Source organism: Hirundo rustica, chromosome 2 (assembly GCF_015227805.2).
Source record: "Hirundo rustica isolate bHirRus1 chromosome 2, bHirRus1.pri.v3, whole genome shotgun sequence".
In the NCBI taxonomy this organism is placed as follows: Eukaryota; Metazoa; Chordata; class Aves; order Passeriformes; family Hirundinidae; genus Hirundo; species Hirundo rustica.
Genome location: NC_053451.1, coordinates 101,110,583 through 101,182,671, shown reverse-complemented (window position 1 = coordinate 101,182,671; position 72,089 = coordinate 101,110,583).

Sequence of the window (72,089 nt, the reverse complement as noted above, 5' to 3'; positions counted from 1 at the left end):
AAGCAGCAAATTCATTCTTTATTATAAAACACTGTTATAAAATGTTTTTCCTCATTCTATCTGAATTATTCCAATGACTTAACAACCTCTTTCTGACTATGTTAAAAGGATAAACAAGTATGTCACTTGTAATTACTATAATCTTTCTGTCCAAAATCTCAGTCACAGCTGACTGAAGTTTTGGAAACTTCAAATTCAAGAAGAAAATGCCTCCAACTGCATATTACTTACCCACAAACTATAATTGTCAAGTTGATCTCAACATCCTATAGCCAAAGAAACTTCCAGTGTTTCCTTTTCACAGACCCTTCCACAGCTCTAAAAGACATGATCCATAGAATCATGATGACTTCTGTATTTAAGAAAGTCCATCTGTTAGGCCTTAAATTATTTAAGTGGCCCTTTTTCTCAGACCAAGTTTGCATTTAGCATGTTTCTGGGACTAGCACCTTGTGTTCATCCAGACCAAGCCTACAGCTGAGAGTGATTAAAGTCAGGGACTCTGACTTTTGTTCTGTAGTGACCAGTTCAAGGTTGACTCAACCCTTCATAGACTGAATCAATGTTTTAAAGTTCGTCTCAACCTACACCAAAGCCAAACGGGGGACTTCTGTTCTGTCCTTCACAGCAGAATGAATGATAACATAAATGGTTTAGATATGTGCTTTAAGGGGGGGAAAAAAAGTTTCTCTTAGCAATCTGAGCATGTACTCAATTTAAAGCTGAAAAATATTCTTTCTTAATCAAAATGAGTAGAAACAAAAGAAGACCTTTGAAGGCAACTCATATAGTAAAGAGCCAGATACAAAATTGAAGGACCTTGATCTTCTAAAAAAAAGCTTGAGGGACTGGAAACACTTTAAAAGCAGCCTTGTGAAAGTTTTGAAACTTCCTTAACAAAAAATTCATGACTGCCTGATAAGATAGAATCAGTGTAGCAAGAAATTCATTAGCCAAGTATGGAAGAGGATGTTGCACTGTCTGGACATCAAGGCTAGAAAAAAATGGGAACTACATATAATAAAAAAATAATTTGATAATTGCAGAGAGAAAAGCAGGGGGGAACAGCCAATTGCAGGTTTAGAGCATAAAGAGGACTGAATATAGCTGAGATTCTGCCAAGCAATAAAATTAGAAACTAATAGGTGACTTTGGGGAGATAAGCTTTATTAGCTCAAGATTGGGATGGCTGAAAGCAAAAAGAATCACGTTACTGAAAAAAAAAATTTGGCATTCTCTCTGATGTTTCCCTAAATAGTCATTGTGAAGCTGTCTTTGAGCAACCCTAAAACCAGACTTCCTTTCTGTTTAGCCTTATAAGAGACCAAATACACACACCTCAGCCGAAGATTTCAAGGAAAAACTTATGACCAAGATACAATAAAGGATCTGAAGACAAGAATAGGAGAAAAAAAAAAAAAAAAATAGCACACCTACAGATGAGAAGCCATAAACAAGGTATAAGGGCAAGTAATGCCCAGGCCTTTGGGTATGTTTCAGAGCAGGGAATATCGTATTTTTGTTCAGCATCTACCATGATGATTGTCTCCATGGTAAAAATACACTACATTACATGTACATTAAGGATATCTGATCTTTCACTGGGAGAATACCTGTTTACTCATTGAATTAGTTAGCTGCAAAAGTAACATTTCAAAAGTCTCAAAGACATTCACTCACAACCTTTAAGGGTACACATCTGTACTTGGGAGAGACTGAGATACAAAGGCACCATAAATGGAACCTGACTTCCAGGAAGAGATGTCAGTTTGACTCAAGAGGCCACCCTGGGACTCACAAAAAAACGGGTGCACACATCTCAGTGCAAAATTTCCTAACAGTAAATCTGATATAAAAGTTATCTTAGAATGTACCTTTTCTATGCTGGGCTAAAAGGATAAGCCTGGATCACTGCTCTGTGCATCTGCCCCAGCTGTCAATTTGATATTGCAATGTTTTAAGCTTCTTTCACAGAGATATCATGTGTAGGGCTTTTCTAAGGCCTCCAAAATTTAGTGTGCACCAGCTTGTTGCAGAAGAGCACCTGTTAATAAAAAGCCCAGGACATACAGTAGGAGAAAACAAGGACATTTAGCAGAAATGCCCCAAAATAACATGGATAACACACATGGATAACCAGCTTTACAAAGCTTCCACAAAAACCAAATACAGATTATGCTTGCATGAGCTTCGCAGGTGCTCTGAAGACATTACAGTGGTCCTGACTGAAGAGCATTGTACACTGAGGAGACAGCAACCCCCATAGCAGTTAACCTGAGCAGTCAGGCTGTGCTGTGCAATGTTGTTCTGCAAGCCCAGCCCGGGCTTCAGGCAGTGTTGTGCCACAAAAAAAGTTTTGTATGCAGGATGAACTCAACCAGTTTGCTGTAACAGAGGAGCCTGCAGGCAGCTCACAATGGTACCAGCGCCATAAGCCTAACCCCACCTTTGTCTAAAAGTATAGCAAGAAATTCCCAAGTTTGACAGTAGAAATTATGAATAGAGACATTTTCTTGTAGAAAAATTCTATAATAGCTCAAATGATCAAAATGGACCAACTTCTTTCACAGGCAAGATCTGCACTTTATGGATCAGAGGCCCCAAAAAACTGTAGTTTCTGACATCTAAAGGGATGTACAATTATCTATACTACTTTATCCTCCAGTGTTAGTGCTAATAAATAGTATTTTAAATTATGCCTTATGGAATCTGAGTGCCTTTCTTATAAGGATCATAATGGACCATCACCTCTAGGACAGGAAGCCTTTTTGATTCTCAAAATGAATGAGATAACCACATCCTTTTAAAAAGACAGAACAGTAAAGCTCTGCCCTTGCCAACTGCAATCTATATTTAAGAACAGAAATGCATGGGAGACTTTACATGGATTATTAAGACAGGGTTCCTCTTCTCTATAATCAGCCCTGTAAAACTAGGTCATATCACTTTAAGCCAAAGTTTAGATTCCCTATATATTGAGCAAAGAGGTGTTCAATAAGAATGGATAACAATCCATCCCTTTTTAACATAGGTATCCAGAAAAGGCAAAATTAAGCTTCCTCTGCAGATGCACTTTGTGTGTCCATAGCAGCCAAGCCTGATCTTCTGCCAGCTTAAACTTCATATCTAACTGTTACGGCTTCAAAGTTAAGTGAGGGGATTTATACTGCCAGTTGGTATTGACAGAGGAGTAAGAACACGTTGGAAGCAAAATATTTGCAACATACTAAAGACAAGATAATTATAGCCATCTGGTTTTTATATATTAAAAAAAACCCAAACAAAACAAAACAGAACAAAACCATTTGAGAAATATATTTTGTCCATCGGGTACTGCTGCCTTCATTCACTTTGTTATACCCTCGGTTTGCTCCACAGTTTTGCAGAGATTTCTCCATGAATGATCCATCTGCTGACACAGACCAGAGAGATGCATTGCCCTGTCAGTGACTGGTACAGCCCATCTCTTGTTTCTGCACTCTCACGCTCTCTGCTTGTTTGCAGGCATTTGTTGTGACCTCAAGAACTGATTATGAATAGGCAACAGGTAACTGATCTATCAGGACACCACGGTTTTCTGTAAGGAGCAGGCTGCTTGAGATAGGGCTGCTGTAAAGTTTTTGCAGACAGAGTTGAAGATAAAAGAGAAGAAAAGCACGAAAGAATTGTGGTGCAACAGGAACTTATTTGCATATAGTGCATTTGCCACCATGTCATGTTGATAACATGGGTCTCAAGTTTGTGTCCCAGATCAAATTTTTTCAAGCTTTAGCAAGTCTCTAAATACACTCTTGTCTGCATATTGGAATGGAGATGCATCACTGGGGAAGCACAGGCCTTGGGATGCAGGGAGAAGAGTTTTGAGCACAGACCTTTGTAGGCTTTATGGACCCAGACTCACTTGGCTTGAGGAACTTGATGATGAATTCAAGCAAAGCTACCTGAAAGGGTGGGAGGGTGTGTGGGTGTGGGTGTATAGATATATCTCTATACACACACATATGATGGGGATAGACAAAAAGAAATGTATTTTTAAACATTTCTGCAATATAATATGTATGCTTAAAGTGCATTTGTTCCATAATTTAGTGACTGAGTTACCTGTCAAAAATCTTCTGTTTGACTGACTGCAAATATAAAGCTATACACACACAAAAATAAAACCAGATTTTTTTCAGTCTCCAACTGCTGAATTTAAGAACTCAAGAGGAAATAGTTGGATAAAGACTCTCTGTTCTCCATATTTTAAGTACTTCTCTAACTTAACATCTTAGATCAGAATTTCTTAGTGATGTTTGAATGACATCTATACTTTCTTCTTCTTTTCTCCTGTATTTCCTTCTTGCTTTCAAGAAAATAAATTATAGAAATATGATAATAAGTGGTAATTCTTTGCCTGGATACCTCTGTTTTAGCTGTTTTACTGCAGGGTTTATCTTTGTTCCAAAATGCTGGAATTCACTAGGCTTCTTCTTGCTCCAGATACTTCCCCCTTACAGGAAATTGGAAACTCCCAGCTCCATCTGCCATGAAATGCAAACAACAGCTTCAGGAATACGTGTAAGCATGTCAGTCACATTGCCTGGCCACTTTCCAGGCTACTGGGTACAGTTCAACTTGAACTTGGATCCACTGCATCCCTAACAGGCTGAAGGTGATCTGAGCCCAGGATACCTGCTGGTAACCCAGACTGTCACCTTTTCAACCAGACCAGGTCTTGTCTACTTATCACATGTGAACAAGAATTGAGTGAGACAGTCTCTTCCCCTGAAGAATATTTCAGAATTCAATCTAAACTTGCCTCTCCATGAATGCTTCCAAGTACAATTGAGCACAGAGGAAGAGTGGACTTGAGAAAATCTCATTTAAGGATAAATCAAGGATTAGTTAATGATATAGGTATGATAAGAATTTCCTTGCACCTCTACCTCTGTTTAGGTTTCTGCACTATAGAAGTGGATGCAATCTTAAACCTGAGATATAGAATAAAAGAAAGGAAATTTCACAATGGGGATGAAAGCAATGGACTCACTACCTTTACCACTGGCTAATTCTCTGGAACCTAAGTACACTGAGTGTTACGAAAGGGCCAGGAGACCAGCTCCAAAGTGATTTCAGCCTTTATTAAAAGAACGGCCTTTATTAAAGGAATACCCTGGGTGGGTGGGGGCTGGGTGCACACTGCTGCTGCTCCCGTGATGACTCGGAGGAGGAGGCAATCGATTCTGTCTCTGTACTGCAGATCTGGGCCTTCCCACCTCACAAGAGTCTCCAGGAAAACACTTGCTGGTTCTTGGTCTAGGGGTGCCATGTTGATCGAGTGCAGTCCGGTCATGGCGACAAGGTGAAAAGCTCTGGTTCGTGGTCTGATGTTCTTTACTGTTTTCCTCATCTAAAGGTGTTATTTAGATCTTTGTTGGTACTAGGGCTCATTGTTTTTAAGGGTTTTTGTCTGCTAATTTAACTTCCGCCAGATACCAGGCCTTATGGGAGTCTCACGTTTGCATAGGAGGTGATGCAATCTTCTTCTTTGTGCCATCATGGGCACAAAGGGAGCAGCAGGGCAATACTCGACGGTAAGGGGGGATGTGAACTAGGAAGTGATTAACTTACATAACTTATGAGACGCAGAACATTCTAACAAACAACTGCGTAACTTAACATTGAAATAAGTAATTAACCTTCAGAAACTTTATTTTCTACACTCAAACTAGCACTTGAACCTTCCTCTGTACTCCCAGGACAACCTTCATTGAAAGCCAGAATCAGAAAGAAGGAGTTAATGCCCCAGAAGGAAAAAGAAAAATATGGTGAAAGTACTGGATTTTAGTTAGGAGATTATAAAAAAATAATATAAGCCAGGACAAAGAATTGGAAAAAAAAGTATAGCTAGACTTATGACCTTCCCTGAAATAGTGACAGTCAAGTAAAAAAAGCAATCACAGAGACTTGCAGACCAGAAAATCCCAGGATCATGATCACTCAAGGAGGCAGGTTTTTAATTGATCACCTACATTCATAACACAGTTGAATGTATTGTAGGAAAAAAAAAAAAAAAAAAAAAAAAAAAAGTAAAAAAATTGTACCTAGCTCCTCAAGTAACAGGGAGCCAAGGGGCACAAGAGGTGTTGGATGTCCTAGCCCAGCCTTTCAGGAGCTGTGCCAGTGGCTGTCCTGGGTTCCTGATCCCCCACTCCCGCCACTGAGGATCTCAAGGTTGCCACAGTGCTCCTCTCCTGGCTCTAGGACTGTACCCAAGCTAACTTCTGCCATGCTCAGGATGCTCCACCATGTACTGAGCTCACCAGCAGAGCCCAGGCTCAGCCCCCAGGGCACCCTGCTTGCAGTGGCCCTGACAGGGGGCACGGAAACCTGTCCTTGTGCTGACCCTCTGGGATGCCCCAGCCCCTGGTTTGGACATATTCTCCTGGCAACTCAAATACATCCGTGACAGAGATGGCAGAATTTCAAAACTAGAACTCACCATCTACAATGCCATTTGTAACAGCATTTCTTTTAGTGTTTCGACAGAGTTTATGCTCACATTTGGGAAAAAAATAATTCATATTCAAGGTCAAAATTTTCTCAAACGGAAAGAGCTTATCCCTTCCTGCAGCAGTCCCAAAAGACACACAACTCATTTTTCTATTTTGTCTGCACTGTACCATTTTGTCAGTTCAACAGACTCTTGAACTGTTTGCAGCCTGTAAAACCTATTTTGTTGCTATGGTGACCAGCTCTTCAAAATATCGCTACCAGATTAATAAAAACCAACCAAAACAAAAAAAACCCAACACATCTGAGGTCTGATGATTCTGCTGTGATTTTGCCCAATTTCACAAGAAAATTCTACATTTAAGACCTTGAGAGATAACTGGTGGTTCAAGACAAGAGCAAAATGCTGAAAAGATGTTTCTTCTGTGCCCTGCAGCTTTAAACTGGTACATTAATCACTCTAATCACAAAATGATTGGAACACAACTCCCTAAAAAAGCATAGAAACTTCAGAAACACATGACACTCAAAATTTATATTTGTAGCAGATTTATCTTCAATCTCTACCTAAATGTAACACTAGCATTCACACTTTCAGATGGTCTACAATTAGTTAACATTAGCAGAGACATTGCGAAAGATCTTGCTGCAGATATGTAAAATTTTAACAAGATTTGCCTACCTTGTCAATGTTAAACAAATTGTTTGACATTATGGGACTAAAGAGTGTATTCACTACGGATATTAAACTACCCCATGGAAAGCCCTATATGCACAGATATAAGATTATCTGAGTGCTTTCATTTCTCACCAGTTCTTGCTTAACATGCATTTCAGGAAGCCCACAGAAGACAATCACTCTGTAAGATGGAAGCTAAAAGCTATACCTTCAAATAGTGTCTCCATGGTTCCTTCAAACCACGTAACTTACTCTAGCTGAAATTTTGGCCCTGAGAGCATTGGCCTAGCAATTTTAATACAAACAACTCAATTTTTCCCCAATAGAGAAGTGAACTATGATATCAAGTTAATTAAAAATTACATAAGTTTTTTAAATGTCAGTTATTAGATTCTCATATGATAAAGGTTTTCACATGCTTTGAATCAGATGAACAAGGGTATTCTGTGCCTCAAAGGACAATAACAGTGTACACCATTGAGTGGTGTAAAAAATGGTGTTACTGAAACTAGTTTGAAATATGCAAGTTATCATAAGTGTTATTCTCTTCCATATCCAGCATTGATAATCAGATGAAGCACTAGCTACCAAGTAGGTTTATTATGTTTCTAATGAATCAACAATTTAATAAGAGGATCAGGTGATCAGACCCAGCCAGGAAGAAAGGTGGGTCCTGCTTGACTAACCTGATCTTCTATGACCCACTTAGTGGATGAAAGAAAGTGTGTAGATGTTCCCTATCTGGACTTTAGTAAAGACTTTGACAATGTTTCCCACAGCATTCTCTAGGAGAAACTGCCTTCCAGTGGTGTGGATGGGTGGACTCTTGCCTAGGTAAATCTGGCAGGACAGCTGTAGCCCAAGAGAGGTGTAAATGGAGGTACACCCAGTCAGTGGCCAATCACAAGTGGCGTTCCCCAGGGCTCAGTCATATTTAAATGTTTAAAATCTTTATCAATTATCAGCGTGAGGAGTTTAAGGGAACCCTCAGTCATTTTGCAGACATTAAGTTATGGGAGAATGTTCATCTGCTGTAGGGTAGGAAGGCTCTGCCAGGGATCTGGACAGACTGGATCAATGGGCCAGGTCCTGCACTTGAGTTACAACAACCCCAGGCAACCCTTCAATCAGGGGGAAGAGTGGCTGGAAAGCTGCTCAGCAAAAGGTGACCTCAGGGCCCTGGCTGAACACGAACCAGGTGTGCCCAGGTGGCCAAGAAGGCCAATGACACCCTGGCCTGGATTAGCAATGGTGTGGCCAGCAGGACCAGGGAAGTGATTGCCCCCTGTGCTCAGCACTGGTGAGACAACAACTCAATTTCTGTGCTCAGCGCTGGACCCCTCACTACAATAAAGACACCGATGTGCTGGAGTGAGTCCAGAGAAGGGCACTGGAGCTGGTGAAGGGTCTGGAGCACAAGTCTGATGTGGAGTGGCTGAGGGAGCTGGGGGTGTTTAGCCTGTGGAGAAAAGGAGGCTCAGGGTGAGACTTTAGCACCCTCTACAATTCCCTGAAAGGAGGTTGTAGCCAGATGATGGTTGGTTTCAGGTAACAAGTGACAGAGCAAGAGAAAACTACCTCAGGTTGTTCAGATTGGATATTAGGAAAAATGTCTTCACTGGGAGGGTTATCAAGCACCAGAACAGGCTATCTAGGGCAGTGGTTGAGTCACCATTCCTGGAGGTATTTAGAAGAAGGGTAGATGTGGCACCGAGGACATGGTTTAGTAGTGGACTTGGCAGCCAGTGCTAGGTTAGTGGCTAGAATCTATTACCTAAGAGGTCTTTTTAGAATCCAAAGGATATTATGGTTCTGATTTCAAATTGTCAGCTTGGAAGTCTGCTTCACTCAACAACTATTTTCAACATGCTCTGGAAATCAAAAGGTGGCAATGAAGATAAATGTATTATTTTTCTACAGAGGATACATCAAAAGAGAAGCTGTCTTACATGGTAAATAATAAAGCCTCACAGAAGAATAAGATAGAAAAATGCATGTCTTCCTCCAGTACTTTCATGCATGGATGAAAATGGACATAAATTTGTCAGCCTTGATTGTAACTTCTTAAGAAAACACTGCTGTCTAGATGAGAAGATTTCCATGGAGTATCAAGTAAATGAAAGGAGGAAGAATCAATAGAGAGAGTTAAAGCCATGGTTTATCCAATATGATCACTGCAAGCTCATAAGCTATTTTATCCCCTCAGAATTACTTGATTGTGTGCAAATGTTTTCACATTATTGATTTTGAAATGAAAAGCTAGATGGAAATTTTGTTGGACCTAAACATTTCTTTTACAAGCCATTACTATTTATTGGTACACCACTTTAAAATTTAGTGTTAAAATTAAGATAGGAATAGAGTATTTATCACTTTGTTAACATTGTAATTCTAAAGGAACAGTCAGATCCTTGTTGCATCACCTTGTCTCCATATCCCTATGATATATCTCTATTTTACATCTAGAGACCTTCTAATTCTTCAGAAAATCAGCAAAACAACAACAACAAAAAAGCAAATTATTGGCAATGGTTTAGTTTCCAAATTGTATTCAAAACCTAGCATGCATGTAATCTGATACAATTGATCAATATTTACATAAAATGTTTTCATACAACATCACCAAAGCATATTGGTTTTGGAAGTATCAAAGACATTGGCTCAACTAGATGGAAAAATAGACTCAAATGCAGATTTTTTTTTTAATGTAAATACTCTTTATGTAAGTGTTCTCACAGGGAAGGCTCCATTCATTTCAATATGATTCATTTCCATCTAGTTCAACTCTACGTTTGTTATTTCTTTATTATTTGTTATTTGAACTGTCATACTGCTGCAGCATTCCAGTCATCAGCCATAACCCCGCTGACTAAAGGCTGAACAAACAGGACCAATCTCTGCCAAGTGGCCCTGAGAGAATGAGTTTGCCTTTAGTCACAGGTGAGTCAAGTGTATCACTGAATGCTTACAATGGAGTACCAAAGGGAGACACCAGGATTTGGTACACGATAAAAACTGTTTCTCTGTCTTCTTGATGAAATTGAAAGACAGTGCATATTGAGAGGGTCATAAAAGAGCTACCAAAACCCCAGCAAATGTTAGAGGCATGGTCTCCAAAAAACATGATTAGAGAGTAGGAAAGAAGCCCAGAGAGGACAGAGTCCCTGGGGAAGGGCAAGAATTAGGGTAGAAAAGCCTGGTTAAACATGCTGCATGAGCTTGGCTGCTTGGAAAAGATAAGCTGACTGTGGATCAGAGATGCAGCTGCCATCATCAAAGGCCTTGGTGAGAGAACTTGTAGAGATATGGCAGGAATAAAGGAGAGACTGGAGACGGGATGAAGATTTTGGAGTAATAACAAGCTCAGGAATGTAAGAAGAGGAAGGCCTGGAAAGGGGTTAGAACAGTAGGTGAGGGCTGTGGGTGGGTATCTTAAGTGTGGAATATGGGGAAAGTCTCTCAGCTAACACACAGAGCACAACAAAGGCATCTGAAGACACTCTGAGATAACAGAAGCAAAATGGAGAAAAACAAATGAGAAGTTCATATTTGTGAACAGAAAGGAGTAGTAGAAAGATAAAGAAATCAAAGTCCAGAGGGTACCTGTAGTGTCTTTTTAAGTCTTCTCTTTGAAGAAATTAATGAAAATTTAATTGTAGAGAAGGAAGTGGAGGAAATAGAACTTATATGGAGACAAGACAGTATTAATAGTCTAGGAGGAAAAAGGTTTAGGTTTTTTTTAATATTCCAACCAGGGCTATTTTCAAAAGACACATGTTTTGTCTAGAGGGGGAGAGTTTAGGATCCCATGAAATGTCTCTGGTCTGTACTCCCATCACTGAAAACAGCAACACCAGAGCAGGAACTCATGTCCATATGGGACAGCCACAGACACTTTCCCTGGCACAGATCCTTTTCCAAATGAATTTGACACATCTATAACCTCACTATGTGTAGAGGTGAATTTATCTGAGAAGTCTGAGCAGTATTTCAGTGCCTAGGGCTAGGAGATTTTGTCATAAACCCTCTATATTTAGTACTGCTCTACTCCCAGGAGATTCTTCAAATGTTTCGAGAAATAGTTTTTGTCCTCTGTAATGTGGTCTCTGTGATATGGTCTTTTTTGTTTGCAGGAGACTGTCTGAATAGTGTTATTCACACAAGATTTTGTAGATTCCCTCCATTCTCTTCACTCTTCACTCCCTCCACTTACAATTTGTCCTCAAAAAAAAAAAAAAAAAAAAAAAAAAAAAAAAAAAAGAAGACTGCACACATATATTTTCCTTCACAAAAGTGCAAATTACATGTTTTCTTTCAATACTTGAGGCAGGTAAAACTTTCTGGATATCTGTACTAAAGAAAATATAATTCACTCTTACATCTATTACTAGTTAAAAGCAGCAGGTGAACTACAGGCATTTTCTGCCTGCTTGACTACTTGAAGCTCAAATAGCCATTAAATATCACTGAAAAAAAAAAAAAAAAGAAAAGAAAAAAAAAAAAAAAAAGAAAAAAAAAAAAAGTCATATAAGATTGTTTCAGAACTTTATGTATCAGACTTTATCAGGAATATCTTCCTGAGCTGAAACCTCACCTTGGGGTAAGAAGGAGGTGTCTTTTTTCTTATCATCCCCACCAAGCACACTCAAAAATATCCCTTTTTTTTTTGCTGTATCTGCCAAAGATACAGTGATGCTTTTCAAGGGAAAACATTCTTTGCACCTACAATTCTAACAAATTCTATAAATATGTGACTCAGTCATCAAGCTAATTATTATTTGCAGTTCTCTAAGAGTCTTGAAGAATGTATAGCTGCCTAAGATACCAAAAAGAGTTCATAATTTTTGTTTAAAGATACAATACTCCATCTGTTTATTTATATTTTTGTTTAATATAATTTCTTTCATTATGCTTAAAAACATAGTTGCCCATATTAGAGAGATAATTGTCTCATCTGTAAAAAAAAAATTCTGCTCTGGATGAAGAATTTGAGTGCACTATCAGCAAGTTCCCAGACTTGGGAACAAGTTAGGTGGCAGTGTGGATCTGCTGCAGGGTAGGAAGGATCTGCAGGGGTGTCTGGACAGGCTGGGTCAACGGGCTGAGGCCAATTGTATGGGATTCAATAAGGTGAAGTACCAGGTCCTACACTTGGGTCACAACAACCCCGTACAGTGCTACAGGCTGGGGAAAGAGTGGCTGGAGGGTGGCCCAGTGGGAAAGGACCTGGGGGTGCTGGCTGACAGACAATGGACATGAGTCTGCACGTGCCCAGGTGGCCAGGAAGGCAAAAGGCATCCTGGACTCTACCAGGAATGGTGTAACCAGGATTAGGGCAGCAATTGTCCTGCTATTCTCGGCATTGGTGAGGCTCAAATCCTGTGTTCAGTTCTGGGTTCCTCCTTTGAAGAATGACATTGTGTGTGTCCAGCGAAGGGCAACAGGGCTGGCAGAGGGCCTGGAGACTAAACAATATGAGGAGCAGCTGAGGGAGCTGGGATGACTCAGCCTGGAGAAAAAGAGCATCAGGGGAGACCTTATCCCTCTCCACAACTTCCTAAAAGCAGGCTGTAGCCAGGTGAGGGTTGGCTTCTTCTCCCAGGCAACCAGTGACAGGATGAGAGGAAATGGCCTCAGGCTGTGCCAGGGAAGGTTCAGGTTGAACATCAGGAAGAATTTCTGCACTGGAAGGGTTTCCAAGCATTGGAATGGGCTGCCTAGGGATGTAGTGGAGTCACCACCCCTAGAGGTGTTCAAGAAACAACCGGACATAGCATTTAGTACTATGGTTTTGTTGACCAAAAATGCTGGTGTTCAGTCAAAGGTTGGACTAGATGATTTGGAGGCCTTTTCCAACTTTAATGACTCTATGATTCTATGATTTTATGATTTCAGACAACAGCAATCAAATGCCAAGTTCAGATGCTGAGTTAGTGTGAGTTGCAATCACATCAATCACCCATGATGCATAATGTGCACAGGAGAGATGGGATTTGACAGACCTGGTCACCATCAGTGTCTTTTAAAATCAGCTCAGAGAAAGAGCCACTTGGGTGTGATTCACATCATCCCGAAGGAGCAGTCTAAAATAAGACAGAGGAGTCGTGTCCCAGAAATGCTTATTTCTCACCAAAGACTTTGATGGGAGCTGTGGAGGGCTACCTTAGATTTAGTTAACTGCATTTCTGAAATATAAAGTAAGGTGGATCTAAAGTAAGGATCTCATCAGATCTGTCTCTGCTGCTGTCTACTCACTCTGAAAAGAAAGATATGAAATGCACACAAGCAGTTTCATTAACAGCAAAAAAATATGTTCACCAGAAAATAATTTTTTTTTTTAATTTAAAAATGAGATTTGCTAAAGAAACTAAGCATTTTAATTACATCTTTCATTATGCTTTTTGTGATTGCTTATCAAACTGCAGCATTTACTTTTGAGTCATAAGTGCTCAGGTATCAAACTATCCTAGCAACTGCTAACAGCTATTGAGTAAAACTTGAAAAAGTCTGAAGTCTGAATAATGTCACTTTTTTTATTCTAGGACTCCTTTTGCAACCCAACAGGTGTAAGCAATTAAAGCAGCACAGGAACTGACCAAAGCAGGATGCTGCTGGCTGATTACTGGCTGCAATCAGAGGAAAATTGTTGAGAAAAACACTGAACCAGAAAGGAAAATAGGGTGGAGCACAAGCACAGTCCTACCTGGGAATGTGCTAGAAAAATACACTGTGCACCAGAAAAACACCTGAGTACTAAGGAAATTAGGTTAAAGCAAAGGAAGGCAGTGAATTTGAACAGTAATTGGGAAGGTTTTCTTTTCATGGTTATAGGCTGATGGAAGGTATATTCCTCATTATCAGTTTGATGGGTCTAACAGCTTCTACCAGAGCAGCAAGGAAAAAAAAAAACCAACATAAAAGGCTGTTATACCATTTCTTCCTATCAGTTACCCAGGGACACTGAAATTATATGGAAAATCCAAAGCATTTTTAGAAAATGGGTTATATGTCATCATTCATAAAAATGATACCCTGCTTCAGTGAAGTAAACAGCTTGCAAATACAAAAGAATTAAAAGAACACTTCACTTCCTATTTAAAATGCTGTAGGAAATGTTTTAACCAACTCTTACTATTTTCTAATGTATTTTTAGAGATAATAATAGGAAATATCTTTGCAAAAAAAGTGATGGGCTTTTGACTAAACTTTGTAGGAAATTCATAATTTGACCATTGTTATACAAGGTTGTGAAAGCCTTCTTTGTTTTTCTTCCTGAAAACTGGAAATGCAACAAGAAGTAAAAAGATATCCATCATGATGTATGTGTTTAATCGTAACAGGACCAGACTATGACCCATTATTGAATGTCTGTATCTGCTAAATATTACACTGTTTTAGCTTCAAGTACAAAATTCATCCCATGTTTGTCTTTCTCCCCCAGAAATTCTAGCCCCAGATCTACCTGGTCTGATGGGTAGCATTCATACCCTTTTACTGTCAGATCACATGATATTGATCTCTTTGGACCTTTTAAAGTGTGAGTCCATCTGACCTTAGTGGGGCATCTCAAGAAACACCCGTAGCAGCCAGGTCTTGGACTCTCCTCAGTGTCTCATAACAGCTGCCTCACTGGTAGAAGAGGGAAAACTCACTGGAACTGGGCTGTACCTGAACTATTCATTGGGGTGCAGTAGTCAGCGTAGGACATGTGCATTGTGATAGATATATACATTCTTTTGTTTCACTGTGACATATGACATGGTTTGGATAGGGCATTCACAAGTTTCTGAAGGAAAATGCCCAACTTCTGAAACACACAGACATAATATGCACGGTGAATGTGTCCAGTATCAGCACGCATAAATTACAGTGTGATCACTGCTTTTCCAAATGCAAGACAGAAAATATTTCTCACAATTGCAGTAGTCATAGCTTCTCCCCGAGAACACTGAACATTGGATGTGATTACGATGACTTTAAAATGCTGGGCATACCAAACTTCTAGAATTAGGATCCTTACTGGTGGTGTCAATTCAGGACAAAGGAGATACAATAGGGGTTTGCATAACTCATCACAGCAATTGTCACAGCAGGCTTTCTAGTACTGCACTGCTGTGCCACAGCTGAAGAGCAAGATAGCAGTGCCAGCTTCCATCTAGAGATGACCAGATGCTTCCTGACCACAATGAGGCAATTGAAATAAGTGTCCTGTTCCTTAAGAGCCTATACCACTTCCTAACATATGGTCAGGAAGGACATAGTCACAAATTACTAGCCTGCTGCAAACCATTTAGCCTCACATTCACAGGGCCCAGCTCTCAGAGAAACTTCGATCACAGGACAACAGGACAGGACAAAAGCAATCCAGGAGCTCCTTTATATCATTGTCCTCCAAATGAGGAGTCGATGGAGAAAGACACTGCCTTGGACCTTGCACCAGTGAGGGTCTTGTTGGGATTGTGAGGGTCAAAGGCAGTCTTGCCTGCAGTAAACATGAGATGGAGTTCAGGGCATATCATGAGGTTCAACAAGGAGAATTGCAAACCTCTTATTCTTCAGCCTACACCTGAGGAACAACCCCATGCACCAATACATGGTGGGGACCACCCAGCTGGAAAGCAAACTGAGAGAAGAAGTGCCCAGTGACAGGACCAGAAGCAATGGGCACAAACTGAAACACAGGAGGTTTTCTCCCCAGATCAGGAAACATATTTTCACTGTGAGGGTGGCTGAGCACTGGCACGAGTTGCCCAGAAAAGCTGTGAGGTGTCCCACCTTGGTGATATTCAAAACCGGTCTGGACATGGTCCTGGGCAACCAGGTGGTCCTGCTTGATCAGGGGGTTGGTCAAGAGGTCCTTTTCAACCTCATCCTTCCTGTGATTCCCATCTGGATGACTATGTGCCAGTGTCCTTAACTGGTCAGGATGTATATACAAAATCATCCACATACCTGGGTCTGAGCATAAGGCTTATGATATCCTGGAGCCTTTCCTGATAATTAGTGTATTTAGCTGAAACAAAACTACAAATGACAGTGCTCAGAAAAATGTCACTGACATTGAGAATTGTCATAACCAATTGGCATTGTCCTTGAGATGTGGTGGGTATCTAATATGAACACCTGCCAGGTGTTCCCCTCCCTTTCCTTGAAACTCTCTGGAGAGTTGAGTGGTGAGATGTGTCTGCAAGTACCCTTGTTGCAAAACAAGGAATTAATTTACCATTTACCATGGGCAGCCAAGTGTTCAGCCATCTCCAGGAAAGCCAGGCTCCATCATATGTGATGATGACTTGGGAAGACAAACAACAGAACTCCAAATGTCTCTGCCTTCCTTCGTTTCCTCCAGGTCTATATGCTGAGCATGATGTCATATGGTGTGGGATATTCCTTGAGTCAGTTGGGGTCAGCTGTCCTGGTTTATCCCCTCCCAACCCTTGTGTACCCCCAGCCTGCTCATTAGTGGGGTGAGATGCAGAAAAGGCCTTGACTTTGTGGGGTGGAGTGAGAGGCAGAAAAAGCCCTGACTCTGTGCAAGCACTGCTCAGCCATAACAAAACATCCCTGTACTATCTGCACTGTTTCCAGCACAAATCCAAACACAGCTCCCCACTAACTACTCAGAAGAAAATAAAGTCTATTCCAGTCAAAACCACCACGTGTGGAAATAAAGATGGGCTCTCTGAGCCCAACCAACAGCTCTGAATCTTTAGAAGAGTTAGAGGTGAAGATCACAGAAGGACAGAATCAACTGTTGGAAAAGACTTCTGAGGTCATCAAGTCCAAGCTTTGACTGGACACCACCTTGTCAGCTATACAATAGCACTGAGTGCCGCATTCAGTCTTTACGTAAACACCTCTGGCATGGTGACTCCACCGCGTCCCTGGGCAACCTATTCCAATGTTTGGCAACCCTTTCTGTGAAAAAAATTCCTCCTAATGCACACCCTCAATCTCCCTTGGTGCAGCTTGGGTATATGCTTGTACATACTCTTGTCCTTTAATTTGCCTAGAAGAGGTTGACCCCAAGTGGCTACAACCTCCTTTCAGTCAGTTGTAGAGAGCAACAAGGTCACCCCCAAACTTCTGTTTTTCCTTCCAAAATTCTTATTTTTCAGCATCACAGAAAACATTATTTTAGAGAGATAAAAGTGCACCTAAAATGCAATGAAAATGTGTAACTAATTTTTCAACATCTGAAATTCACCATTCACCTAAAGAATTATGTAGACTAGCTATGGTTAATGTAGATAAATATAAACTTCTAAAGGGAATAGATTATGTGAAAAGTTTTTGGGAAGGCATATCCCTGAGCAGTTAATTTTGAGTAGACCAACTCTCCAACTCTTTTAGACAAAAATTATTTTACATGAGTCCAGCTTTACAGATTTAACTACTTATTCAAGCTGAGGTTTACTGAACAGCTTGAGTGACATTCCTCTGTCATCCCAGAGCGGTTACTTCAATAAGTGCCAGCAAATAGAATGTTATTTTCTATCTCCATCAAAAGTAGCTCCTGCCCAGTAAGTACAGGCTCAGTAGCCTCAAAGGCACATTTGGCTTAAGGAATGGAAGAAACAAAATCATAAAATACAGGAGATAAGTCTCTGCAAATGCTTCTATCATCTGAATTGACTAAGAAAAGTTAAATAACAGAAAGGGATTATAAATCTTCTCCCACTTCAACAAATCTAATCATCTGTACACATTAAGATAGCATTTAATAAATGGTACCCCAGGAAAAGTAAAAGATCTGCTTGCTAGCAAATGTTCTGCCAACAGCAGAGTGAGGCCAAGATTACAGTGGTCTTTTAACACAGCTAACAAAAAAATCAATAGCTTTTTATTTTTATTAAATTACTATCAGTGCAGAAAATGACTGAAATATGCTTTCCATTACTCCATAGAATCGTATCTGCAAGGAGCTTGCAAATAAATGGATACAGAATCCTTCTGATGGAGAGGTTCAGATATCTTTATTGTTAGAGGAGATGCTTAATGTACTGCCTTCCAGTGGCCCTTCAACACAGAAGGGAAAAAAAATCTCAGGACTCAATAATTGACTGCTGCCTCAAAAATTAATAAAAAGCACCACACATAGGCAGCAGTTGCAACTATGAATTGAACTGTGCTCTCAGAGGTTTTGTCCTCTTAGAAAACATATCAGAACTTCTATTATTAAACAAAGTACATGCAGCCTCAACAGGGGAAGTGGAGAGGGAGGAGAGCTGGCATGATAATGAATATGAAACATGTTTTATTCTAAATGCTGGTCTCTTGAAGTTCGAATGATCAGACATCATTAAACATACCCTGAAAGAGAACAGATCAACAAGTACATTACCGTTTTTATCAAATATTTCCACTTGTACTTTACTACACACTCTTTTTCTGGTCCTTTTCACATTTGCCTGCCAGAGAATACTCAGAGGGTAAGACAGGCTGAAAGACTGCTGAAGAATTTCCAACAAAAGAATCCTACAAGTGCACCTGTCTACCTGTGGTGAGGTAAAGTCTTTTCCAAACACATACTATTTTAGTGATTTTCAACCTTCCCAGAAACCACAGCCCTGCACATTTCCTGGAACTGGCATTATTGTGTGTGCTCCAAATTTACACGTTCCTTCACAATTTTTCACACATCTCCAGGGATCCACAGACCTGAGGGGAAAAAAATCACCGCCTCATAGGAGATTTGCTTCTGCCCTAGGTGCATTCGGGGTCACTGACCCAGGAAGGTATCCCATTCACTGCGCACACTAACTGCCAGGGGCTTCACAGCAGCACTACCCAGCCTCCTGCAGCTCACCTCACACAGTGATAATGTGTGCAAGGCAATGCAAGGCAGCTGGGATGAATCCCTCCTCAGCCTCAAGATATTCACACTCGGGAAAATGAGATGATAAGAAGGGCACACCTCACATAGAATTTAAGGGAACTTTTTCTACCTCAACCATCCTGAATAAGAGGGAGTTGAGAGGAAAACTGTTCAAAAACAACCGAGCGAAAGGCAATTATGGAAAAATAATAATCTCAGGACAGTTTTTCCCCCACAGCAATGCTGACCTGAATATAAAGCTCATTTCTTTTTCATAGACAAAACATCTCAAAAACCCATTTAATGCCTCAGAGAAGTAGTAGTAGGCAGAGGCAAGAGAGAGGTGAGACAAATTTTATTCAGAAGTAAAGAAATATAATTTTCAATCACATTTGGAAAACAATGGAACTGTGCTTTTTAATAATCTCAAGGTATTGTACCCATCATGTTCCCATTCATTCACACTGCCATAGAACAGTATCTGAGAAATCCACTATTGAATTAGAAAGCTATGAAAAAATTTAGTGACTTGAAAGAAATCATTACCTACTGAGAATGTTTAAAAGCCTGCACCAAATTAATCAGATGCACTGTCATTGAAAATTGTATACAGTTTTTTCTATGTTATGGTACAATGATGTCACTAAAGAAATCATAATAAATGAAATGATAAGTCACAGTTGTGCCAGAAGTCTATAAAATTCCAAGGAATAAGCAATGCTGCAGGAAATAATTTCTATTTTGTTTCTTCTGTGATTATACTTTAAATATCTCACAATACTCCTTTAAGATTTTTACTTTCTCATCAGCATCTTCATCTGGAAACATCATAGAATCATAGAAGAACTAAGGCTGGAAAAGACCTTGAAGGTCATTGAGTCCAACAGATAACCCAGCACAACCTTGTTCACCACTAAACTATGTTCTTAAGCACCACATCAAAGTGCTTTTTGATCACTTCCAGGCACGGTGATTCCACCACTTCCCTAGGCAACCTATTTCGATACCTGGCCACCCTTTCAGTGAAGAATTTTTTCTCATATCCAATATAAACATTTCATGGTGCAGCTTGAGGCTATTCCCTCTCATTCTGCCATCACACTATTCAGCATGTCTAAATACCAAAGTACTGAAATATCCCAAGTTAGAGGGTACACAATATAACTGAAAAGTAATTTCTATAACCTAAAGCAATCCCTAATCACATAGTATTTTATTTAACCTGGATAAGAAAGGCTAACAGAAGAAGATAGTATGATCTCCACTATGATTAATCTTGTAACATAAAGCTTTGTTATGCAAAGAGAAAGTATAAAAACAAAAATCAGAGCTAGCCTTAAACTTTGTCTGTAGATGGAAAAATCATCCAAATTATTTTCACAGAGATATTTGAAACGATATTAGCATGAACTCAGAGAAACCACTACTTATATTTAAAGACAACCTAACTGAAGGGGCAGGAGTGCAGTGCATGACAAGCTGGTGTTTCACAAACACAGAGGTCAAGGTCAGAGTTTTGCTTTTGTTTTCCTTTAGTTTCCATGGACATGGCACAGTTCAGGGGTGGCTATTCTCCACGTTCCTGTGAGGAGACCTAAGGCAGAGAAGGAGATCACTGAAGAAGGTGGTGAATTAAGAGGAACCCTTCGAGGCCATGCCAGACCCCAATGGCACCACGGGCACAGGAACCTGGCACTGAGTGACACATTTCAGTGAACACCACCCTGAGCCTGGACCCTGCCCCATCCCAATGTCCCTGGCCTCATGCCCAGTCCCACCTCCCCACCCTTCCCTGCCACATTCACAGCCCTAGCAGAGCTGCTGACATGGGGATAGATGTCATCTGTGGAGTGGGGAATTAGAGAATTTGTTACAGCTGAAATCAAGAGGCTGGGCTAACATCTCCATTGCTAGTCAGTATAATTAATAATTAATTTAATGATTAAAATCGTCTGCCCTGCCTTGCTGAAAACAATGTTCCATAGTGAAGTCTGATGTTTATAAAATTCTTTCCTCTAGAGGAAATAATAGCCAAAGCCATGCTAACATTTGGTAAGGAAAGAACAGCTAGGAATGGTGTTTTCACAGAATGTGATGGAAGACACCTTCAAGGGGATAGCCAGCTCATGATGTGGCAGTGAGATGACATCAAAGCACACAGAATTTGAGGCTTGCTGAAGGGTGATCAGCTGAACAGGAGGCATTCACGACAGAGATTGCTCTCCCTGATGCTCTGCAGACCATAGTGAGCTGACCCTGGCTGGGTGTCAGGAACTCACCAAAGCCAATCTATCGCTCCCCTCCACAAGTGGACAGGAAAGAGAAAATATAACCAAGGGTTCATGGGTTGAGATAAGGTCTGGGAGAGATCACTCACCAAGTACCATTATGGGCAAAACTGACTGAGCTTGGAGATATTAATTGAATCTATAAAATCAGACCAGGATAATGAGAAGTAAAATAAAGCTTAAAAACACCTTTCCCCCACCCCTACATCCTTCCCAAACTTTACCTCTTCCCCACTAGTGATACAGGGAGACAGGGGATAGGAGTTATGGTCAGTTCATCACATCTTTTATCTCTCTCTGCTCAGGGAGAAGAGTTCTCCTGCTGCACTCTAGGGTGCCCACATAGGAGACAGTTCTTCACAAATTGCTCCAGCATAGGTAACTCTTTCACAGGGTGCAGGACTTCAGACACACCTTGCTCCAGTGTGGGCCACCCACAGTGTCACAAATCCATCCAGAAAACCTGCTCCAGCATGGGCTTCTCTCTCCACAGGGGTCTGCAGGCAGCTGCCAGAGCCCTGTTCCAGCATGGGTTTCACTTCCCATGGTTTCACAGCCATCCACCTGCCTCTTGGGCATCCACCTGGTCTGATGTGGGTCTCCTCTATGGGCTGCAGGTGGATCTCTGCTTCCCCACAAACCTCCATGGGCTGCAGGGCACAGCTGCTTCACCATGGTCTTCACCATGGGCTGCAGAGGAATTTCAGCTCCAGCATCCAGAGCACCTCCTGCCTCTCCTTCTCCACTGACCTTGGTATCTGCAGAGTTATTCCTCTCACATGTTCTCAATCTGCTCTTCTCTGGCTGCAATCACATCTGCACAATTTTTTTTTTTTTTCTTTTTCCCTTCTTAAATCTGCTATCACAGAGGGTTTGCCATCATTTCTAATTTGCCCAGCCTTTACCAGCTGCACATCTGCCTTGTAGCTGCAAGGAATTGGCTCTACCAGACATGGGGAAGCTTCTGGCAGCTTGTCACAGAAGCTACCCCTGTGGACTCCCCACTGCCACTACCAAAACCCGGCCAAACAACCACATGACCCACATCCACTCTGATTCATTTCTTTGTCAGGTTGGTTATTTCAGACTGACGTCCTTCCTCTAAACCACAGAAAATCTCTTTGCCCATGTCTGAGAAGCTAAAAAACTACCAAAAATGTGCATCATGAAGGACTACAAGGGGAGAAGAAGACAAAAATGGGGCACTAGAAGGAAACAAAAGGGGCTGGGGAGTCTTCAGCTCTTGGCTTTCTTCACCACTACATGGTACAGCTTCAGGGGTGTTTAGTCCTCTTAGGTTCCACCTACGTGCTGGGCTGGGCTGAGAGCACACACAGAGCCCACTCCATTGCTTCACTTAATGGGAGATAAGGTGACCATGCAGGAACTCACACCTGTGCCTGCACACTACAAAATCCAAGCCATTACTCACAAGAATATCTTGCCTGCAAAGGGACATCCTGAAGAATCAGTAGGATCCTTATCAGTGAGATATGACCCATGCCTGCTTGGACAAAGATGTTCAGAGTGAGTGGCCAGGTGGTAGAACAGACTTTCCAAGTAGATTTCTCCATCCTCAGAGAGTTTCAGTAGTTGGACGGAGAAGGCTTGAAGTTCACTGCTCTAAATCAAGAAAATTATCCTGCTTTGGACAGGGGATCAGACCACATGGGCTCCAGAGCTTTCTTTCTTCCTGAATTATTTTCTGATTGAACACAGAAATGTACTGGTGAAGTCACAGGCTACATGTACACCAGTAAACAACACAGTTTGGAATACTTCTGGGAAGATATCTCAATCATAATAGCAGCCCCTGTCATCACTTTGGGCTGCCCCAGTTAGCAGTCTGCCAAGCCGTTCATGGGCACAGCTGGGGAGACAACACACACCTTCACACACTGCCAATGAACAGCTTGAGCATAGCTACCTTTTCAAGGCAGCTGAAAGTGTGGTCAGAAGTGTTTGCATGCCAGTGGGCATTGGTGCCGCAGAAAGGTCCCAGGCACATTTGTTCACTGGTTTAGAGCACATCCAATGCAGGAATTACACATGTATTTCAAGGAGTTCTTCCCGAGATTTTGAAGCGCTGAAGGATTTATCTACAATAGATTTTTTTGGGTTTTTTTTAGTTTATCACAGGACATTAGAGTCCATAGATTCATTACTTCTTTTTTTCTTCGAGCAAGCACCACAGACTCAATTGCCATTCTAGAAAGGCACAAGTTTCCCCTAAGTCCTGTAATGTATCTGCCAATCCAATGAGGATCCAGCTGGATCTCATCCTTGGTTCTATGGAGAATTGGTTCAAAAGACACCAATGAATGAGAAGCACATTCCATAAAACAGAAGGAAATAAGAATATCTAAAGTGACACGCACCAATGGGTAAGAGGGGAGTACGAAGCAGGAATTGTTCAGATGGGAAGATTCCTCTTTGGTTATTTGGTTCTGAAGACCAAAAAATATATCTTTGCCATCATAAAGCTGGCATTAGTAGTGTGGCATTAGAATAGAGCAATAATTTTACTGGATCTTGTTATTGTAGACCAAAAAAATAAAAAATTTTTACTAGCCCGTCCACAAACCTAATGAAGTTCTCCTGTGCTCTCTTGCAAAAAGAAAAGAAAACAACTTTTTAATTCAAGAGATACCTTCACTGAGGTTAAATAAAATAATAATAATAATAATAATAATAATAATAATAATAATAATAATAATAATTTTAAAAAAAACTTTCTGCTCCAAGCAGAGAACAGCTATTCCAGTTTCCTTGAGCAGGAAACAGCAGCCATTCTGGCTGAGAAGCAGAAATATTCATGGCATTATTCTGCAGATTGGCGCTGTCAGTAACTTATATGCTTGAAAAGCAACTGATTGCAAAATAGATTTGGCTCTGATGAAAACAAACAAACAAATCCAAATTCTCAAAAAAACAGGCAGAGTTAAAAATTCTATTCAAGTCTGACAACATGTTCCCTTAAACCACAAGAGCAAATGTTTCAGTTCTAAGCACTTGGTAAGAAAATTAAGGACAGAATGGACTAAATTTAAAAAGCTGCGGCTTTTATTCCCTTACTCTATCCCAGACTGTTTCCAAAATGCCTCAGCTCTGATTCGCTATTTCACCAAGGAGCTTTCCTTCAATTCATCTCTGCAGGAACGGTTTTGGCTTTGTTTCACAGAGCAATGCTCAGAACACAATGCTTGTTATTGACAGCTGAGACGACTTGCTCTGATCCTCCCTTTTTAATAAAATTCCACCTTGCTTAAATAACGAACAGTCCAGTGCAGCAGCAGTTAACACCTTTCAGGTGTCTAATCCATCAAATGAGACAGATATCCTTCTTCAAGTTCTTTTATGAACCTAAGATTTTTTGGTTTACTTACTAAAGGGCACTAAGTCTCTTACTAGGAAAAATAAGAGATAGACACCCCTTTCTTTCACATAATGTGATTGAGTGGATCATCCAGCTCAGCAGAAATTTAGTTCTCACATAACTGGGGAAAAAAACCCACTTTTGAAGTTGTGTGACATTCTGCATGAAAAGAAGACATCTCCTTATCTACAACAAGGACAGTAATTCCTACCACTATGGTATTGCTAAAGCTGTCCCTTTGGCCCATTTTCAGACTTCCAGATTCTACTGTAGAATTATTGAGTCCATGGTTTGGTTAGGTCATTCAGCCAGGGGTAATAGGCCTTTGAAGTTTAAATGAGGGTCTTCACTTTTCCAGCCAGCTGTTAAAGGAAGTATTTCCCCTTTCACCTATACCTTAAGCAACCTGTTGCTGGGCTTTACAGTCCAGATCACTCAATTTTGCTCTTACTTTCCCATACAGCCTCAGGTTTATACATCTCCATTACAAAACCCACAAAGAAATTTTTGGTTTCCTAATCCTTAAATGCTGTTTTTCCATATCACATAAATGTAATGCTCCATTCAACATCACAAAATCTACAGACACAAGGAACTCCTAATTGCATTTTTAAAAGAACAGCTTTCAAAGGAAATAAACTCAGTGAGAAGCATGAGATGTAATTGGATAACAAGACTGCAACACACAGTACTGCAATTCAAGAAATTCCCCAACTCAGCCAATATTACCCAGTAATTAAAAATATCATTCACTTCCTTTGTCACGCTAGAGCAGGTTGAAACTTTAGATACCTGTATTCCTAGAGGTATAAACAACAATATCCATGGCAATTTTGTCTTATTTGAGTTTCCATGGAAACAGCGTTTATGGTATTGCAGTGTTATCAGGGAAAAAAATGAGTTATAAATAATAAAGAGGCTAATGTTTTGTTTAGTTTTTTTTTCCTTGGTCTTGCTGAACAGCTTCAGGCACTGAGACAGATGAATTGGACAGAGATGGAAGACAGCAGCTGTAACAGCAATGCTTGTTATCGACTGTGCTTTATTACTGGAAAGCCCATCTAGCTGCTTGTCATGGTTTAACCCCAGACGACAACTAAGAACCACACAGCCACTCGCCCACCCTCCCTCAGTGGCACTGCAGGGGAGAGAATTAGACGGGTGAAAGTGAGAATACCCATGGATTCAGATAAGAACAATTTAATGACTGAAATAAAAATAATAATAGTAGTACGAATAGTAATCATTTTAATGAAAGGGAAATTGCAAAGAGAGAAAAGTGATGCAAGTGGAAACAATTTCTCATTACCAACTGACTGATGCCAGCCAGTTCCCAAAGAGCAGCCTCCCAGCCAGGCTTCCCCCTAGTTTTGTTGCTGAGCATGACACTATATGGGGTGAGATATCCTTGGGGTCAGTTGGGGTCAGCTGTCCCAGCTGTGTTCTTTTCCAAAATCATGCACTCCCCAAGCCCAATCTCTCGTTAAGTGGGGAGCAAAAAAAGCTTTGAATCTGTGCAAGCACTGCTCAGCAATGACAGAAACATCCCAGTGTTGCCAACACTGTTTCCAGCACAAATCTCATACTAAATGCCAGTCCAGTCATTTCTTGAACACTTCCAGCAATTGTGAGTCCAGCACTTCCCTGGGCAGCCTCTCCCATTGCTTAACCACCCATTCAGTGAAGAAATTACACCAGACAAAACACACACAGTGACAGAGTCTCATAGTATGATTGCTCCAAATAAGCTTTTATTAATTATAACCACTAAAGATCTAGCTTTCCTAGCAAAAAAAAAAAAAAAAAAAAAAAAAAAAAAAAAAAAAAAAAAAAAAAACACCACCACAAAGGCTATGTTATTCTCATTCTGGTAATTTGCAGGATTTAGACTTGTTTTTTCTAAGAAGATTCAACCTCAGTCTGCATTTTATTCATCTAATCTACATATTTCAATGAGAAACAGGTTTTTGTTTGTTTGGACCTCTACTCTCTATTTCAACATTACAGAATATCACTCTTACAATTACTAAGTTTTTTGGTTTGGTTTGGTTTGGTTAGGTTTTCTAAACTCCATATAAATATATATTATCCCAAAGCTGGGCCACCCTCCCTTGTAACCGAAATGGGTCACTCTCTAGAGGCAGTGGGTGGTTTTTATCCATTTCTGTCATGCTGTTTAGTAAAACTAAGTGGGCCTAAGCTATTGACCACTCAAATGTTGGTACATAATTGACCCAGCTGTCAGAACCCCACAGCACCCTGGCAGCATTTTCTGCGCTCTGTAATTTTGAGACCTGATGCAATAGAAATTGCTTCTGTGAAATGTTCAGTATCATCAAACCTGCTGAAGTCATGGGCAATTGAAAGCACTCCACAATTCACAGGAGACCTTTGGGACTTTGTTCACATCACTTCAAAGAGAAGGTAGGTACCCATCTCACAAATAAGTTGAGGTATTTGCCACCTGGGGTTTTTTAATGCAGACACAATCTATAAGGAGAATTTTCAGCACTGTAGAACCCAATCCAGACAAAACAGGTGAGGAAAAAGGATTGTATTCCTCCTTTCCTCCTGCTTTAATATTTATATATTTGTAATTCTTATCATGTTGTCAGTACTTCTATTTGCATTGTGAGGCCCAGGATAAAACTCCTTCTGTACTTTGGAAAAGGGATTTTAAAACTGGTCTCACGTTTTACAAGACTTTTGTAACGATCGCTCTTAATCACTTGTATGAACAAGGTCTCTCCTGCAATTTGGCAAAGTTAGCCCTTTGGGTAAAAATGCTTCAATATTCTTTGGACTTAAGAGACAAGGGGAACTTCATCTCCTTATTAGAACATTCAGCCTTGCAATTACACTGAATGCAATTAATGAAGTCTTTATGTCCACATAAACAGCCATATCCTCTAAATCTGGATCCCATTTCAAAATCTGCAATTCAGTTTCATCACTAATTATTTTCTACAGCAACACTCCCTGTGAAATTCTATGGCAATACTCCCTAGAAACACTCCTGTTCTGTGTCGTGGGTCTTAAGCAACCTGAGGATGGCCTTTCCTGTTCTGATCACTTAATTTTTGCTTAGGTGCAAAGCCTTCAGAGAAATTCCAGAACAGTAATAGTTCACAAAAGAAATCTCTGCCTAAGCCCGCATTGACAAATGTTGATTCATGCTCATGAGCTTCTTTTTTTAAAAAGTCTCATTTTAAACTCAGTGCCTCAGGGATAGTATTATGGTTTGTCTTCTAAATTTACTTTCAGTGTCTGGATCTAAACAATACTTTGTCTAAGGACTTCACCAGTAAATTACGGATTGTGAAAGGAAATTGATATTCTGTACATCTTTAAAAATATAGGGACAGGCTTGAGACAAGCTCAAGAACACAAAAATGTCTTTGCATAATCTGTAGCTGATGGCGTGCAATAGACTCCAGTGATTTAAGTGACTTTCAGGGAAGCACAAAGAGAAACAAAAGAAGAAGGAAACTCTCATTCATTCATGCTGGTGGCAATCACTTTCAATGAGAAATATTGCAAAAGAGACATAGCCCTTCATGATGTGCAAACGCAAGGGTACAAGAACAGCAGCGCAAAAGCAGCAGCAGCAGCAGCAGCAGCGCATCGCCGTGGCAGCTTCAGTGAGCCCAGGTGACAGCTCACCCCACACGTGACTGCTCACCCCACAGATCAGAGCTCACCCCACATGCGACAGCTCACCCCACAGATCAGAGCTCACCCCACATGTGACAGCTCACACCACAGGTGCCAACTCACACCACAGATCACAGCTCACACCACAAGTGACAGCTCACCCCACATGTGACTGCTCACCCCACAGGTGACAGCTCACCCCACAGGTCAGAGCTCACCCCACATGTGACAGCTCACCCCACAGATGACAGCTCACCCCACATGTGACAGCTCACCCCACATGTGACAGCTCACCCCACATGTGACTGCTCACCCCACAGGCGCCAGCTCACCCCACAGGTGACAGCTCACCCCACAGGCGCCAGCTCACCCCACAGGTGACAGCCCACCCCACATGTGACAGCTCACCCCCCAGGTCAGAGCTCACCCCACATGTGACAGCTCACCCCACAGGCGCCAGCTCACCCCACAGGTGCCAGCTCACCCCCCAGGTCAGAGCTCACCCCACATGTGACAGCTCACCCCACAGGCGCCAGCTCACCCCACAGGTGCCAGCTCACCCCCCAGGTCAGAGCTCACCCCACATGTGACAGCTCACCCCACAGGCGCCAGCTCACCCCACAGGTGACAGCTCACCCCACAGGTGCCAGCTCACCTCACAGGTCAGAGCTCACCCCACAGCCAGCGAAAGGCAGCCAGCAGCACCGCGGGGCAAGGGAGGCAGAGCTGCAAGGGCAAGCCCCTGGGCATCTCAAAGGTTCAGGCACTTGAGGGGCTCAGAAGGGGACCCGACAGTGAAATTTCTGGTGGCAGTAAATCCTCTTTGTTGCATCACTGCTCGATGTGACTGGTACCTGGCCTGAGGAAGCGTTGCTGGCTTTTCCTATGGCTGACAGCAATTCCCTAGCAAGAGTTTACAGGGAGCACTGATGCAAGCAGGATCCACACCAAGTTACAGTGAGTGATTTGGCTTTCTGTAGTGAGTCATTGAAAACCGATACAGTCACGGACAAAGACCCTCTAACTAATTAAAGTTAGAAAGTGGTGTGTTTATTCACCGGTGGGCGGCATGGGAGTCATCTCCGAAAGGCGCGGCCGCCCCGAACAAGGCTCTTTGCTCTCTATTTTCCAAGGTCTTACATACAATACATATGCATAACCCCAGCACCTCCCATCCCCGCTCTGTATTAAAATGAGGCTATCAGTCCTTCACGTGTGTGCAGTTCTTCTCTTGAATTGGGTCGGTGGTCTCAAATTGGGTCAGTGGTCTCAAAGGATGAAGTCAGGAGAGTCTTCATCAGGTCTCTGTGAGCCTCTGGCACGATCCAAGGTCCCCTGCTTCGTGATTGATTGATACCAAGTCCAAGTGCTGGCCATTGTTCTTAGTGGTTTCAGTCTGTTCTTATGACGGTTCACTTACTCCACTTTTTCTATAAACAAGCTCATAACAGCTCTAGCTTGGGCATCTAATAATCATTAACCTACCATTTACGAATCTAACTTACATTTTGATCAATATAAATTGCTTCTAACCCTTAGCTAAGATCTTAACTCTTTAAAGTTATGTCTCAGTAGCACGCAGAAGCTTAGCAGGATCAGAACCCCATATCAGTACGTGCTGAAATAGATCTAAGTGAAGATGTCCCTTCGCACTGCGGGAGCCTTTAAAAGTCTCTTTTCAGCTCAAACTGTTCTGTGATTCTGTGAGAAGATGAAACTCGTCCAACACAGACATGGAGAAAAGAAATTAATTTAGTTCCACAACAAAGTTACTAAAGACCAGCTGTAGCAATGTAAGTTATTAATACATGTGTTCTTCCCTTCCCATATGTACAAATTAAATACAACATTCCTAAATTGCATTTGCAACTATTTGTATATACATGCACAGCTTCCTGCATTAGTCAAGATCATGTTTCCTCAGAGCCAGGCTAGCAGCTTTTGTTTGAAATACTGATGCAGTGAAGGTGTGAAAATCTGTGAACTGACTGGAAATAATGTACCTGACTACAATGATCACAAGTTTTGTTAACAGCTTACTGAAATCAATGGATTGATGCAGTTCTTCTTTTGCCTCTAGCAAAACCCCAGCTATAGCCAAGTGAGAGATTTCTGCCTTTGCAATGTGTTGATTCCATTTCACTGGTCACAGCAAATTAAAAATGCATTTATGAATTTTATTTAAAGGATAAAATCAATAATGATTTAGACTCTTGGCCTCTTCAGTGAATCATCAGGATTATTTTGGAGGATTATTACATTGGCAGGAGTACTTAGCAAATCTATCAAAAATATGCACAAAGCTTTCTCACAATTTCTTTTTTAAACAGATGCCAGATTTGTCTTCTTATAGCCATATTCAGATGTCTAAATTTAGAAACAAAAGCTCTGCATATCCTGCATCTTCTGCAAAAGGAAAGGGGAGATAAGAAGAGCCTTTTGTTTGTCTTTTTGTTCTTTAAAGTCGAGGCAGCCTAATACCAACAACACCTAAATATGGGTTTAGGAGTTGAAAAGACCATCACCATCAGAAGAGAGACTGGTTTCAAAAACAAAAACACACATATTTCTGCTATTCAGAACTGTAGGGTTCCAGTCCCACCTTTAGCAACCAGCAAGTGAGTCTGGCCAAGTATCCACCATACAAAACCTGAGGTACCCCTTTCTAAAAGAAACAAGTAACATGACCTAAAAGGAGCTTTCCAGTTACTTTTCTGTCTCCGTCATACTAGCATTTTTTATTAAGCTTACTGCCAAACCTGTGATTTAGGGCTCATGGAAGAGATTGGGAAGCAAATAGTCTATCACATCATCAGATTAAATGTACTAACATGTCTTTTAGACAGACATTTTGCAATCAGTAACACCTTTTTTTTTTTTTACTTACTAAAGGTCATAAAAGTTTAAAAAGGTAGAGTTAAAATTTCTGAAGCATTCAGCTTGCATGCAAGTGGAACAGAAAAATAATCCTTGTATAAAGGAAAAAAAGCTATATTATGATAAATATATTTTCTTTCAACAGTAGGGAAAAGCAGCACAGATCAATGACAATTGTAATTATGTAAATTATTTCTATAACATACAATATTGTAACTTGTTATCTGAGTGAAAGAGGGAAAATTGAACTTTTTTCTCCAACAGTAGAGCTAACATATTCTTATCTAGACTGTCAGTGGTAACTCGGAGCCCTTTAGCTCACAGTTCTTTTGTGATATTTTGAAGTCTATTACAGCACTGCTAATTGTGTTTGGAAACATTGATTTTAGGAAAGAGATGGAGTGAACTACATTAGAAAGCATTTGAGCCTTGGCAAAAATGTACCGCGTATAGTGGAAAGGAAGTAAAGATTGACTTGTACTCGTACCCCATGGGGAAAGCATAAACACTTGTTAATTATAGAGGAAGCTAACCACCGAGGTAGCTGGGGACACTAATTCATATTTCCAAACAAAGGGAAAGAAACATTCATTATACAGGCCGGCAGAGAGGGCTGCGCAGATCTCTCTGCAGTAATGAGCTATCTCCCCAGGGCAGACAAACACGGACAGCTGCCCAGAGCCGCTCGGAGACGCCAGAACGAGCGAGGCGGACTGACCGCAGAGCTGTAACCTCACCGCCTCATGGCCAGCGCCTCAACCTCCCCTCACAGCACCACGGCGGGGCCACACCGGCACAGCCTGGCTCTGCCAGCACACCCGTGCCCTGCCGAGGTTCCCTGCAGCCCTTGTACCTCTCACCGTCCTCCCCACTACGAGAGTCAGAGGCCAGAGGAATTTGGGTGGGGAGGGAAGGCATTTCCATAAGCCTTAACCTGTGGTCACAGGAGGACTGGGGTACTCATTCAGTGCCGCTTGTCCGCCACGCACAGGGCAAAGGCCATCGCCCTCACGTCAGCCAGAACACCCCTTCAGGGCAGCTTCCTCCCTCGCCCATGGAAAGCCCTGGGGCCGCTGCGAGCCCTAAGGGCTGTGCTCGTAGCATGGCCTTGAGCACCCATCCCGCTGAATTGTGAGCTTGCTCCTGTGCCTGGCTAGCCCAGACCAAGCACCCGAACAGCCTCCACAGGAGGGAAAGGGGCCTGCGGGGCTCATACCCGCACTGTACCCAGAAAAACACACGGATGAGGCCCCTGTGTCTTGGAGGGAAGGAGGGTTTAGAACATGAACGCTAGTGCCTGCTGGCCCCTGAGGCAGAGGAATATCCGGGGACACCGTGCTTGCTACCACAGGCACAGCGAGAGAGCGGGCTGAATTTGAGCTCTGCTTCATAAAAAGGAACAATAGCAACATCTTGACCTCTGCTCTCATTCATTACTTTAAAGCTGCTAATAAAAAAAACAAGAAGTAGACATGAATTCAATTTTTATCCCAGCAGAACAACAAAAACTAAAATCATTGCTTCCAGTGCTGTGCTCCTCGTATGCAGTTCTTTTTTCCATGAGATTTTTACTTGCAGCAGAAAACTTATAAGAATACAAAGCAGCTTGTCTGATGGCAGCCGAAATGTTGTATTTAGTCACAACATATATGGCTAAGTTAGAGGCAGGAGATAGAAGAGACTCTGCTGTGCCTCTTTGATTGTAATTGGAATATAAATAACTGCTCTAGTCAGATACATTCTGCACTGTGGACATAAATTACAATCAGAAAAGCAGCAGGCTTTGAACATATGAGGAACAAATGCTCGCCTTGTACTTCTACAACAGTAAAAGAAGAGACTGAAATCAAACTCTGTGACAAATTATTCTGTGTTGTTGTATGCACTCAGTGAAAATATGGGAAGAGGTAGGGCTCTCAGGCTCAACGCACAGATGTCTTTGTACACTTATTTGGCTTTTTATTTGTATTATTCAAAGGATTGTAGTGCTTAAGATTAGTGCAGCTAGAGAAAGCAAAGCCTTGCTGCATTAGCACACGACTTAGCAGGCTATCTGTGCTGCATCTGGAATGGGTCTGATGAACTGGGTGAGTGAAAACCCATCGCAGTAGCTTATGGTGAGGTTGGTAGGGGGGAATGGACAAACCCCACAATGCATTCATTTGGCATAACACCAGGGAAATTAGATCAGTGAAATTAGCCTGTTTTAGCATCTATATTCAGAATAAACCAGGCTAGGCTGTTCAGTTTAGGCAGAAAGAGATGTATTCCCCAGATCCCAGCTTTCATTTAAAAAAGAAAAAAAGATCTGTAAACCAACTGATTGAAAAAGAGGTGGAAAGGGGGGAGTAAAGACAAGAGAGAGAGATGAAGGGAGTGAGGGGCATAAAGAAAGGTCAAATACTAAAAAAAAATAAAGTTTTCAGCAGCTTACACAGTTGGAAAGGATGCAAAGGTTTACTCTCAGTCCAGCAGATAAATGATATCTTGAAAAGGAAATGTAAGAGCAGTGGAAAGATTGTGAGTCAAAATACAAGGGCACTGTTAATAATTCTTTTCATTGCCCTGTGTCTTGTTTTCAAAATTTTGAACCCTTGTCTTAACCTTTACTTTGACAGAATAAAGAAAACTGGTTTATTTTATCTGTAAGGCCCATCTATTAAAAAAGCCAACTCTGAATTAGACACCAAGCAAAAAGGTTTCCCATTTTTCTGAGCAGTGATTTGAACAGGATGAATAGGCAAACTCACAGAGGGCCTTTCATACAGCAAGCATTAGGAAAGCCTAGAAAATTGGGGCACACATTTCACACTTCTCTGCAAAGGCCTGTTTTGGTCTAGGAACACTGACAGCCATGCTGTCAAGATAAATTCCTTTTGGCAGAACATAGCCAATACAAGCCTGAAGAGACACATGATGTCTATGAACCTCAGTATTAAACACTCTCAATATCCATAAGATATTGATATTGATAGATATAAGAATAAGAATTCTGAGCTACAGCCAGGTAAAACTGAGCAAACTACAGCTAATTGCAAGCATCTGCAGGAAGTAAGGGCTGCAAATCACCCATCTAGTGTGCAACACCTATCACCAGTCTCAAACCAGCTCCCCACCATAACTTATGTGAATATCATTCAGCATGAATTCATTACCTTTCAAACCACAGGTGACTGCTTGCTAAGAATACAAAGATGATAATATGTTTTTAATATCAGAATTCTATAAAATAAGCAATGAGATGTAAGTGAAGGGAAAATTAGTGAGGTGCTCTACTGACACTCAGGAGAAGCTTGTATGGACATGATCACCTTTTCACCTTTAAGCCATATCTGAAGTATCCAGCAAGATTCTGTGAGAGACTGGAGTGTTATGGTTAATGGTTTAAACATTGTTACGAAGGACTTTTTCCCCATTACAGCAAAACTGTATAAAGAAGCTGTGACCACCAAAGCCCATCCCTCCCTGAACATGCCTCCTGACTGGGACTTTGGGACTCTAAGTTAAGCCATCTAAGGGAACTTGAGATGAAATAAAGGTGACACTTTTGGGATCCATGGAGCGGTGATATTTTCTACTTAATCTGTCTCTGTCACTCTCTTTCTCTCCCCCCTCACTTTTTTTATTTCTTTCTATCTCTCTTTCTCTCCACCTCACAATTACCGTTAAATAAAATCCATACTATTGACTTTGGCACGTGGTCTCCTTTGCACCTTAATTTGGGCAGAGGCATCTCTCCAATAATTTTAATAACCAGATCATAATAGTTTCTCAGATGACCTTGATGTGTTAGGTTTACTGACAAGGTGTTGATAGTAGGGGACTGTGCAGAGTGGGCTCTGTGAGGAAAAAAGAGGAGCTGCACCTATGTCCCAGCCAGCTGCAGGATGGACCCAGACACAGCTGAGCCAAACAGAGAGACTGATGGCATCTCTCTGACAATGCTTAGAAAAGGGCAAAAAGTGGCACACAGCAGCTGTGAGAATAAGTGAGAAAAAATGGGGGTGAAACAGCTCTACAGACATGAGGGTCAGGGTAGGAGGAGGGGAAGTGGATGCCCCAGAGCGTCTCCTGTAACCCACATAGATGACCACAGGTGTCACCCTGCAGCTCATGGAGTTGACAGAGGAACAGACATCCCCCTGCAGCCCATGGAGGACCCCACACCTCAGCAGGTGACCATGCCCTGAAGGAAACTTCAGCCTGTGGAGAGCCCGTACCGGAACAGGTTTTCTGGCAAGACCTGAGGCCCATGTGGGAGCTCACACTGGACCAGTCAGTTTCTGAAGGACAGAACCCTGTGCAAAGGACCCACACTGGAGCAGTTCACAAAGGACTGTAGCCCATTGGAGGGACCCCACAGAGAGCAGAACACAATGAAGAAGAAGGAGTGGCAGAGATAAATTGCTTTGAAAGGTCCACAACCCCCACTCCCCGTTCCACTGCACTGCTCTGAGGGAAGGAGGCAGAAGAATTGAAAATGAAGCAGTTAAGTTGAGCCTGGGAAGGAGCACGAGATTTTTTTTTGTTTCTCACTATCCTACTTAACTATCAAATTTTAGCTCTCAATAAATTAAATTAAACTTCTCCAAGATGAAACTGTTTTTTGTGACAGTAATTGGTAAGTGATCTCCGTGTCCTTATCAAAACCTAGAAGCTTTTCTTTCTTAATTTGTCCCCTTGTCCTTTTGAAGAGGGGGAGTGAGAGTGGTTGTGTGAGCACTTTGCAGCCATACAAGGTTAAATTCTACCACACATTTCTAAGAACAGAAAAGAAAAATGGGGGTTTGGTGATTTTTTAAAAAATATTGACTAAGTCATAATTTAAAATTTGGTAAGAGCAGGGAAAACCATGTGATTTGTAGTACAACACAACAGTGACTTGGTTCTCCAAGTTAATTCTGGCTATGTTCTTTCAACAGGCTAGGAAAGTAATTCATTCTTCAGGATAACACGAAGGAAAATGAATTTAGGCTGAGTTTAAGGACCCACCAGAAGTCACTGCTGTTGAACAGAAATAAAGGTAGCAATACATTCTCTTGATTCTAGAAATGACTTCATGGTAAAGCTTCAGAAATTGCAGCTGGGGGCAGGGGTGGTCATTATTTCCCCTCTCCATTATAGCAATCATGAGAGTGCTATGAAAGCTGGGAGCTTTGCCCAGAAGAAGGACTTTGCTTTCAAGTGAACTCCATAGGTTCAGGGAATTTGAACTGAGCATAATATTTGATGCATTAATTGGAGCACTTGTCAAATGTAACATTTTTAGTGCATGATGATGTCTTCATTAATCATGATGATAGTATGTGTATAAAAGCCAAAACGGAAAGAAAAGCTGAAGAGACCAGATTGCAATTACTTCTAACCCCCCGAAGGAGGGAAGAGCTTGGTAGCTGGGGCTTTAGGGCCATGTCCTAATTTTAGATGTGCTTTCTGAGTTCCTGCTACCATTGTCTTTGGCAAATGTTCTTCCAAAGTTACATTGTGCACCTCTGCCTAGTTTTTCTTACTTGGTAGCCATACAGACAGCAATTGAGGTAAAATTAATTTGAGTTTTTAAACAGAAAGGAGGCTGAGTCTTTTCTTCCTCCAGCAGAAATATGATTAAGTTTTTCTATTTCACTTTGTCCTACAAACAGGAGATATCCATAAATTATAGCAGCATAAAGACTTGGCCTTTTCACATCCTGATAAAGCAGCCGTTTGAAGAATGTTTTTCATTTCTTCAGCCCATTGAAGATATGCTCTGCTTTTCCCAGCGGGTTCTCTGACTCTTCAAACTCACTCTTTCCATTTAGTTGCTTACCTAATATGACATTGATATTTCCATTTATCTCATTTGTGCTAAGTGAAAGGTCTTGTCAATAGGGATTTGTCACATCTAAAAGTTTCAGTAAGAATTCTTTTCCTTTTTAACGGAATCATTTCCTAATACTCAGTCTTTTAAGAGTGTCACGTTGAGCTGACAAGAAATTGTTTCTTTTAAAGGTTCCAGAGACTTTTCCCAAGGTAGCTACAACTCAATCAACATAGAAAATGGTCTTACAAAATGTTTTTGTAATTTCAAAAGACTGGAGGTCTCAGTAACTCCTTGCTGTGATGTGAGAGGTGACTCAGAACATATAGCTGGAGTGTGCCAGATTCAATTATAAAATAAGTCAATGCAGGTCAGCAAAATTCTCTTAAAGGTTAGCTTGTTCCAATATGCTTTTTATGAAGTACTGCAACTGAAATACGACATCTACAAAAGGTTTGGGAAGGAAGTTGCTTGCTGAAGTGAGCAGGAGCTGTGTCACAAGGAAACAGATGCTGTAGTAGAAGCAGGGAGGAGATTAAGCCCCTGTGTTCAGCACCATCCCAGGAAAGGTCACCAGCCAGTGTCGTTTGGCAATCCCAGGAGAGTGAACACTTGCACGGAAGTTCCTGCTGAGTTACTGGGAGCAATGGAGGCTGACCTTGGGCACAGATGCAGTGGTCTGTGACTCTCAGGGAAGAGGGCCATGTCATCTTCATCCATAGCCAACAGAGGAGCCCTCCCAGGCAAAGATCAGAGGAGAGCATAGAGCCAGGAAAATGGGAGTGGTTTGATGAGCACCCCAGGGAAAGGGCATCTTCCTCACGTACCCCAAACTGTCTTTTCGTGTCAAGCCCTGTGACTTTAAAGACATTGTCACTCAACATTGTCACTAGCCAAAAAGATTCACAAAAAGATTCACTAAAAGATTTGACGATATATTTAAGACTATATTCTCAGGGGGAAAAGAAATTCTGCTCTTCATCATACTTCAAAATACTTTGTAGTACTTTACTGAACAATAAAGTGTGGAAGAGCTCCTACTTCAATTGCTTGGGCATCAAATTGAGGCACAGGAAGACCTAATGATCTTAAAAAAAGGAATCTTAGGATCTTAGCTGCATCACGTGCCAATGCCCTTACGTATGCTCCACTATCCCAGCCACATTGGAGCCATTTCCATTTATAAGCACAGAAGCAGTTTTGCCTCTGTCCTTTGTAGGAATTTATTTCTGGAGCCAGATATGGAAGAGACCTAAGAAGCCTAGGGGATAATTAATTTGTATAACTTCATGGCCTTAATAAGATTTTTCACCAGGCATGAATCATGGCACCATGCAATTCTAGACTTCATTTACAAAGTGTGAACCTAGTGATGACTCTAGCACACTGAACTAGTCCAGATCTCATTCAGGACTCCTCCTCCTCTACTAGGAAAACCCTTAGGGAGAAAATTTTCAGCTTCTTATGAAAAATTATCTTTCTCAGGGAGACAAAAGGCAAAGAAAATTAAAATTTCTTAACACTTGTAAATACATATTCATTAACAAAATAAAATCAACTCAGATGATGGGACTATATGAACAAATAATCTTGGGTCTAAAAATCAGGTGTGAAAAATACAACGAATAATTCAGGATTGCCTTTGAACACTTGGTGTTATATGTCAGAAGCTGAGAACCCACCACACCCCAAGCAGTGCCAGAAACCACAGAGAAGTAGCGTGACACTGCTAGTTCTCATCACACAAAGGAAAGGGAGTTCAGAAGCTGCTTCTCAAAACAGAGAATGTTTGAGGCATCCAATTTTTTCTGAGGGGTGATGAGGAAGCTGGAAAGGGTTGTGTGGCACGGGTTTGGGGGGTTTTGGGGTTGTTTGTTTGTTTGTTTGAGGTTTTTTTGTTTGGATTTTTTGGTCGGTAATGGTGGTGATAATGCTGATTACTTTTTGTTTGTATTTTTTTCCTGGGGAAAAAGAGGGAAACTAGTCTGGCAGCAGTTAGACATAAATGATAGACAAAAATCACTATTTTCTCTCCCCACTTATTTTAAGATGAAAAGGAAACTATCACTGGATCTTTATTGTGATATAAAAACATGCCTTATAGCTGATCTGACAGATGGTACTGCTGCAGCATAGTAGTTAAACTGGCTGTGCTTATACAAACAGTAAGACAGGACAAATGGTCTTTTGCATTCCTCCAACACACACAGACTGCTTCTTCTTTGATAAACTCATATGCTAAAATAAAATGTATGTCAATTTGCTGTCTGGATTTTCCATCTAATCAAATTTGGGGATTATGGCAAGTGCTTTGCCACTCAAGATAACTGAAATACCTTCATCCACTCGATGCAACAGCTCACAAAAACAGACCAGATTATTTCTGAGGGATCTTTGTTCATATTCTGAGAAAATGGTTTAGTAAGACATTTGGCAAACTGGAATATTTTTTACATGTTGGTACTGAGTCAGTGAGGAGAACAGGAACAATCTGTTTCATTATGTCCCCATTTTCTCATTAGTGGCCAGATGCCTTCCAGAGATGTCCCTAGACAGTTCTTATTGAAACAAAGTTGGGCTACCTGCATCCAGCAGTGGATGATCTTCCATATAAGAACTTGTGGAACAAGGGAACCAGCCATATCTGGGTATATCAAGCCCTGTCTGGGAAGAGTTTTCACCCAGATTCTCTTAATTCCAAGGCACAGAATTAAACAGGGTTGCCTAATTTGTTCTGGGCTTGTTTGAATGTTTGAAATATCTTAGAGGTATATGGGGTCCTTATGCACATGTCCCTGTAATGGTTGGATGTTTACATCATTATCAATCAAAGCTAAAGCATCCAAAGAAAGGGAGATATGGAAAAATAACCAACAAAAAAGCACTAAAAAAAGAGTTCTTGAATGCAGGGCAGGCAATGTTGCTACTTCTCACTTGAATTCCTAAACCTGTCCAGCTAAGATGCAAACAAACAAAACAAAACAAAACAAACAAAAAGATACAACAACAACAAAGCATTTGTCAGGGGTCTCCATTGCGCAGGATTGGTGCCCTGAGCATCCCAGTAGTGTCAATTCAGTCTTCTCTCAAGCAGTGAAATTTTCTCACTCCACTTTTAACACTTCCTGCAATCTCTCAAGACCTATGCAGCAGAGGTAGGATTTAATTAAATCCCTTTACTCATTTGCCTTTCACGGGAGGATTACTTCCCAAGTATTTCCCTCCTTCTTGCCACAGGCTTTTCTCGTCCCAAACATGAGCAGCAAGGCAGACTGTTATCACCACAGTTACCTGCCCTTTCCCTAAGACTGCACAGCTTCCTGAGGTTACCTGGCTTGTATGTTCAGATGATTTTTGGCCATTTTTCCTGACAATCTGAAGCATCTTTTTCAATGTAGATCAATAAATAACAGAGCCACTTCTAAACCCACGTGGATACTTAACCTTTCCAAAAATGCCACCTTCTTCCTTTTATGTAAAGTACTTTAAGCAAACCTGAAAATAGATGGATAATCAAAACCAAGCAGGTGGTGTTTTTTTTCCCTATAAATTGCTGCTTTGGGATCTACCTGGAGTCAAGACAGTAGCATTAATTAATTTTTGCTTTGTGAGAGAACACAGGAGACCAAGAAAAGTTAAAAGGAAGAGGAAGAGTCCTGAATAGCAGGTGGATGCAGACCAGTGGGTTAGCAGGAGTCCCTACTGCATGCTGACAGAGTCTTTTGAATACTTATAGGGAAAAAAGTGTTTACAACCTGCAAAGCCTCACTTTCTACATCGGAGGAGTCATGGGATTTATATTATCCATTATATCAAGACACAGCCTAAGGAACAGCCACTAGAGAAAACAGAGGGAAAAAAATAAACTGAAATATCCCTCTGGAAATCACACTATTAATATAAATGTCAGAGGTGATGCTTTTTCCACGATTCCTCCAAACAATGTATGATTATGGTAGGGATTCTCAAGATAAAGTTTCTATTTTATTTCTTTTTATCTAAAGAAATTTAGCAAGCATTTGTGTGCCCTCTCTAAAATCATTCATTACACTATCTATAAATGTTTGAATGTGCTATGTTCTGTGATGTTTCACTTGCTTTAGAACTTTACAACATTTACATCTGATTCTGTCTAATTTTCCTGGGAAATCAGAAAGAATTATTAAAAAATCCTGTTTCTATGAAATAAGATAGAGTTATTTGTAAAGAAATACAAATGCTCCTGCAGAGAATGTGTTTCCATAAACCTGTTACACAACATGCAGAGACTGCCTTTGGAAGCAGAGCACTGGGGTAGCTGAGAACTTGGACTGCAACCATAGTAAGGTATCTTCATAAAGCCTTTTCAAAATATGGCAGGAATATAAACTTCAACACGACAGCAGGAAGGTACAGTACATAAATAAGAAATTTAAAAGAAAGAGGTGACTCACCTTGATGCCTTTGGAATTAGACTAAGTGTAATCTGTCTTCCAAAACTAAATATCATAGTCAACCTATAAAACCTAGAGGCCTTTTATGAATGTGAGATCTGTCTGCCATCAGATACAGCTTTCAACAGACAATGCCAAATGAAATCCAATGTCATTTCCTAGAGGAATGAGAAATAATGTCATTATGTCATCTTTTGCAAAATAATATAAATCAATAGAATGGAAAAATACTAAGGAAGCCAGAGACGGTGTCCTTCAATACATGCTGTAGAAAAATGTCATGTACTATGCCAGATGAAAAACCTATTTCTGGACTTCTTTATTAAATTCACACCTCATCTCTAGACTTTCCTCCCAAAGGCCTGGCACAACAACCCTCCATCATGAGAACAGGGTAGCAAGGGAGTAATAGAGTAGCAGTGGAGTAATATGATGTAAGCAGCCCTTTTTCAGTGGGATGACTCATCAGTAACCAATATATTTCCGGCAGTGTTACAATCCATAGCAGTTCTCACTGCAAGTTGAAGAAATCAAGAGAACACAATACAACCCTGTGTTTTATGTGACCATGTCCATTTCCCAACAGCACCATTACTTTACACTGAAAGAGTGTCTGGGTTTAGCAGGTTATGAAGTGGGTCACTTTCTTTGCTTGCGGCTGTACCTCAGAAGAAAAGCAATGCTACATTTCTTCTGTCTGAATAGTAGTCCTCAGAGTGGAACAGATACATCTCTGATCAGTGTAAGACTACGTGCTTTGCCACAATGTCAAGAATCTAAGTGTTAACGCTGCCACAAGCATTTCTAGCTTCCTTGGACCTTGTTTTCATCAAAGAAATTCAGGGTAAGTGTGGGAGATTAGGGACAGGCAGTCGGAAGATATCGCGTTGTACGGGCAGACAGAACCCCTCCCTCAATTCTTAGTTGGTTAGTGTCCTTGATAAGGTAAGCAACACCTAACTTGTAACGTAAGCAGACGGAAGTGATGTAGCAAACAGAGGTTTTATAACTCCATGTAACCAGTTAATAAACACCATTAGCCATCCACCACACTGGTGTCTGTGAGCTGGCGGTCAGAGCAGCCTGGGTGTGGCTGCCGTGTCGTTCCTGAACCAGGTCGCTACGCCTCAGCGGAGGTAACAGGTAAGGGAGCATTGAACACAAAATTATTGGGAAGATAATTTACCTTAGACCAAAGAGAGAAGAAGGAGAGAAAAATAAGCTACTGGCATCCCTGTGAAGAGTGGTTCCCTCTGACTGGGGTAGGAACCTGCCCCTGGTGTAAGACACTGCAGATCCAAAACACCTGGGAGGTAACCAGCCTTCTCCCTTTCTGCTTGCCAGGTATGCATCCTTGAAAGAGTCCCATTTGGGTTCTTCCGAGCCAGAAAAACACTCGTTAAGGAGTGTTTCACCAATTTAAAAGACACACACTGGAGATTAAACAAATTCTGTTTAATTAAAATGCTGAAGCATTTAGCATCTCAATTTTGATGAGAAATGCTATGGAAATAGTGCTTAGAGTTGTTGCAGACTGAGAAGCGATTAGCATACTTATATTAAAATAAAGGCATGCTTTCGGTAATGCCCTGAGTATTATTATACCTGAGTGCCACTTGTACTGGAATGAAAAGTGTGCTCACTCTTCCTCATCAACTGATCTAAGTGTTTTAAAAATTTATGTGGATGTGTGGTTACCATCAGTGTTCCAGATTTGGGAGTACCCAAACAAGATAAACTTGGCAAAGACAATTCTGAAGAAAGACCTAGCAAAAAAGTGAATGAAAACAAATAGATAAAGATTTTTTTAAATAAGAAAGTTTTATTAGCCTGTTTTGGTTGCACCTGGGATTAATTGATTTGGATGCACCATGGCTCTCATTGTCCCCAAAGTATATCAGCTACACAGTGAGTGCACACCTGGAGGGGAAAGAGAGCACAATTCTCATCAACGTTCACTAGGGAAAGGGATTACACTTTACAAGTACACTGTGAACATGAAAGGTCATTCAAACTTTTAACTGTGAGGTCTTTAATATAAGCTAGGTAGCATGTGAGTCAGATCAACATTCAGCACCGCTGTCTCTCATCCTCCTATCATCAATTCACACCCAGCCTCTTAATGCCAAAGGAAGAAAGACAAATGTTTTGGTGCAATCTTCTCCAGCAAGGGCTTTGGGAAAACACCTTTGAGCCGTTAAAAAACAAACAAACAAACAAACAAACAAAACAAAAACAAAAACAAAAACAAAAAAAAAGTGAGCATAGCAGCAGAAAATTCAGAAGGAATTCCACTTCTTCTAAGGAAATAATTAAATCATTCCAGTGAAATGGGTACTGTGAGGGACTTAGTGTTCAGGAAGTCCGCAGCAGTGGGAAGGAGAGGGAAGATAACAAGGTAGGCATGGAGTCTGGAAAACCAGAAGGAGGAGATTAAGGTATTAGAGATCCCTTATCTCTGGCACTGTTCAGTCTTCTTAGAGCCCTTCTGTGTGTGGGCTCCTCCAAACTCCTTCAACTTCTTGACAATGAGCTCTCACCTTCAAACATCTCCACTCCACATTATGCATCTCCCCAAATCATGCCAGAGACGTCCTCAATTTCATACTGAAAAAATATCTCTTCAATAGGATGCAACACAGACTTCAGACTACACTTCAGACAATTGGAACTCAATCTGCCTCTCCAGGCACAAAAGGTGCATTATGGCTATGGGGCAATGTTAGAGATACAATTAGAGTGGGATGCAGTTAGTGACTCTACACATTAGGACATTGTGCCCTGTGAGCATTTGAAGCTTTCTCATATCTCTAGAAAGACTAATGGGAAGGGGGTGTAAGGTGGAGAAATCAGGGTCCAAAGGAGGACAAATTTGAAGGGAAAAAAGAAAAAAAATTAGGCCCACATGCATGCTCAGAAAAGGATGCTTACCTTAAATCTTGCCTTTCAGCTACACCTGCTGTACTGCATTCCCCAGACAAGGACTATACATTGCATCTTTCCTGTCATCTCATGTGCCTGCCAAACACTTGCAGAGGGAAACACACCTAAGCCCTGATGCACATGATGCTGCAAGGCCTTCATCCAAATTTACTCCTGCTAACATTGATAGAAATTCTCATAGACAAAATTCCTTGAGAGTATTAAATGCCTTGGGTGAGGCTGGTTCTTGGGCAAATTTGTTTAAAAAATAAATATGTGTTAATTTAATCGATGAAACTTAAACTGATTGAACTTCATTTTGTCTAAAAAACACAAGAAAATAAAGGGAGGCAAAGACCAAATTGCAAATCAAAACCTAACCTGGCCAAGCACACGGCTAGGTAACAAAGATGTTGAAAAATTTAAACAACACTTGAATCTGTATGAAAGATGCACTGGTTTCTCAAAAGACTGCTAAGAAAGCAACCTAACTACATCTCATGTTTCAAAATACACAGAGCAGGGCATCTGCCTATTTTGTATCTGACATTGCAGTAATGTATGTAAGAAGTTCATGGAACTTGTAATAATAATAGTAATAACGAGAATTCAACAGGCCATGGTTTGTCGCTTGGATTTCAGTGTAAAAATTCATTACAGAAGAAGAAAGTCCTCTTTCATTAACCACTTTGTTGTGCTTTCTCCAAAGCTGAGCTTATTAAATTGATCCAATGATATATGACCCAAACACCTTAGCTTTATAATTACCAAGTTTTTAGTCTAATCCTGGCTGTTACAAAAAGGGTGTGAAGATTTTGTAATCAAATTATTGACTGAATAGGGTTCTGAAGAAGTTATATGAAGAAATATTTTTTTATGAGATTACTTGGGGATTTTGCTGCTGAACAGAAATGGGCATCGGTAATTCTTATTTGACAAAATGTTTAAAAGCATTAGGGTTATATAAAGTGACATATAAAGCCTAAAAAAGGTACTTTCCACCTGTGGATACAAATGGTGGAAAACATGCTAGCAAGAATCAGTAGAAATAGAGTTGATTTCATCTGCACGAGTCATTCAAAGCATGCTTGATTGCCTAAAGAAGAAGGCTGGAGTCATTATTGGTTTAAGCTTGTTTTAAGTTGCAGGCATGCATTAGAAAAATTCTGTGCTTCAGGAAGGAATAGAATATTGGGCCATGTCCCTCAGCCCTTCAGAGCCCTGCAATGGAGGACAAGACAAGTCTCCATGCTAAGACTAATGGCAGTGCTGTGGTAGGGAACTTTTGCACAAAAGCTCAAGGTGAAAACAAAACAATGCATTTAAAGGGTAGAAAATCACTAACAAAGAGTAACATACATTTCTCTAATATACATAATTGCACAGAGATCACTGAGACAAGCAGCCTCTAGGTCAAAAAAGCCAGAAAGGTCAGACAGATCCCAACAACAGCTGAACTGATCTCCCTAACATGTCTATAAGCCTAGCTTGACATTTCCCTATTTGCAAATGCTGTCACTGCCAGGGAAAGAACTTTACTGACACTGCTGTCACTGTGCAGCAAGAATGTGATATATTTGAGAAAGAGTTACTGGGACTGGGCTTCAAGGAAGTTAAACTGGCTCTGTTCCTACTGCCAGCTTAAAGAAAAGCTGGGGAAGCAATCCCTGGCACCAAGACCAAGAGGCAGCGGCAAGCTCACAGCCACACTGCCAACACCTACATAAATTTGGTCTTAGAAAGAGCCAGCCAGAGAGGTCCAAAGCAGAGCTGGGGTCCAGTGCTCAGGGTCACTCCTTTTGGCACTTTAATTTAACTGTAGAGACATGGCCATCACCATAATACTCCATAATGCATTACCTGGCTAAAAAATGTGTGGTTTTTGTTTTACAGGCCTTGGAGATGGCCCTTTAGACAACCAGTTTACAGGATGTAATCACACAACATTACCCCACTTCAAAGAGAGAAGAGACCCATTCCTTATACTTATTACTAAAGTCTGATCTGAAAGCTTTTTTTCTTCTTAACTCTGATGTTCCTGTCCAACCTAATGTTACATGGTACTTCTGAAGTCATGACATAAATTAATAATAATGTTCTGTGACCATAATCTGACTCCCAGCACACCATTTCCCCAGATACTGTTATGTAAAAGCATTTTGTTATTTATAGTTAGGCAACTCCATCCACTCCAACAATTTGAATTAAGAATGGTCTAAATAATTAGACCATTACTGTTCCTCTAATGATCTAATCTGTTTCAAGTGTAAACACAAGGGAAATAAAACAGGTCAGTCTTGTTTTCATTGATTTTTAATGAAAAAAACATGAAATATCCTCTAACATAGTTTGTACCTTCCTTTTCCAGATCAATAAGAAATCAGTAATAGTTTTGCTTTCAGCAAACAGAGATTGTGTTCATTAAAACATTTTGTTTCTCCAACCTTGATCTTGCTGAATATATTAAAAAGTAGGTCACTTGGCAGGTCTTTTTCTTTTTCTTTTTAATTGAAATCAATGAAGCTGACCCTGGCAGGTAAAACTAATCAGATCATTAAAGAAGGAGCAATATTTTTAATTATGAGATATCTTCTATTCAAATTTGAGTTATTTTTAAAGGAAATGGGCTTGAAGTCAATGTAAGGGAGAAGTTCCTGAAAAAAATTCTATTAACTTTGAGGAAAGACTTCAAATTCAATCTTTCATAGTCAGTGGCATCATAACAAATCTGAGTATGACTCTAGCACCTCTTCTTCACTCATGTGAGCAGAAGAAAATCCACAAACACAAAGTTATTCTCCCTCCTGCATTTGGGGATTAAACCTCTTGTGACTGAAATTAATAATGTCACATCTAGGGACCAGGCAGTCTGTCAGCTCTTGTGGCCTTCAACATGTTTCAGGTCCCATGAAAAACTGCAATTTCTGTATGAGCTTTAAATTGAGTGAATCAACGGGCAATGTATAAATATGATCATCATGGTGGCAGTGGCTTGTTTTATATGTTAACAAAAATAGTCTGACCAATTCTTGTCCATCGAGAAATTTTGTATAAATCACCTAAATGGTTACTTAGATATAGAGAAGATAATCAAATGTATGAAAATCATGATAAGCAGGTTAATTATCAGACGTTGAGGCAATCCATGAAATTCATTCAGATCATGAGACAGTGGATAAAAATCAGGTTTAAAAAATTACCTCATTATCCTTACACAAAAAACTTTCAAGCAGTTTAGTAAAAGGACTGAAATGAACTCTAAAGTTAGCTTACATTGCTGAATAACTGCAAGAGCTTTCTGTCCATTCTGATGCCCTGAAGGAATAAATGAATATAATTCAGTTCAATTTTATGCATAAAATGTAATCAACATCATCTAATACATTATTTGAAAGTGAAGGGATTTTCACAGTATTAGAAAAGAGACTGTAATTGCACACTCAGTTATGCAAAATTAGCTTATCTTTCAGGAGAACAGTTATTAGTGGAATGAAAAGCATCGTGCTAAGTAAACAGCTATAATAACATTGGTACAAAAGGCACATTTCAAAAATAAATCGTTATTAAAACATAAAATAAAGATAGCTTATGGAGAATTTTGAAAGTGCATTTTTGTTTTTAGTTACAAAAAAAAAATAGTAGTAATGTAGATAAAGCAAAGGAAAACACACACAGAGACACAAAAGGCAGGAATACGTTCAAAGTAAATACATTATAAAAATAAGCCGGAAGAAAAACTGTAAAAAAACCAGTAAGTTATTATGAAGTAGTTATTATGAAGAGGTTGCAAATACAGTGTACACATTTTCTGTATTGCGTGACTGAAGAAGAGCATCTCTCTCAAGGAGCTATTTTCCTAGAGCAACATAATTAATGTGGGATTTAACAGCAGAATTCAGGCATTCAAATGGAGGTTCTGAGTGACATAAAACCAAAGGCTGAGAGTCCATCACCTCTCTGAAGTGGCCCCTAGGCCAGTTGTTATCCCCAGGGGCACTTTACACCTGTGTATGGGCAACTGAAATCAGTACTGAAAGAAAACTTTGAACACTTTGGGTGGGATTTAGCCTAGAGTGTTTTCTAAATATGAACTGGGTGTCTAAGCACCCATTTCAGCTCATGGCAACATAATCAAGGCAACTGGAGACTCAAGAGTAGCTCATCCTAAAGCAGACATCTATATCTGGATAGCTGATTGTGTCCCAGATTCCAGAGACTGTGATTTCTGTGAGTGTACCAGGCATATAAATTAATGTGTAGTGTATAAAAAGAGATTGCATACACAGATTTGAAACTCTCCACTGCATTGAGATTTTGCTACTTGGTATTATTGACAAGTTTGTCTGGGAAAGGAAGATGTGGAGAACTGTATCTTTAGAAAGCCTTGACCTAGCCCAGGTGGAAATATCTGCAGTACCTAGAAGCTCATTAGCTCTCATCATTATAAAAGGACCCAAATGTCCAGGTGAATCACACCCCAAAGCTTTCTCTGAAGAAATGCAATTGTTGCTGGCATGGAGCTAATTCAAAGCCTATGAAAGTACATCAACATTAGTAATCCAAGAAGAGAAAGGAGGAAATCTCTAAATACTATACTTAGAATACCACACTGAGTTATGACTCCCCATAAATATTTAACAAAAGGCATCAATAATAAATGCCGCTTCATTTCTACTCACATCTGACTCTGTAAGGTTTTATTTTGGAAAATTAAATCTACCTATTCCATGGAGGTGGATTTCTCCCTGGTGATCAGTGAAGAACTTAGCAGGCAGTGGACACTGGGCCATGCCAGGGCTGGGATTGCTCTCTGATGTGTGAAACCCCTTACTCAGAGAGGGAAGAAGTGCCCAAAATGTCAGAAGACATATTTCATAACAAGTGTAACTCTTTCCTTAGGAGCAAGCATGAAATTCCCACTGAAGGCAGAGTTCTCTGGGTGTATGACTGTCCAGGGCATGAATACAGCCCAAGACTCCCCATGTCTTAACCAACGGTTATAGGAGACCTTACACTTCAGGGTATTAAATTCAGCTCCTCAGGCTTCTTCAAACTAGAGGTATCTGCTGTGCATTTCACCTGGAGCATTTCTGGTCCCCAGAAATACATCCATTTGTTTCCATATTACATTTTCCCCACTGCAGTTTTGACACTCCATCTGACTTGCCTCCCAGTTTAGGTAACATCCCGGACATGCACGTACTTCAACATCTCTCTCAAGGTCCAAAGTGTGGGTTTAAGCAATTCTAGGATTTGAATTCTGAATATGTAAGGCTCTTTATTAAGAAATATGCCCAATTTTCAAAATGACTCACAGTGCATCAAACAGTTCAATTTCAGATTAGACGACAGTGTTGCCTATTATTTGTATTAACAATTAACATTTATTTATGAAAGGCATAGAAGACACAACAAGGTAAAAGGCCTTTATTCTAAAACAAGGCATTCACCTTTTTATTCTTAAAGATGTATTTTTGGGTGTTTTATTGTTTAATGAATAGTAGAAAACCAATTTCTCAGTCAATGCCAACAAGAAATAATCAGATTATGTATTCCAGTTTATGAAGAGAGCCCCAAGCTTGTTTCTTGTTTGTGCTGGTGTGTTGTGGTTTAGAAACTGGTGTTCTCCACTCTAGTGCTCTCACTAAAACCACAGGCTGTTCACTCCCCACTGCCCCATCCCCTGGGCGGGGCTGGAGAACTGGAGGTACAATAGGCAAAGATCAACGACTAAGATAAGAATAATTTACAACAAGAGCAATGAGATAAGAAAATTAACAGTACCAGCAACAATATTAATTAAAAAAAACATATGAGAGAGGCAAAGGATTCATGTGCAAATGGTCAGAATTAGAGTTACCCAACTGCTCCCTCCAACACATTTACTTGACAGGAAAGAACCTCTTTTCCCTGGAACAGACATCCTTCCCCTACCCCTGGCAATGATGTGAGGTGGTGCAGAACTTCCAGGTTCGAGCCATTTTCCCTCCTGGCTACCGCAAAAATCAAGTGTCATTGCTGGAACCAGGACACAGTGACAGGTACTGTGATGAGGCTACAAAAACTCTGGGAATGACAATGAGAGCTCTGCAACTGCCTTTGTGCTGGAAGATCCTTACCTAAGAACGCTCATGTAACAGCCTGTAATGAACTATTCTCCATTCCTTCCTTTCAGCATGCAGATACTTTAAGATCTCTCTGATAGGTAACTTTATTAAAGGCATTACCTGAAAGCATGATCCTCACTAATCACCAATAATTCTGATATGCCCAGAGGGAAAAAAAAAAAAAAAAAAAAAAAAAAAAAAAGCATGCAAAGATCTCTTTCACAGCTAGATAAAAAGATCTGCCTTGTCCTCTTATAGGCTCAAGTGCCTTTAATCCAACTAGAGAAACAGCAAAAATCTAGAAGTTGCTTCTGAATCATTCATTTTCACATGAGCAGATGATTTGGTTTTGACATAAAGATGATAAAAGACAAAGTTTTTAGTCAATGGTGTAGAAGAAACTGTCTTTATTCATATTTCAGACTGCTGCAATATTGATCTTAGGGATATTGGGCATGAAAATGCTAATAAGTATTTTTGAGCATTCATTTTTTGTTCCTTCATATCAGCATGTGTTGCACTGCAAAGCTACAGAATCCTTTCTTTTGCCAGCTGAGTTAGATATATCACTTCTTAGATGTGCTCTTATACTTTCGTGCTTACCAGTAACTTATGTTTTTACTGTCTGTTTTATGCTTTGGTGCAGCACAGTAGAACCCAACAGCCTGTCTATAATATTAACATACATTAAATAAGTTATCCCATTAACTGGGAATTCATCCCATCGCCACTCTACTGTGGAGAACTCTGATATGTGAAGACTGATGCATATTTTTACCCTAAATGTGTGTCACAGACACTGCAAAATCAGGCCAAAAGATTTACTCTGATCCAGGGCTAGAGTTAAGTGATGTAGATAAGCACCCATTTCAGAAGAAAATCAAAGGCACTAATTTTATTCTAAATGTTCAACCAGGCAAAATTATAAGATGAAAAGAAGTTTTTGTTGCCATTTAATATAACTTTGCTTACTTTTAACAAAGACCTCAATCTTTGGTAGAGAAGCTACTGGAAACTATTCAGTGTCTGAATCCTGAAAAGGGTAGGAGACCTGCCCTGGCAAGTTGACTCTCTGGAACCAAGTTTGGCACAGCTGCCAGGGCAAAAACAAACAGTAAAGCAAGGCTTTACAGTCTCACTACCTCCTCCTTGTCCCACAAAAATGATCCATGCCCACCAGAGACACAGAGTTCACATAACGCCCCAGCATTTGGGCATTCATATACATGCAGGCATGGCTGAACCCTTGCTGTCTTCAAGCGTACACGCATGAAATTGTATTTCAAACTTGTCTTAGAGATACAGCATCAGCTGACCACTAAATGGACACTTGCAGTCTTAGACGGCAAGAAAACAGGTTGTTTTTGTGTACATTTGGAGTCATGACACTGGTGATTTTCTTAACAGGAGAGTAGAGCCTAGCGGGATAAAAATAAGTAGCTTTTGATTCTGAGAGATTTAATAGAAATAGACACCTCTGCTGTGAGAAATTCAAAGGCTGAAAATTTGTTTTGAAATCCTAGCCCCATGGAAATCTACATCTTCCATTAGCTCAAATAAAATCTCCGTTTTGCTTCTCTAGGTCAGCTGTAGCTCTCGTTGGCTTGCCCAGAGATATTTCCTCATCAGAGATGTCCACAGTTCCTATAATAAAAAATAACATTTTTACCCCTGGGCCCCTCTGTATCCTTGTCCTGCATAGCCTGCTGGTTGCAGTCAAAGACAGAGTACAAAACTAGACAGCCCTTTAGTCTGAACGAAATGTTCCTGTGTTCTTAGAAGACAAAAATGCTGCATGTTCTTTAACACACCATTAACTCACAGGAAGAGTTTTCTTGCATCAGCACAGATGGATTACCCTTGTTTGACTGATTTTAATCACACTACAAAGTCACAATACATTTAATGGGTCTTCTCTGGTACTGTGCTTATGCATAATATCTTTTAAGCCTTCAGACATCTCTTGTGGTTCTTGATATTATAGTATGCTGAGCTACTCTGATCTTTCACTGAGGATTATTTGGGAACTTGTCTGTCTTTCTGGAAGGAAAGGGGGAATTGTAGGACTGCATTAGTGGACCATTAGCTCTTGAGAGAGACTTAGCCAATATAAGTGGAAGTGGCATCTGAGCCTAACTGGGCAGATTAATTGATCTAAATAGGAAGCATCAGCACACTTAGATAAGAGCTAAAGGTGGGAGGAGATTAGCATCCAACGACTCAAAATCTCACTGGACACTCATAAGGCACTAGCAGTCCGAAAATATGGGAACAGAAGGACATCTGTTTTTTTCTCTAAACAGAAAATGCAGTAATGGAAGAAAATTATCACAGTGATAAAACCCACAAACTTCACAAGCACCCACACTATCTAGTCCTTTTCCTGTTCTGTTCTATCTAAAAAGTAATTAACTTGCTCCCATCATTTCTTTTGGAAGGTGGTTACAGGCCCTCATTGCTTCTAATTTCCAGCCTATATTTATTCATAGCCCCTAAATACATGGGAATTAAAATGTCAGTGCTGAGAGTTGTGGCTGGTAGCAACTCAGAAACAAAAGGTCTTTTACTGCTGTCTGGGGATCCATTGGCAGATCCGTATCAACAACTATGAGCAAAATATCTCACAAACAGCATGGATGATGAAGTCAGTGACTGTTGTGGTTTGAACCCAGCTGAAAATTAGGCACCACACAGACACTCACTCAGTCCCCCCTTCTCTCCACTCCACCTCAGTGGAATGGGGATGAGAATCAAATTAAAATTTGTAGGTTGAGATAAGAACAGTTTAATAACTGAAAATAAAGCTAAATAGAGTAATAAGGGTAAATAAAAATAATTATCTTAAAAAGCAGAAAACAAGTGATGCACAATACCACTGCTCACTGCCCACTGACTGACGCCAGAGCAGACAAACCAAACCTTCCCAAACCCAAATAGATCCCTTGTCCAGGTAATTCCCCCATCTTAGATACTGAGCACAATGTTCTATGGTGTATAATATCTCTTTGGTCACTTTGGGTCACCTGTCCCAGCTATCTCTCCCTCCAGTTTCTTTAGCACACTTCCTCACTGGCAGAGAATGAGTCAAAGACCTCAACTTAAGACAAACACAACTTAGCAAAACCCGAAACCCAGTGTGTTATTGACACTATCCTCATACTGAAACCAAAACATGTCACTGTAACAGGTACTGAGAAGAAATTAACTCTACTATAGCTGAAATCAAGACAGTATCTGATTTCCAGAGATCTGTATGCTTAAAAGTCCATCAGTTGAGGAGTCCTGCTAGAAGAACTTAACTGCAGTTGAAACCCATTGCATGTTTGGTCAGAGAATTAATAGGGGAAACCACTTTTTCAGGTGCTGTCTCTCCTTCAGGTGTTTTGCGTGAAGAGAAACCCATCAGCCAGGACAGCAGTCTGGTGGTTCTTGTTTTAGCCAGGTCTGACACTTCAGGGCAGCGGAAGAGCAGGACACAGCACCTCTGACTTCACCATGGACAGCCTCAGCCTCAGTCCTGGTGCAACATTTCTCAGATTGGTGCCTTTAGTAAACACTGAGAGCTGGAGCCTTCCCAAAGGCTTGTTGCAGTCTAAAGTCAGTCCGGACAAAATCAGATATAACACTCTGGTATCAAGGAGTATTGGCCCAAGTTCACACATTCACACTTCCCCGGGAATTCACTGGGAACTGGGTGAGGGATGGCTGCCTGCCTCCTTATGGCCCAGGTGTTGCAGCAAGCTCAAGTGTCCAGACACAAGTGCCACAAACCTCTGAGCCCATCCGAATGTATTGGAATGTGCAGCCATGGGGAAAAGGAAAGGGCCATACTGAGTCTGCAGCCTCCAAAGCTCAAAACACATCTGTCTTTCCTTCTCCAATGCAAGAGGGCTCCTAGGAAAAGGAAAACAGACTTGAGCCTGGGAGAGAGGCAGATTTACACTCATACTGGGACAAAGCCAAGGATTCCACAGGGATATGGTGACAGTGCTGGGATATAGCCCTGGGAGCATAGGACTCTCAAAGGCTCTTGAGTTCTCCACTCTTTTAGAAGGCACAAGGTGGTTTGTTCATTCCTTACCCTGTACACTTCATGCACCTGAATGGTCTTAACTCTTCAATTTGTGAAAAAATTAGAAGCTCAAACCAAGAATTTACCTTATACTGCCACTTGATGTGATATAATGTGACATACGGCACCAGCTGCAGTCACAACCTATGTCCTAAAATAACTTAATAGAATATGTCATGACATGGAATAATAGGAAATTATGCATGACAAATTAATATCTAAAAAAGCAGTAGCAGCTGGACTGCAATCCCTTCTTCAACTGTTCTCATAACATGCTTGTTGGAACATCTTCCCATCTAAACAAGAAGAGGCACTCCACATCAACTCCCTTTGCAGTACGCCAAACCACAGCAAATCCCTTAGCTTTACACTGCAAATCCTTGGCTTCTGGAGTTTTTAGTTTTTAATTGGTAAGATACAGTTTGATCTTACTACCAACCATTTTCACAATTCACCATTCATGATTGAGAACACCAATATGCCAACTTTGACTTTGGTACAGATATTTCAAAGGCTGCCAGATTCTGCTTGATTTCAGGGAGTTAGTGGGAAGAGTTTTCCATGCATTCTTTAACCCAAGACATTTTTCAGGAGCAAGTGAATTGTCTGCATTGTAAGATTAAGTTCTGATTTACCTTGTTTTTTAACATAGACTTGGTGTATGAAGGGTACTTTTTAGAAAATATAATGCTTTAAAGGGTGTACAACACAAGTAAAGGTTTTTTCCTGACACTGACATTTCCCATCACACCTGCTGGACAGCATGGAAGGCTACAAAGAGCCCAGGATTGTCCTTCCTGGACAATAAAATGTGCTGCTATTAGATTTTGGGGGGAAGATAGAATATTTTATATCTGCACCAAGGCAAATAACCAGTACCATAAACAACTGGTTTTTCCAAGAAAAATAATGTTTGAATAGTTGCAGAAGTGAACCCAGTTTAATGGATTGACTGCCTGTTAACATGGGAATGATAATGTCACATGTTGCAGCAAACACTGTGGTCTTAGGCCACTTATTTTGCTTTAGATCAAATAAACTGCATGCATTTTTTTCCTAGCTGAATGTCACTACTACAGTTGTTTAAACCTATGAGGTCAAAACTGTGTTATGAATTACAAGAAATTTTAATAAAGAAATATTTTAGAATTAGGAGGTTTTACACAAATATGTATATGTATACACATATTCTATTGAATAAATATGAAAAATAAACAAATTTCAGCTGATGTAAATGACATCTTTGTGAAAATTTGTTCTTCAGTTACATATTCTTTTTTTCCACCATGCATTTCAGATGATCTTTAGTGCAGAGTCATGTACCTCTGTCATCAGTGGGCTTTGATACTTCACTATCAATAATCACATTGGTTGATAAGAAGGAATGTATCCAGGCTTCAGAATGATGTTTCCAACAAGGCTTTTAATCCCCTTATTAAGAATCTGAATATCTCTCATATTTAGAGAACTGGAAAAGTCAGCTCATTTGGATTCCATTCCCTTTCATTGACTGCCTCAGCTTTTTCACATACTGATTATTCCCTAGCATTACTCTGTAGAGTCACAGATATTATTATTATTATTATTATTGTTGTTGTTGTTGTTATTATTAATATTATTATTATTTATTATTATTACTAACAGATGTTCCTGTATCTCTATCCTGTGTCTGGCATATTTGTCCTGCATCCAGAAGTGCCCTCTGTTTGAGTTATGTGCAGAGCACTCAGCCTCTGGAGTTCAGGCCGATAAACATTCCCATGTGCTAAGAAAAACCAATCTCCAAGTCAATCCTGGTAAGACATGCTGTGAGTAACTTTAAAACATATATGCTTATATACACTTAGCAAGTTAACCTTGAAGAGAAGGAAGAAAAAGGAACTGCTATTTCATTCCACAGAATGTACAAGGTTTGTGGCAAATAGATCAGCCATCTTAAGCCTTCATGTGCTAAAGGATTTTTCTATATAGAAAAGCCTTTCTGGCCTTAGGAAAATCATAGACCCTGCCTGATACTTTTATGGAACTTTATTTTCAGTTCTGGAAAAAGAACCACAAATTCTGGATCTTCACCTACGGTACATAAGAGCTGCCAGTTCTATAAAATACAGAACAAAACTAAACAAAATTTACTGACAATCAAATATAATAAAAAGTTGAATAACAAAAGCTTCCAGTTCTATCCACTGTTTATCACACAACACTCAGAAAGGCTTCATGTCGCAGTGTCCCAAAAGCGCTTACCAGCGCAGCCGCAGGCTAGCTCAGACGGGTTTTTCCCACTGCGGCAACGTGGAATGGTCGGGGTGGCAGGCTGGGCAAGCCACCTCCTCCCAGTGGGGACTTGGCTCCTCCACACCAGCGACGGGCACAGTGATGGTACGGCAACCACGGCAACCGAAGGAAAGACCGACTCTCCTGAGCAGGATACAACTCGGTTTTATTGAGGGGAGAGGGAGCACACAGCTCTGCACTCTCAGACCTGCTGCCCAGAAGAGCCCTGAGAGCAGGCGTGCAGCAGCTTATAAGGAGGGGTGGAAACAGGGGTGGCTACAACTGGTCAGCGAATCACAAAACTCGGGGGTGTAACTGGGGGTGTAAACCACAGAACAGGGGACCAACCACAAAACGCTGGGAGGGGGTTTCCAGGGCCCCAGCCTATCACTCGATGTCCTCCCTGGAGCTTTCCAGAAGCCAGGGAAGGGTCCTGGAGTGATAGACAGGGTGCCCAAGGGGAGAGAGAGGGGATTGACAACTTGGATACAGGGGAAAGGGATGATTGACACAAAACGAACTGTGGGCACTTTGTGATAAACAAGTTGAAACCATTAACGAAATAGGGGGGTACAAGGAATGAACCACTACATAAAACTTATATAAACTCATATAAAACAAATAGAACAAATTGCACACCACCACAGCTTCAGCCTCCAAAGGTTAGGCCAAAATACTAAGAAATATAATGTTATCAAAGCCAGCTTCAGAATTATGAAGACAAGTTGGGAATTGTCAAATACTTCAGAAAAATGCTATCAGCTGACATATTGAACATTACACTCCATACCTTCAAGGATAACAAATAGCCTGTCATGTTAGCTCCTAGAATGCAATTAGCATTAATAGCTACATAAAGTAAGCAATTACTTTCAAAATGTGATGGACACAAGTACAGTTTCTTTACCATAACAACCAAGTGTTCCCCTTTAAAACCACAGCAATTCGTCTTGAATGACTCATGTAATATTACTTCACACTTCCACCAGCATAGCATGCTGATTCAACCCCAACAATGCCTTTGCTTTCACAAAAATAAAATCCTCGGAGGCAATTTTCCAAAACAAACATTCTTAATCCTCTTTTTACGTGAAACAGGATGACAATACCACCACACAAAGGTTTTAAATGTATGGATTTAATTCTTAGTCTGTGGAAAACTTTGGTCTCTGCACTTTTCCCTTCATAAATATAGAAGTTTGTGACAACCTTGGGAAATCAACTTTCTTTTGGGAATTATCATTGACTTCTAGTATACATGTCTTGGCAGAGATGCAAAATAAGGGTTTAAAATCAAACAATTCAACAAAATTATATGCCTTCTTTTTTGTTACAAATTTAGAAACATTTTCATTGCATTTTCCAGTGTCTACAAGCTTAGCTCTCAAAGAAAAATAAATAAATTGATTATACTGCATCCAAAAGTAATGTTTTTAACAACATGAAAGAGATACTGATAATGAAGCTTAAAAACATAATAGAATATTTTTTACAATATTCAGAACTGCTTCTTTGAAGTAACAAGATCTGCAATGCACAGATGTGTATAACTGGTCTAAAGCACAAACCCACTGGAACAAATATTTAATTTTGAGAAAAGAGCAAAAATTCCATTTGTACTATGTGTACACAGGGTGGGAATGTCCTGGCTTCACTTTTATTTCAGAAGGATCAATTAAAATAAAAACACTAACTGTGGAAATGAATAGTGAAATTCTGATACTGTAAATATTAATCTGTTGTGATGTTTAAAAAAGCAGTATGCAGAAACCATACTGGAATATAGGACTGATCAGCTGGAACAGGAAATTTATCCTTTTAAGAGGGTAGAGAATCTCTATGGGCATTCATTCAGTCATTTCTTTAGGTAGGTATTCAGTGAATTCAAATAGTCAGAACCTCAGAAGACTTCACATTGTATGTTTACTTCATTGAATCCTAAACTGAAGAAGACATAAAAACTTCACAGCAAACCTACAATAGAAATAAAACGCAGGAATCTCTATTTAATTGTGAGGTGAATACCCAGTACCTCAATAACACTGGAAGAACAGCAACAGCTTAAGTTAATGCCCTTATTCTCTTTACTTTGCTGTTCTGTCTAACTGCTGGAAATAAAATCTGCTTGGACCAGAGGTTGCTATGTTGTTAACAATTTTTGTTGTTTTCCATGCTTTTTGCTTAGTGACTTACATATTTTGCCACTTCTTTTCAATAATTTCTCATAAAATGAAAAATTATGTCTTTATAAAATTAGTATATAATTAATCTAAAGCCTTCCACCTATTCATATGAAGGTAAGTGCAAAAACTATGCTGAAAGAATTAGGTCTATCACATTCAAGAAAAAAAAAAAAAAAAGGTAAGCATAGTGTAACGTTTCTGATAATAATCCTCTTATTCCCCAGACTCCATGTGTTTGAATAACTAAACACAAGATTTTGAACAGCCCATCACACACAAGATATTACAATAGAGTAGAGAATCAAAAGAGAGAAAATGTAAACTTTTTATTACTGTGGAAAAACCCACTGATGCTTCCAAAGAGGCTCTGAAAGGAATGAATAAACAATCAGCACAAGGTCAGAGAATCATAGAATCACTGAGTTTGGAAGAAACCTCTGAGATCAAGTCCAGCTGTTAACAGAGCATGGCCAAGTCCACCACTAAACCAAGTCCCTAAACACATCTATATTTTGTTAAAACCTCAAGGGGCAGTGATTCCACCACTTTCCTGGGTATTCAGTGTTTGATCACCCATTTTAGTGATGAAGTTTTTCTAATATTTAATCTGAACTTCCTCTAGTGCATGCTGTTTGTGTCCATCCTTTCCTCTCCGGCAGACCAAACCAAATTTGAACGTTGAAGACAACAGGGTAATCTCAAAAAATAAATTGTGACCTTTGTCTTCAAATATTCACAAGTGTTATGTGCACTTAGTTTGCATTTCTCTCAAAACATTCTGCTAAATATGCTCCAAGTACTGGAACCTCCAAAGCTTCAGTGAAACACTTTGGAAAGTTGCACTACATCTGTGTAGGTCGTATTTGCAATGGTCTGCTACATCCGCCATTGATAAATCCACAGACATGTCTGGCGTTTGCTGTAATGTTGATTGTGCAGAGGTTGCCCTGCACATAGAGTGAGGTTTGGTCCTTTCATGGTCGTTTCATTGCAGGATTAAAACCTGTGCAGCTGTGAAGTCACTACAGTCTCCCTATGCCCATTAGTGACTACCGTGAGATGACAGGAACCCCTGATTGTGCTGAGCTAATGTACTCTAAAATAAGATGGGCTTTATTATCTTGGACACTTTATAAAAAAATTAATTTGTAAATATTCTGAACTTCATGCTTTCTGTAATTTTTAATGTCTCAGACCATGTGCTTTGTGCTGTATATCTCACTACAATGTTATTCTTGTTGCAGGCCATTGCTGGCTCATGTTCAGTACATATTTTACTAGATAACAAGGTGAATTTCTGCATCAGTTTTCCCCATCTTGCCTTTATGCAGTCCAACAACTTGCTCTGTCTTGCATTTATTCCTACCAAATCATGGAACGAAAAATTCCTCTGAGTTTTAGAAGCATTTGTACACTCAGGTTCCTCATATGTTTTGTGAGAATTTTCCCTAGCTTATCAAGGTAGTTTGGATTTCTAACTCTATCCTTCAGTGTGATTTCTGTACCTGCAAGGTACGCTCTTATTTTTTCATTGAGGACATTCATGAAAATCCTGAACAGCCTCACTCCATTGAAGTACTTTACTCTGCACAATCTTCTGGTGTGACAGTGAAGGACAGTTTTCCCTTGATGTGGCATGCTCTGGAGTTCTGATTTCACTTTGCAGTAGTTTCAGCTAATTCAGATTTCCTCAGTTTCTTTATGATACTGTTAGAAGAATATGATATGGCAGCATCAGAGATGTTACTAAAGTCATGGTAATTTAATGCTTATTGCCAAAAACAAAGCTAAGAGTGTGGCCTGATCTTACATAGATGGAAGATAGACATGTTTGTTCATCTGTCAGAGCTTACCCAGCCTCCACGAGCTCTCAGGAAAAGTTACTACAGACTCCTGATTGCCTCAACCAAAATTGCTGTTGCTGGGATTCTGTTATTTTGAGATAATGAGATGTTGAGTTGTCTGAGTAAAACAAAAAAGATATTCTGCATTTCCTGGCTTTGAACAAGCTGCCTGCAGTCAGACACAAGCAGTCAGCAGAGGTACAGACTGCCCACCCTCACACCCAGAGAGATCTCTTCTGGAACTTCCTGCACTAATGATTCACACAGCTCACCGCTGCACCTGCCCACTGATAGTTGCCTTACAACTTTGAACAGCCTAAAATAAGCAACCGAAATCAAGGAAAACTTTAGGTCTGGCAACTCTATAGTTCAGATACCAGTAACAGCCAACCTTTATAGCTCCCTTCTCAAGATCTTTACAAGAACGTAACTTAGACATTTTGAAACTTCCTGCTGAACTGCCGAACTGCCACCAAACCAAAACTTCCTGGTGAACAGCTATCTTGTGAAGAAATCAAATCAGAATTTTAAAAATCTATTTTTCTCTCTCTCTGTCTATCTCTCAAATGAGACAGACACAGGAATTTATTCTTGTGGAGATACAGGCAGACTAGATAGACTAGACTAGACTAGACTAGACTAGACCAAAGACTGGATAGCCTGGAAGTCCAAACACCTTCACAAAATTCCAAAAGTTCTGAAGTCAGAAACTCTGAGCCTAGGGCTTCTATGGTACTAGGGGGTGGCAGTTTTTCCACTGGATATCTGCAAATACTAAAACATATGCTTACAATCCAAATCATTATTGCCTTTTCATCTGCTGGATGACTTAAATTACTCATGATATATCTCCGATGACAAAAGATTACATAATTACAAAATTACTGAATTTTTTTTATGTGACTTTTGCAGTAATTCTTTCCACTAGTTAAGAACAGGGTGGGGATTTTTTTTTTTTTTTTTCCATGAGCACTGGTCAAAATTCATGTTAAAAAAATTAACTAGACTAAAGCAAATGGACAAAGGAATATGTCAATTAAAAAAAATTAAAAACCCACATAAATCGATTTGAATCATTTCAATTTTCCATTACTTTCTGAGTTACAGCATATTGTTTCAGATATGATTAAAATCATACTTGCTTTGTGTGATTCACTTTGCTTAGCTGTGTAAAATATGCAAATTACCATTCCATTAAGTTACAGTTGGAAAACATAGTTTACATTACAATATCTTGATGTTATCTGATTAAAACAATCAAATGGTTCTGCATATTTTTCTCCTTCTGTGGGAAGCTGGTAAATTATATTTTCTGTTTGATTATCAAGTAAGTCAAATTTGAAAGTGTCAAAGCTAAATTCATAATCTTACCAGCTCTGAGGAGAAGAGAGGACTGTGCACACACTAAGTATAAGTGAAGGTGTTTCCATCCAAATGAAATGTTTATTTATCCAACACAAAAACAAAACCATGACTTAAATATCTAAATTTTCTTTACATTCTTTCAACATCTAGTATGGCTGGAGGGCAGTTGCTTACATGTTTCCCACGTATATTTGTTTCTATTACTTCCTATAAGGTTTGTAAATCCTTTGTTATAAATATCTCTTTCCATGCTGTGTTCTACGTTTCATGACAGTATATGATATTTGCAAACAGACAGAAGCTTCCAGGTAAAAACAACTGCTCTGGTTTTAGACTTAGGGCTAAACTCTGTAATTCTCTCTTCTACCCAAATAAACAGCAATATAGGTCTGTGGAGAGAGTGGAGAAAATCCTGAGGATCTAAACTTCCACACCCTTTACAGAATACAAGCTAGGATAAACTCAGTCTCATTGTTATGTGAGGGAGAATTAGTCTGAAAAATATAAAATTATCATCTTGACTTTAGAAATACATCAATTATTTAAAAGAATAACATTCACTGTAATAGAATGAAATATACCATGTTAGTAAAAGAAAAAAATATTATAAGCACTGATATCCAATACTGATACTTTTTCCTTGGCTGTGGTAGAGACTTCTTTCAAAAACTGTTGTGCAAGTAATTCCACTTGTACAGAGAAAAGGCCTTTCTCTTTCAAAATAGCCTTCAGAAAAAAAGAAAGAAAGAATATATTTGAGTATCATCTTGAGATGAACCTATCAGCTGAATATGTATCCATACCTAAATGGAGAAGCACTCCAAGTTCTCAACATTTACGTGCAGCCTGACTGCTGAAAGATAAATAAATAAATATAACCTCTAAGTACCATGGGGACTCAATTGCTCAGATGCGTTAAAAAGAGCATCCTGACTTTTCTCCTGTCAGAGCAGATTTGTTTGTAAGGATGTGAGGCACAAGCAGGCAATGAAATACAATCTAGATAATCCATTTATTAGTATAGGCAATTATTTGAACAGCCTGAATGAATAATGAGATTCCTAAAAGGACTGTTTCCAAGAGATCAGTGGATAAATGGACACTACTGTCACAGCACCCTTTAAGGAAGGTTAGAGAGACCTTAACCTGGGCAGAAAATCAGGTACCAGTGGCATCCCTGAAGATAAAGAAGACCCGTCTAAAGGGAAATCATACTTTACTAATACTTTCCTTGCCTCTTCTTCATGGAAAAAGGTGTGCTGTGTGATAGGATATCTCTAAATGACAGGAGAAAAGAACAAAAAGCTGATGATAAAATGAACATAAATGAATTTTGGCTTTCTTCCATATATTCCACCTAACTTTGTCATAGTAATTAACAATGAAATTAGGTACACACTCAATTTCCATGAGATGATAGGTGATGTTTGCTGACTGTCTCTGTAAAGTTAGAGGCATTAGAGGCTTCTGTCACTGAGTGTCAGTGAACTTGAGTCTAGAATTCTCTATATAGAAATTTTCATAAAGACTTCTATTCAGCTGAGGTCTCAGCAATAAAACCAACAGCTGAATACCTTAAAGTCTGATTTTAAACTGAAAGACACCGCAGCACTGCCAGCGTATTTATTCAGCTTTAATAACAGCTGCTGGTTTATGATTCTGCTGATAAAGTAGAGCAAATACACGTACCCTTCTTCTCCTGATAAGGATACAGAAATATCAATGGGATTTTGTAAACAGATAATCTTTATAGAGAGTTTTTTACCTAGAGCTGGCAAACAATATTTGATAACAAAAGCACCAAAAATAAATATATAGAAAGGCTTTTTTAAAGGAAATGAAAACTCAGAGGAATTTAGATACTTGAGTAACATCAGTCCTCATTATACTGGTGATGGGGATGAGCTAAAATAGTCACAGTTCTAATTAGTTATTTTCACACTACTTTAACTAAATATTTGTTTTGGACAAATATGCAGATTATTTGTGCTGGAAGCTGCATCCTAATCCAGGAGTCCACGTGTTCTGGCTAATATACACTAGTAGCCGAAATGGCTCATGCCTGAGAAAACCTGCTCAGCTCTGACAGCTCACCTGGCACAGTGTGCTGTCTCTATCCACGGTTCTCGTGCTGCCAGTATTCCTTCACAGCTAGGTGCTGCAAACATTTGCTAAAAAATTATGGATAAGCCCTTTGCAGAGCATGTGCAACAAATCAAGGCTTTGGGGATGTGGCTATTCTACCCTGTAGATGGTCTGTGCAGGCACACTGAGCTGAAAAAAGTCCTGAAGCTGGGCTTTCAGGACTTGGGGATTTAAGCTCATGTACTACATTCAGAGACTGTCTGATGTTGACTGCAAGTTTTAGCTTTGCTGCTCTTACAGAGCATAGTCATCCAGCATCTGTGCTCAAGATGCGTCTGGAGCTTACCAGATATATGCCAGTCTGGACAAATGTACGAACTCTTCCAAAGTCCAGCCCGAAAAATAGGAGGATAGGCTGTCAGTGTTCACAGTGTGTCAACTCTTGAGGCTTGCTATGAGTTTTCTGTGGGTGTTTAAGAGAGAAACAAACACAAAGGTCTTTGGTTCCTCCATCTAACCTTTGGCTCATCCAGGCTGGGCAGGATCATGCTCAAACGGACACAGGGACAGGGTAAAGTAAAACAGACCTCAGAATATGTCAGTCCATATCAGGGTCCACACTGAAATGTGACTTCCCAATCTCACTCCTCTGAACTACAGTAGCCCTCTCTAAAAACCAGAAATTGTTACAGCTGTGCACAGACAGAGCCAGGAGCAACAGAAACACTTTCAGGATCTAAGAAATCTTTTCTCATCTGGTCAACTTTAGGTTAAACAACTTCCCCTGCTTCTCTAGAGACGAAGATCACAGTACTGGGCCAGTCAGGTAAATGCATACCATGAGCTGATGGCAAGAGCTGAGCTCTCAAAAGGCACAAAAGTTTTCTACTTTTCCAGTCTCAACACTCAAAGCAGAAAAAGCATCTGGAGGCAAGAGGCTATTCAGCTGCTCCCTGAGCAAAGACAAGATGCCCTCTCACGGAGTGGTGGCAGGCAGAAAGAGGGAGCCAACTAAGCCACAGGCCATGCAGCAATCTGCTATTAGCATTTAGACACCTATCAAGTGCTTTACAAATGTAGTGTACCCCTACTTAACCTCTCTTCAGCTCCATTTCCCCATGCTTCTTCAACAAGTTGGTGGCTGAGCTGGAAAATATACTTCTTGCTGGCTTCAGACTTTGCCAGGAATACAGGTGCTACTTTAGTAGCTCCCTGTAGATGCTCTTCATGCCCAGCAAAAATAAACTGGGTTTTTTGTTGTTGTTTGGGGTTTTTTGTTTGTTTGTTTTTGAGAGCAGGTTAATTATAGAAAATTCCAAGTAATAGAAAAGGCAAGTGCAAAACACACAGCTTCAATTTTTGAGGCAAAAGGATAATCCGTGTTCATCTGTATTTTCTTTTCTCCACCATCTGTGTCCCAGGTTATCTGGTACACACATTTCTCTGCCATCTGTGTACCTACTACCCCTTCAGCCAGGAGAGTAAGAGTTCTCCTTGATTTTATTCCACCAATCTAAGAAACACATCTCTGCCAGCAGCATTCAGCTAAACCCTGTTTAAAACATATAAAATCAGTGGGGGTCCTTCATACTCCACCCAGACAGAATTTGGTTCAGCATTTTCCTTTCCTCTAGCGACTCTGATGTCCTTTTCAGTAAGCAGCACTATGCATGAGAAGCACTTGTCTGAAAGGCTCCAATATAATGTGATCATTTAGGCTGAGTCCTCCAGGGAAGAGCTCCATAGGGGTTTTGAAAATTTCCATAAAAACTTCTGAGTTTCACATTTTAAGTGGACTTTGCCTCAAAAGATGATGTTCGTAGGAACCATAGATGGTAAAATCAAAGCAGACAGCACTCTGATTCAGCCTGGACAAAGTTCAGACAGAGGGTGAAGGAAATAAACTCTGTGTGCTGACAGGAAAATCATCAACATCTTCTAGGTGGCATTACAGAACTGGATTAGCAGGCACCAGAGCTGCACAGAGAGATTTACCTCAGGCAAAATGAAACTGCTTGTCTAGCCCAAGAGAAATTCAAGCACTGAGCAACAGGGTAACCCGTAAGAAGGAATTTGTACCTGCTGAGATGCTGTTGAAGTTGCTATTTTAGAATTACCTCTAGAATGCAACCTCTCCATAAGACAGTTAAAGACTGCTGAGGTGATATGATCTCACATAACTCTAGACTTTAGCATGAGTTTAACTTGGGAGCCTTCATCATCTGTTTTAGATATTTCCTTCAGGATTAGGAGAATTGTTCACTTTTCTCCTTTGACCACAGAGGACTGGACAACAAGCAGTGATACAGAAGGTTGTTGTCAGCTGAACTCCCCTTCAGCTGTCAAGGGACAGTTTTTAACCTGGAGCTACGTTTTCAAACAGATCAAACACTGCTTTTCCCTCTGCAATTAAGAGGAATCAAACTTCAACCCAACTAAGCTAATCCATCCCCTTTCTCCTTTTTGTCATGGATGAATTAAGAGGTTGTCGGTTTCCAACTCAGAAGTAGAAAAGAGCTGTGAAACAACACAAAGAAGGAAAGAGAAAAGGAGAAAGCACTTGAAACTGTGCAGAGGGATTTGTCCCAGTGTTGATGCTGAGGCTACCACACTGGTTCAGCTGCAGCAGACTGAGTGTCATACCCACCTATGCATGCAGGAGATGGCAGCCGAAGTAAAGCTATTCCAAGAAAAAGGTGAAACATAGATATTGTCAACAGATGTATTAACTGTATCAACCTCTGGGATCCAAAACACATACTTGAGCTAAATATTTAGGTATTTTTAATGATAAATGAAGAAAATAAACAAAATACCCTTTTACATTACGGGCTATGAAAGACCAGGAAGACTACGAAAAAGACAAATTGTTTAAAGAGGAGGTATAGAGAAAGTGGAAAAAAATCCCAGAGGAATAGGAACTTGCCTGAAGCTGAGATCCAGTAGGCTAAGTATCCCACAATGGAAAGAACTTCACTTGAGCTCCATGAAATTTCACCTTATGTAAAGAGCTTAATTTAGACTTACTAAATACCTTTTTTTTTTTAGTTTTTTTTGTTTTTTTTGATTATTTTTTATTTTTTTTTTGTTTTTTTTTTTTTTGGCAAAACAAAATTTTAAAAAGAAGAAAACTTAAAAAAATCTTTCTGGGAAAAGTATTTATATTCTTATATTTGGGTTGTAATCGCTGCATGTTTTTTGCAACTGCATTTTTTTTAAAAAAAGTCAACAAGAACAATGTCCTTGAATGTAAAAGGGTATAGATTTATTAAGAATGTAAAGGCATATATTCTAACTCTTGTGTCTATAGGCTAAAATCCAGTGGCCTAGTTTTAAATTGAGTAGAATGGCTGTACTTTCCATCAGGTTCAGTGAGGGTAATACAAAACATAGAATAAAGATTAAATGAAAAATCGCCCTATGGATTTGTCTCCCATGACATTTAAGGTAGTCAGTGTTATTTTCTCCTTGTCTGCTGAATTTTGGCAGCTATACCAAAGGTGTCTGCACTAACTGGGACAACCTCAAATGAAGGTGCCTTAGAAGTGACTCCTGTGGCTTCTGCCCAGACCTGTGTCCAGCAGCAGGGACAAAAACAGCACCCTGTGTTTATTCTACACTCTGCCTGTGCCAGGGAGCAGGCAGCTCAAAGGGACATACCCAGCCTAGTGCAGGATTTGGGATGGGGCAGGGTGGTGTAGGAAGGCATCTGTCTGAGCTTACACACAAACCTGGCTTTGATGGCGGGTCCATGTCAGGCTCCTCAAGAAGCTTTATTGAATGCCTGTTTAGAAACCACAGAAGGACTGAATAGGCCAGAAAAGCTGAGATGATTTCCATCTGTTCAGCCCCTCTGTGATCTTTATGTACTACAGAAAGAAAACAATGAAAAAGAAGGACAGGGAAGCAAAGTGGGGGTGAGCAATAGCAGAGAGTGAAGAGCTGAGAAACTAGGAAAAATTTCAGCCCCATGTTTACATTTGACAAAACAGAGAAAGAAGGACTGAAGTGGATCTGTCTCTGTCTCCCTAACACAGTCTTGTTACTGTGTTCTGGATTCCTGGTTTTGACACCACCCTTCACCTTGCATCAACTTTGGTTAACAACCCCAAGCCACAGATCTCCAGATTCCAAGCTTAACAACCCTCTGGGGTTAAAAGGGTTTGCCACAGCTTGGTGAGACTGAGCAAGGCTGCTTGTTCAGTTTATGTCAACTCTCTATCCTAAGGGTATTCTTCATCAGAGCATCTCATTTTCCATAAACTGTTCTTTTAAATGCTTGAGTGATCACTCAAAGTTGGTCATATGACCAATCTTGCACAACAGCTACACCAAAAGTCCAGGGAACAGAGCATTCATTCTCTGACATCTTTATAAAATAGATATAGTTATAAATAGACATGGGCTATTTGACAACCAGGGTGAACCAATGCCTCATCAACACTTACCTCAAGTGTTTTTAGATACCAAAGGTTAATAGCCTCAAAAAGTCACTGCCCAAAATTTTACAGCTGATCAGACTGCATAAACAGCACTACAAGATAACTGCTGGTAATGGGCCCTGCCCTGCTTCTGTATTTTCAGACATCCTGTTCTCCTTCTGGAAACCCAAAGAAATCTGTCCCTCATCAGCTCTGCCCCCATGCCAGTGATCTAAACCAGCCTTGACCCCTTTAGCATCCCCTCAGAGCTCAAGTTGCACCGTTTGGCTTCTGAGACACTGGATTAAAAGTGAAATTGTGGGAAAAAATTAGTTGTGACATTTGACTGGGAAGATTAGATTCCCAGAATCTGAATACAGAATTTGTGGACCATGAAAGTGATACCCTGATGAGGTAAGAAAGGACTTCTGGGTTGCTTATGGCTGTTTCTCTTCTTGTAGCAGAAACTCAGTCAAATTTCTTCAGCCTCCTACTGTTTTTTTTTAATGATCATAAATACTTTCTGGCAGTAACCATGCCATTTTTTATCCCTGAGACTTCATCTTGTTGGAAGCACATCCTGCTTCTTCTTACCTCATTTGCTGATATTTCTGGAGTATTTTGAGCATTGGTGGAGCCTACATGGATTTGGATGAGAATATGTGCAGGGACTGGAGGAAAATTTTCAGGACACATATGTTTTTTCAGTTCCTTTGACTGGCACTTGATATAAATCTGGGTTCTTCACTGTGTATATACCCTGAGCAAAAAGAACTGGGACGTACAAGAGGAAATTTTCATGCAATTAAAACACACATACACAGATTACCGAGACAATTGAAAATTACAGTTCCCCAGGGTATGGTATTGAGAAGACTGTCAGTGTGAATACAGCTTTGAGGAGCAGCAAAGATGCTCTCTAAGGAGAAATCAGATAAAACAGCTGAGCATGAAAAGCATTCACAAGGGCATCCCTGATCACGACAGCCATTGCACAGGAGCTGGATCAAATCCATATTATAACTGAAGTCAAACCTGCAGAGAGAGCTCAGAATTTCCTCAGCATAGGGGGATTTTCCCCAAGGAGGAATTTTGCATAAACAGCCTTTGTAGAGGAGGTGGAGATGCTACCCGAGACATCATGAACAAATTCACCTGAGACATGCTGTATAAATATTTGAAATGCGAGAAAAGCTTAACACAAGAACAGCCTCAGACATAAAAGAATATACCAGGCTCCCCTGGCCACGCAGCAGGAAAAGTCACAGATCTGTGGTGAAATAAAAACAAGGGTCCATGCACTGATCAATGACCTGTGAGAGATGAAAAGCCATCCAAGATCTGTCCTTGCTAGATCACAGACCCCATACTGAGGTGATGAACACAAAACCTTTCTGATAGAGACTGTTCTGTTGGAAACAGAGATCCCACACAGAAGAGAGATTTAGGAAACCAATCATATGGGGAAACCGCTATTCGCTGGGGGAGTTCTTGCAGAAGAGAGGCAAAGCTGAACCCAAAGATGATCCCTCCCTTGCTCCTGCACCAGGAGTAAGGTGTATGATTTCACATGTAGACACCTGAGGAGGCTTCCTGAGCACTTTGCAGTTGGAGTGACAGGGACTGAGGAGGTGAGAGAAGGATGGGGAGCAAGATGGGCACTGACAAGTGTTATGACACCAGGAGAAAAGAGGCAAGAGGCTGGAATCTGTGTTTCAGCTCATCCTGGATGGCTGCTGGAATAAGGAATCCAAGAGAAAATAGCCAAACCCCAGCCTCATGGAGGCATGTTGGAGAGAGCATCCAGGTGACGAATGGTGCTGCATCCAGTTGGCAGCCAGTCACTAGTGGTGTCTCCCAGAGATCAGTGTTGGGCCCAGTCCTGTTTAATACCTTTATTGATGATCTGGTTGAGGGGATTGAGTCTACCATCAGTAAATTTGCAGATGACACCAAGCTGGAAGCAGGTATCAATCTACTGAAGGGTAGGAGGGCTCTGCAGAGAGAGCTGAACAGGCTGGATTGATGAACTGAATCCAAGAGTGTGAGGTTTAACAAGTCCAGGTGCTGGGTCCTACACTTTGGCTGTAATAGCCCCGTGCAGAACTACAGGTTGGGGACAGAGTGGCTGGACAGCGAAAGGGACCTGGGAGTGCCGGTGACAGCAGCTGACCATGAGCCAGCAGTGTGCCCAGGTGGCCAAGAGGGCCAATGGCATCCTGGCCTGGATCAGGAATGGTGTGGCCAGCAGGAGCAGGGAGGTCATTCTTCCCCTGTAGTCAGCACTGGTGAGGCTGCACCTTGAGGGCTGTGTCCAGTTCTGGGCCCCTCAGTTTAGGAAGGACATTGAGCCTGAGCACTTCCAGAGGAGGCAACAAGGCTGGGGAGGGGCTTGGAACACAAACCCTGTGAAGACTGGCTGAAGGAGTTGGGGCTTAGAATAAAAAAAAAGGATACTGGGGGGTGACCTTATCACTCTCTACAGCTCCCTGAAAACTGGTTGTAGTCAAGTGTGGGTCGGTCGCTTCTCCCAGGTAAACAGTGACAGGATGAGAGGACACAGCCTCAAGCTGTGCCAGGGAAAGCTTAGGCTGGACATTAGGAAAAAGTTCTTCACAGAAAGAGTCATTGGGCATTGGAATGGGTTGCCCAGAGAGGCAGTGGAGTCATTGTCACTGGAGGTGTTTAAGAAAGACTGGACGTGGCACTCAGTGCCACTGTTTAGTTGATGACCTGGTGTTAGGTTATAGGCTGGACTTTATTGTCTCCAAGATCATTTCCAACCTAGTAACTGTGTGATTCCGTGATTTATTTTGCCCAGGGATTGTTTCAGAAAAGAGGTGTGAGCAGGGAAATGCAGACTCTTTTACAGAGGTGAGTGAACACTGCCGTAGTAATGCAAGTATTTTTAAATGCCACATTTCTATTTTGTTTCAACTTTTTTCATATCCTGCTCCTGGGAATGTCCATAAATTGCTTCTTTGGTAACTGCATGTATTGCATGCGGTACATTTTCATTTTCACAGGACGCATTTAAATACTCTCTGTCCTGTGCTAGAGCAAAGGGTTAATTCTCCAATATATTCCAGCACTACAGTAACTCCAGCCCTTGTGAAGTCTAGCAGCTGTTCCTATTGCAATGAATTAATTTGATTAAGGAAAATTAATTAATCAACAAGTAATCTGACTTGCAATCTGTCCCTTGACAAGCATTTTATATTGAGACTCAAGTCATCAGAACTACCTCCAGCAGAGTTTCTAAAACCTGATAAAATGTTCACTGACTGGAGTTCTCCATAGAAGCAAGGTGACTCCCAGGAGAGAGGTTGTGGCTCTGCTGGGCAGTCACGTGCTGACCCAGGCAGAGCAGCCTGATCACAACTGTTGCCTCTTCACAAT